At 37.1% G+C, this 72,089-nt stretch overlaps 1 long non-coding RNA gene across 1 annotated transcript; it reads left to right on the top strand.

Annotated features, from left to right (window-relative positions):
• The first annotated feature begins 29,707 nt into the window (after positions 1 to 29,707).
• Positions 29,708 to 61,364, top strand: LOC103105409 (uncharacterized). The gene is made up of 3 exons (XR_465172.3): positions 29,708 to 29,993; positions 39,008 to 39,089; positions 59,446 to 61,364. It is a non-coding gene; the product is annotated as an uncharacterized LOC103105409 (long non-coding RNA).
• Positions 61,365 to 72,089: the final 10,725 nt, after the last annotated feature.

Genomic DNA, 72,089 nt, shown 5'->3' with positions numbered 1-72,089 from the left:
TAATATTTCAATAATGAATAGAGGAGAACTTGATGGAAAGCCATGTCACTGTTTCATTCTTCTCTGTGGGGTCTTTTATTGTCTATGGGATTTGGGGAATTATCATTTCCTCTACTAGTTAATAAGATGAATTTAGTTACTCCATTAATTGGGAAACTGCTTAGAGGAAGCTCCCAGGGTATTAATAATATTCTGTAGACATAACTGCAGTGAATAGTTATAATTTTGGTTTTTTGGACTAAATTTAATGAATTGACTATTCAGGATTTGAAGATAGATGGCTATTTTTAAGGCCAGAGCATTTTTAAAATGCCAAATATCTTCTGAGATTAAAAAGAAAATTATCGAATTTTAGGATCATAGAATTTGAGAACTAGAAAGGAACTTAGAGGCAATCTTGGTTACCTTATTTCAGAAAGGAATTCCCTATATGACAAGTATAATTATTAATGGTCATCTAGCTTCTGCTTAAAGACTTCTAAGCAAGGGAAACCTACCAACTTTCACAAGGCAAAGCCACCCATTCCACTTCAGATAGCTCTAATCAGCAGGAGATTTTTTCATGCATCAAGCCTAAATTGGATTCTTTGTACCTTCCATCCATTATTCTTGCTTCTGCTATTGGAATCAAAACAGAGTGATAATAATTACTCCATCCCTAGGCAATCCGTGAAATATTTGAAGATAGGTACATATCTCAGCTGAATCTTCTTTTCTCCAAGTTAAATGTCTTGTTGCTTCTACTGAAATTCATATTGTATAGATCTAAAGTTTTTTGTCAACCTTGCTCCATATCCCTGTGGACACTCTCTAACATATAAGTATCCTTCTTAAACCATGGTGCCCAAAGCTAAACACACATGTTTGATAAAGGCATAATAAAGTGGAGTTATTCACTTGTTTTGGAAGGAAGAGACCAAGATCTTTTTAGCTTTTTGGCAGTCTAATTCCTTCAAGTCTCATCTAAAGTCCCACCTTTTATATGAAGCCTTCTCTGTTCACTTTAATGCTAATACTTTCCCTCTGAGAACATCCCCAGTTCATCCTGTATATATCATGTTAGTTGTATGTATGTTGTCTCCTCCATTAAACTTTGAGCCCCTTGAAAGCAAATACTATCTTTACTTTTTTTGTATCTCTAGTGCTCAGCACAAAGCCTTGTTACAAGTACAAAGTTTGAGACACTGATTTCTGGGTACGAATATTAATTTATTGATTTGGCTAATGTTTAACTGATAAATTGATGGTCTGTGTTCCCAAGACATTTCTGATTGGTGAATAGTTAATAAAGCAGCAGTCTATCTAGAATGTCAACCTCTCCTCACTCCCATAGGTGATGGTGAGTGGTCATGTAATAGTAGAAAGAGCTTTATCTATTAATTAGACTTTATGTGGGGAAACATTCCTTGGAATTTCTAAGAACAAAGGAAATATAAAAGTCAACAGACTGATGAAAGCTGCAAATCTAGGATCAAGATACGGAAATAATACAGTATGTAAAAAATAAATTCTCACACCCTGGTACATAGAAGAAACTTAAAAAATGCTAATTGACTGATATCATCCTGCTTACTCTTCTGGAATTTAAAGTCCATTAAAACCCCTAGGTCTTTTTTTCAGAACAACTGCTGTCTAGCCATGTTACCTCCATCTTATATTTGCCAAGGTTTTTTTGTTTTTGTTTTTGTTTTTTCACTCAAGTACAAGGCATATTTTTTATTGAATTTTATCTTATTAGATTCCGGTTAGGCTCTAGACCTGTATTGGCAAACCTATGGCTCATTGCTGCTCCCTACCATCTTTCCACATGCACCTAAGAATATTTTTCTTATCACCTACCCTTCTGCCCAGCAGCCCAATTGGAGTGCTTCCTCCCTGCCCTGTCTTAGGTAAGGTGGAGGACTTACATGTGGTCTGAGGGTTGCAGTTTGGGCACTTAGTCTCTAAAAGATTTACCATCACTGCTCTAGACTATCAAAATCCTTCTTGATCCTGACTCCAATACCCAATGTGTTAGCTTTCTCTCCCCAATTTTATATCATCTATAGATTTGATGCGCATGCTGTTCTTACTCGTATCCCAATCATTGATTTAAAAAATGTTAACTAGGACAGGCCCAAGCATGAACCATTGGGGGAGTCTCCTGGAGACCTCTTACCACATTGAAACTGAATCATTAACAGCTATTTTCTCGGTCTAGTCATCCAACTAGAATCCAGATTAATCTGTGTGATTCTCTTATTTCTAATCCCTTTCTCCATATTCTCTATGAAACTATTATGAGATAATTTTCCAAAAGCTTTGCTTATATCTAGGCAAACACTACTTACATCATCTCTTTCATCTGCTAACTTAACAAGCTAGCAGAAACAAACAAACAACAAAGTTAACCTATCATGACTGTTCTCAATGGAACCAAGCAGGGTCTTTGTAAACCGTACTACCCTTTCTAGGTGTTTTACAACCATCTTTTTAATGATCTACTCTTGAATTTTCCTAGCAATCAAAGTCAAGTTCATTGTGGCTTGAAGATTTCATTCTCTTAATTTTTTTAAATTAGAGCATCATTTAACCTCCTCCAGGTTTGTGTAACTTTCTTTTCCATAATCATTCAAATATCAGTGATAATGCTCAGTAATTATAACTGCCAGTTCTTACAGTACCCCAGAATGTAGTCTATCTGGATCAGGTAACTTGAATTCATCAACTGCATTCTCTTAACATCTAGGTACTCTCTTGCCATTTCTTTACCTATCTTGGACATCAACCCCAAAGTTATCAATCTTTTTAAAAAATATTCTTCCAAGATTACATGTTGATACAATTTCAGTAATATTTTTTGGCATTTCTTGATCCATGGTCCCTGCCTTCCAATCCTTCCCCTTCCCCAGGATGGCAGGTAATATGATATAGGTTTTACATGTATTATCATATAAGTTTCCATGTTCATGATGCTGTGAAAGAAGACATAGCACTTATAGTAGAGAAAAAAACTTATGAGGAATGTCATGCTTTGATCTGAATTCAAAGTTTGTCAGATTCTTCTATAAGAGTGGATAATCTTTTTCATCATGATTTCCTTGTATTTTTTCCTGGATCCTTGTATTGTGGATAATACTTTTCATTCACAGTTGATCATCATATCTTATTGCTCCTCCTGTGTCCAATGTTCTCCTGGTTCTGCTCACTTCAATTTGAATCGTTTCATGAAAGTCTTTCCAGGTTCTTTTTGTGATGGTCCTATTCATCATGTATTATGGTACAATAGTACTCCATTACAATTATATACCATAACTTGTTTAGCCATTCCCCAACTGATGGACATCACTTCATTTTCCAATTCTTTGCTATCACAAAAAGAGCTGCTAGGAATATTTTTGTACTGTATGTTGCCTTGAGTATGTCTCATGATCTCTAAGTTGGCAAGAGAATGGTAAACTCTTGTTCCTGCAATGACTGAATTCTCAAAAGGCTTTATTTCTTAATTTTTAAGTTTGTTTATTAATCAAGAAAATCTAAGCTAGTTAGTTGACTCCCTTCAAATTCAGAACTGACACCAAGGAGTGAAAGTGGGGCAAAATGGCCTTGAACCAAACAAGAGTATTTGGGCAAAAGAGAGAGCTAGCTAGGGAAAAGTATATAATAACAAAAACTATGGGAGACAGGCCTCTAATAGCAAACAATTTTGCTCTCACTGCAGACTTAGAGAACAGGAGACCCCAGACCTGAAATCCATGGAAGCAGCAATAGCTTCTGGAGCAAAACCCCGTTATTCAGAAGTTGTAGCGAGAAATAAGCATTATACCGCATGATGCCAGGCTCTAGCATCATCTAGTAAAAAAAAGACCAATAGGGGAGGCACCCCGGAGAGGACACATGAGGGCATAAGCATAAAGGGAAAAAAGGGAGATGGTTGAAAGGAAAATGAAAACTAAAATTTTAGTGGTGGAGAAACAGATAGTTGGGCAAGATGCCAAGGGAAGCAACTTAAGTACAAAAGTTTAGAATTGAGGTGGAAAATGAAATTGCACAGATAATAGAAGACATGAAACATGACATTTATGGTTCACAATACATGGGTAGACAAAACTGCATGTAGAAAAGCAAGGAACAGATTAAATCCTTTTTGGAAAATTTTTTAGCTTGCAGGATGGATCTAGACAGTGGAAAAACAAACAGGGCTAGCAAATCTTTCAAACAGCAATTTAAGTATCCAGACCATTTTGATAAGATAGCTAAATAAGACATTGTTGCAAGAGACTTTGAAACTGATACATTTATACATCTAAGAGGGGAAAGAAAGGAAAATGAGGTGAGAACTAACTTAAATTCAAAGGCCAATGACTTTTATCCATGAAATCCTATAACACTCAAAGATACCAGTCCTGGGGATGGGTTTGGCACAGATCAATACCAAAATTCCAATGACTGTCTATTCCCTGAACTAGAGACTGCAAAACAATGTAAGGAAGTGGGAACAGAAGAGTCTTTGATAGAGAAACACCATCCAAGCAGTTCTCAAATTGAAATTAACACGAACACAAACCTTTCCTCTGAGCAAGCTGTTAGCTCACAGACAGCTGTGGTCCAAAGTAATACAAAGCTAGTTTGCAATATGAGGCAGAGATACAGGAACCATATGTATGGATCAAAGTGGGAAAATAAAAGTACAAACCTCTCAGTGATACAGGTCAAAGTGGATCTGTATCGAAGTCATTTCCAGAAGATACCACCATAGATGGAATGGTTTCTATGTCAACAGATTCACAAGAGGGAGTAGATAAACAAGAACCTGATCCAAAAGATATGGTAGAACCTGTGCACTCCAGTAAAATGATAGCAGATCCGCAGGAAGCAGTAAATCCACAAGAATAAAATTTGTCACCACAGGACACCGAATTAGAGCATATTACTGGGAAACAGATAGAAAAAGAATTGGGAGATACAGAAATCACTGAAATAGGGTCAGACCAAGACACAAAACCTGGGTTAACAACACCTGACACAGAATTACAACGGGTCACTGAACGAAAGCTAATGAAAGACCTGGAGAGTACAGAAATCAGTGACCAAGAGTCAGACTCAGACCCAGATGATACAGTACCAAATGGTACAATAATAGTTGAACAAAACAGTGAAGAAGAAAAGCTTTATGATAAAGTTTACAAAAATTTAGATGAATGGGACACAAATTGGCATAGTGAACACTTGAATTCAGAATAAACAATTTTTCCTGATTCTGATTCAGCAATTGAAGACATAGGAAACTCTTTATCAGTAGAGGAAATACTGTATATTACAGGACTCAGTAGTTATGAAGAATTTGGTAAGAAATATGACTTAAGGGACAGTGACACTGAATTGGAAGTGAATTGGAATCATAGAGAACTTGGTACCAGGACTGGTTTGAGTTCTATAGGGTAGCAAACAACACAAAACCTTATAAGAACCCAGACTGGTACTAGGCATAAGATCTGACACATGATCCACAAAGAAACTTTAATCAAATCAGGAAAGCCCCTAAGCACATAATGACAATCTCTGGCTGAAAAAATATAAAATTGAGACAAGTCCATGAACCCCAGTAAATGTAGATAAAAAACATCCAAGATGCTTTTGGAGCATCTTACCCAAAGGGAAAAAAAAATATTACATGAAACCAAAATAGAATAATTCCCAAGACAGATAGTATAAATTTGAGGATCTCCCCATTAGTGTAGCCTGTGAAACATAGGAGAAGCAGTTCCTTGCAGAACCTGGGAGTTTATTTGGATGGATTTAGAATACCTTAGAATTATTAAACCTATATACAAATTTCAATTTCAAGCCTAGACTAAAATATCATTAACCTCTACAATAAACCACATAGGAATAGAATAATCTCCCTTACAATCACACATTTAAAAAGTTACCTACATTCATTACATTAAAAAAAAAAAAACTCACTTGCACTCATGTGGATGGCACAAACATCCTATATGAAGTTTTACTCACATGCATCAAAATATTCACTCTTACATGCACACACACATTAATCTTACACACATGCATGATCCTGTTGTTCTGGATACCTGAGATCATCTTTCAAGGTGAGACAACAGGCAAGTATGTGTCCTGTAAAGGAGAAGGCACCCCGGACCTGTGACAAACTTCAAGCAACACCAAAGGATGGAAGACACACAGACAACTGAAAAGAACATTGAATCAAAGACATTATGGGAAATGAACTTCAGGAAAATGGGTCACATGAGATTAATCGCCGATCATATTAACTTTACATATAGGGAAGTACATACACATATACATTGGAATAAATATGCATCCACCATGACAAATTTAGAACATGAACAAATTTCACATTGACATGTGCTGTAAATAAGGACAGCCCATGAATTGTATATCTGTAAATAAATCTCTACTATCTGATGATATATATGTATATATGTATTTCAATAACATATAACATATGTGTAAAAATAGCAGACATGTATGTATATATATATAGCATAATAATGATCTAATCCAGTAATATAGATAGAAAGGAGAGTTAAAATACTAACCGTTGATAGGGACAGTAGTTTAGGGTGGAAAAGGGAATATTATAACTAGAGAGGTAACATAAGTACAGAATAAATCAGATTTCATTAGATACAAGTTAACATATATACCTATAAATATTATGAGGAGGGAGGAAAAGGGCTTAGATAGAGAAAGGGACTCCCTTTTCCTACATTCCTTTTCCCATTCTTCCCTGCCCGTTATTCCTTCTGTATTACCTGATTGAGTTAACATTAAAAGTTATCTGAAGTAAAAAAGAAAGAAGAAAAAAAAGTTATCTGTTCCCCAAGCTGAGTGTGAATGAACGGATCAAGGGGAGACCTTTTGGTCTCAAGTAGTGGAACAGGGACACAAGGGACAAGAGCAAATTGGGGAGAGCAGCTTTAGCTAAGGAGGGAAGGCAGAAGGGGGAAAAAATCTTCAAATCCTCTCTCCTCTCTCTGAACCAACTTGTTACATCTGCTGTCTCCCCTGAACCCCTCTTTGAGAAGGGGTTCTCCTTTCTTTACCCCTCTCCATACTGAAAGTCCAAACTTCCCATTGGGGTACAAAAACTTCCTTTTTTATCTTTTTTAAGACAAAACCCTATTACACATCTTATATACCCTTCATGATCTCATAATCTCATAATCTCAAAAGCCACACACATACCCACTTCCCATCTCTGATTGGTAAATAACCATAGAGGAGGTAGACTTAGAGACCCCAAATCTTCCCTCATTACTTCATCACAAGAAGGGGGTGTCCTTATTGAGATCCAGAAGATGCCAACACATTCTGCCACATGGTCAGGTCAATGTGGTTGTCTAGTGCATGGTTGCTAGAGTTTGTTGATTTAATATTTCAAGTGGGTGAAGTGGCTGCAGGGCTCTACCCCAAATCCTGTTATCCTTCCAAGATCCAAACAAAAGAAGGGAAATCACAACTGGCTTCCATAGCCTAGGGGAGAAATTGCACCCTCAGTTTAGAATCAGGGTTTTTCAGAGAGGGCTAAAGAGAAAATTATTTCACAAAAATATTCCAATTAATATTAACTTTCTACAGCTCACATTCTTTTAACATGTATGATGTATATGGCCATTGTATAGACCCACAGAGACTGAAGTACAGGAACACAGCAGGACTCCAAAAAAAGAGAGTCAACAAAAACAAAAAATCAATAATCCTCCACTCATGGAACCATATTTCTACACATGCAAAAGAGCAATACTCTTGTAATAGCCCCTCTGGCAAGACTGGACTGACTACCTCAGTGAGGATCTAAGTTGTTAAAGACCCTGGGAGTTGTATTTCTTCCAAGCTTAAGAAAAGGGAACTCATTGTTGGATCAGGCCTGGGGGTCTGTGTTTCCAATACAGCTAGAGTTTTCAAAAATCTCTCCAGAGGACAGAATGGGAATTGGAGGGAGTACAGGGGTGTCAGTAGCAGCAGGCAGACAGCAATAGACCAACATTTCTTCCCAGGAGTCCAAGAGCTGGTAGTGTTGGAGGAACTTGCGTTTCCTGGCTCTGCAGCTTGATTATTAAGAGAATTGAGTGTGGATAGATTTTGTTTTCTGAAACAAATCACCACCACAGCTGGGAATAAGGTTAATTGCTAAGTTTCTTTACATCCAGACATTTTTACCTTCCAGTTATTTACTTTTTAAACAATATTGGTCACTAGATAAAGATAAGATAAATTTAACTATCGCTTGAGTTTGTGTTTTTCCTATAGAGTGTTGGAAAGACTTTTGGATATTTGATTGCACTTAATTCAGTTGGCAGGGAGATCACCATCCTACCTTGCCAATCAGAAGATTGCCTGGGAACAGCATTTGAGGAATTTCATTCACAACCAGTATTTTAGAGCTCTTTTTACTGTTGTTGTTTTTTGTTTTTATTTGTAGTTTCTCAAAGAAAGGAAGCCTCTGGACTGGGATTTTTTTTATCCTAGTCAAAAATGCTCAGAACAAATCTTATTTCCTAGCAAACTGATGCTTTGTGCCAGGGGTCTTTGGGTCATTTTTCACCACCCACTAGAGAAAAGAAGGAAAAGAAAAAAGGATCTTCAACAGAAGATCACATCCTGAGTCAGCCCTAGAGACCTGTGCTGGGCAACCCTCTGATTAAGGAAACTACCATTTCTTTCTCTAACAGGAGATACATAGTATCAGCAGTCTAATCTCTCTCTAACCATGTGGCTACAGAACTGTTTTCCCTACTTGATTAGGTAGATGAACAGAGGGAGTAAGACTATACAGAAAAAGGGAAGAGTATTTAAATAGCATTTTAAAGTTTGAAAAAATATCTTTATATTTTATTTGATCCTCCCCCAAATTTTGTTAATTCAATTTATGGATAAAGAAATTAAGGCTTGGAGATATCTAATGGCTACATAGCTGGTAAGTGTTAAAGAGAGACTATGACAATAGGTCTTCTGAATTATCAAGAACTCTCGCTACAAAACAATTCTAGAAGCTACACTCCAGGAAGGAAAGGATTGCCTTTTGTAATGATCTTCCTACTGTCAGTTTCTCACTTCACACCCTCACTGGTTTCAGAATCTGAATAGACATGTTAAGTGATAATGATGGATGGCTACCCTACTTTCTGGTTACCCATGTCACAGGGACCATTGCCAAAATATTGCTTGGACCATCTTCCTTCTGTCTACATGAGTGACAGGAGAACTTTCCTTTCCAATGCCTTTCTACAAAACACAGCATTTCTAATTCCTTTTCTACAATCATGATAGAACCCAAACTTGTGTTATGGAAAAATGCTCTGCAAACTAAATCACAGAAATCACTGCAATGTGTGTGGGACTGATGCCATAACTGGGAAGCCATCTGGAGGTCATCTTTCTGGAGGGAATTCTCTACTGGCCAACCTTCCATCAAAAAGAAACAGTGTGTAAAGACAGAATTATTTCCAGTACATAATTAAAAACATAGGACCTACATTTGATTCCCAGCTCTGTCATTTACTACCAGTATTATCTGAGCTAGTCACTTATTTCTCTGGACCTCAGCTTGCTCATTTATAAAATGAGGGGATTGGATGAAATGACCCCTAAGGATCTCTTCTGAGTCCATGACTGTATCTCACAGAATTCTTCCAATGATCAGTTTAACAGTGACTGTGAAGATGACAAAATTTTAAAGAACTGTATAAATGTAAGAGGCTTGCCCAAATTCTCCTTTCAAAGAAAATACAACCTGGAACTCAACTATAATACATAATACATGGGTTAGTAATCACTTAGCATCAACATCCTAAAACTCATCAAATGTAACCTGAATTTGTAAGTTTACCCTTTACAACACTCAACTCTTCACCTCTAACAGTCATTCATTTTCTCTATCTTTTCCTCTCTTTTTATTCCTAGTCCTTGTTCCTGAGTGGTATCCTTTATGCCTGCCTGAGGGAACAGGTCACAGCTTCTTTTCCAGGATAATGAGCTTCACATTCTGTACTGGTTCTGACTTGTTCTGCATAGGCACCATGCCAACTTTTGAAAGCCTAAGTAGGGGAAAACTTGGAAAGAAGTGGAAAGTGATGTGTGATGCCTTGTAATGGCTGATATGCATTGGATTAGCACATATTTGGCTTAGGACCCAGTCACTGAAATCTCTGATATGGCCGGCATGTATCAACATGGGATCTATAAAACATTTAACTGAACAATACTTACTTGTATCAAGGTAGAAAGAGAACTTTTCATCTGACTGCCTTCATCATTTCACCTCTTTACAATTGTCTAGAAAATGAAGGGGCTTATTTAGAACAGGGGAGAATGCTGTTTGTAAGGGCACCAAGGAAATGATTTTCTAGAATTTGTGCAAAATAAGAATGTTATGTCTTTGAATTTATAATTGCTGAATTATAACAGTATCCATGTTATAAGGGAATGATGATAGTTAATCCTTTTAATTCTTGTCCCTTCCATTCTCAAATGCAATATTCAAAAATCATTTGTAACCAGTTGAATATTTATGTTCTAGAATATGAGATATTTTTACCATGTTACCAAAGTTAAGTTGAATTGAGAATTAACCCCCAATTTCTGAAGAAATTTGAACATATTATATCAGACCTAACATTGATAATCTGAGAAATGATGAAATCTCAAAAGTATTATCAGAAAAATGGAAGTGGGAAGTATTCTGATTTTCCAAAAGGTAGAAAGGGAAAATTACACTCAGTTACCATGAAACTGATTTGTAACAAAATGATAAAACTGGTAGATTATAACTTTTGTGGCACTGGAGGCATCCCTCTTTCATGTATGGGGCTCCACCCCCATTTTCAAGGTTCTTTAGGACCATACATCTCCTCAAAACCAAAACTTATGAGCCCCTTCTGAAGTTTTAATAACGTTGGGTTTTTTTGTTTGTTTTGTTGGGGGGTTTTTTGGCAAGAGAACCTAATTAATGTGACACAAAGACGTTTCCTGAAATTTCATAGTAAGAAATGTCTCAATAGGACACTCCTCTGATAAATCCAGGATTCACATTCCACAGAATAGGTATTCATAGAAAGGGCATACCCAGAGATTACATGTGAGAAAGTATATATGTAAGTATGGGGAACTCAGTGACATGGTGAATAGAATGTCAGACCTAGAGTCAGGAAGACAAATTAAAAACTGGCCTCAGACGCTTACTAGCTGTGTGACCCTGGGCAAGTCACTTAACTCTTTTTGCCTCACTTTCCTCATCTATACAATGAGCTGGAGAAGGAAATGGCAAATCACTCTAGTATCTTTGCCAAGAAAATTCCATATAAGGTCACAGTCAGGTATGACTGAAACAACTGAATAACATACATAGAAAACATGTATGACCAGGGTATATTTTTGGAGAGGCAATTCTTGCCTCTGGCATTGCAGTACTAGAGGTCATCTTGACTTTTATCTTTATAGTGCATTAGTTTCAAATCCTCCCAACCCCCTTTCCAAGCTCAATCCATCTTCATGAGAAAGAAAAAACAATTAAGCAAAAACACTAGAGACAGTGACACTACATTTGCCATTGAACACATCATTCTGACTTTATAGTTCTCCATCTCTCTTTGTGAGGATGCTGGTATGTTTCATCATCTATTCTCCAAGGCCTCCATTGGTTTTTCAGATACTCAGTTTGGTTTCCTTTTCTTAAACTTTCCATTTACTTTGTTGTGGTCACTATAATATTTGATTACACTTATATTACCCTGCTTCGGTTTATCTTCCTCTATTTCCACATCTTCCCAGATTTCTTTGAATTTCTTGTATATATCCTTTCTTACTGCACAAAAAAATATCCCATTACACATGCATAACAAAACTTTTATAGCCATTACACAATTGATAGGCACCAATTTTGTTTCCAGTTCTCTGCTTCCATAAAATAGAGGTAGGGAAACTAGAGCCCATAAGCCAAATCCAGCCCGCTATCTATTTTTGTTCCTAGGGACAGCATGGGGTTTCCTGCAATCTGATCAGTTGTCTGCCTTTCCATACTATCTGAGAGGTCCCAAAGCCACTCCTGTTGCTGATGCAAAAACTTCTTATGTCTTCTGCTGGCTTGCTAGGCTCAACCAGGACTGCATTTTGCTCCAGGCTGAATGTTTCTCCAACCTCCAGGCAGATTTTGCCTGGTGACCTCCTAAATTGTCTTGGACTGGAAAATTGTTCATATCCTTTTTCTGGTTCCTCAGCTCCAGAATTTAATTTGAGGTATTATTTTAAATATGTCTGAAAGGGATTTGGGGAGAGTTTCAGGTGAGTTCCTGCCACTGTTCCACTGTCTTGGCTTTGTTATTGTGGATTTTAAAATATTGTGACTGGGGATCCTGCATCCATGCCCCAGGGGTACGTCCTGGGGTGGGATTGGTCAGGACCATTCCCATGCTAGGGAGGGACCATGGCCCTACTTCCGGGCACGGGATTGGTTCATATAAGGACCAATCCTGCGCCAAGGAGGGACCTTAGACTCTGACAAGATTCAGGGTTTAGGGGGGGTTAGTCAGTTTCAGGCTAGGGAAAGTCCGGTGTTTTTTCTTTAAATAAAGAACGTTATAAATTCCGTGTATGTGTATTAGTCTGAAGAGCTTTACACATCTCTGTGATCTATGAAGCATCCTCACACCAGACTACTTTTTTAATAACTTTAGAATACCTTTAATCATGAGTACTTGCCCTGATATTCCCCAGAATTGCATAGTGCCTGGCACATAGTATTTATTTTTAAAATGTTTGTTGATTGACTGATTGATTGCATCTTTTTTTGCTTATGTATTCCCTTTAGTCTACAGAAAGGCAAATGGTATGTGATATAATCTCTACATTGTCTTATATACAAGGAACTATAATCCCATATTTGATTGAGTTAAAACTTTATATACTAATTTGTTTTTACTTATGAAAAAAAGGTCTTCATTTGAGAAGCCTCATTAAGTGATTATGATTAGAACAGTCTGTAATACATTGTTCTTTCACTCTTGTTATTAAAAGGTTTTACTGCTTAATGTCCAATGTTGATTGGTTGAGGACAGTACCTTTTACCAGTTCAGGCTACTAAATATTGAACAAAAACATCTATATTTAATTAGCCCATTATATAAGAGAAAATATAAAAGCAAAGAAAAAAGAAATGAAAAATGCCTTCCATATTTACTTAACACAATGTATACATTACGAATTGAATTAAATGATCAACTCTAAAATTCTGTGATTCTTTGATTATCTCACTTCACATACGGGGTTTCCATGCTGAATATTGAGACCAGAGAATGATTCCCACCAGGGGTAGACTTCAAGCTGAAATAACAATATTAATTTGGAGGGGTTTAGGATGGAAAACACATAGGGATTAACATCTAAATATTTTGCTTTTATTCAACAGAGAGGAGAGGTTTAGGAAAAGAGGGAGACGGAGAAGAGGTCTTACAACTTAATCCCTTGGTTTAAAACTCCTAACCAATAATCCTTTTATCTTATCCTAAACTCCTAAGGGCCAGTCCAAGAGAAAGTGCAGAGATCTTACATATAGAGTCTTTTGGCAAGTAGAGGCTGGAGTCCAGATGAGGAGTCCTCCATGGTCTAGAGAATGGCTGGAGCCCCCAATCTTTCCCTTGGTCCATCCAAGGGTAATAGGGACACTCCTATCCACTCTTGGCTAGAGGGCTGCTTGCAGGATGATCCAGACGTCCACAGGAACACAGATCAGCCACCACCAGCTTCTTTGTCAGTTGCAAATCCCCAAGTCAGTCCAACAGTCTCTTCAATGGTTTGGAACCTTTCCCCTGCCAGCTCTGGGGATTCTCTGGCTGTCAATCATTCTTACGCACTAAGCATTACATTGCAACAAAGCTGAACTGTAATACTGAGTACCACATCTGGCAGCCACCTAAGTGAACATTCCATCACCTTGTGAAGGACTGCTGGTGACTGAAAAATAGTTGCCATGCTACTACATACTCCTCTATAGATATCTGAAAACTGGAAGTGACCTGCCGATCAAAAAAAGCTACTAAATGTTTAACAAACAGATCTCTGAAGAAAAAGATGTATAGAAGGCACACTTTAAAATTTAATTTGTAATATTAATATATTTCTCCATCACTTTAAGTCCAGAGTTGACAATCAAGAAAATAATTAATTGAGTCCTGATTTGTAGGGTTTGCTGATTTCCAAGGTTGTTTTTGTTTTGTTTTGTTTTGTTTTGTTCCATTGAAAATTTAACAATCAGTTCTCATGGGTTAGTTGGAACTGGCTCTAGCAAGCACTCTTGAGCCACAAGGCAAAATGCTCACTTTGTATCATTGTCAATAAATGGCCTAATCAATCAGGTGCTAAATATAGACTCCTTGCTTAGTTCATTGAACTTTAAATAAATGTCTTATATTAGACCAAGATCATTGAGAATATTTTACTGGCTCAAATACACTTAGCTAAGATTTTATTCTGTAGATGCTGAAAGTTTCTAAACTGAGGTTAAGGTTTGTCATTTTAACATTCATTCTTTTTAAAATTATCATCTCTTTGGTTTTATATTATTTTTAAATAATATTTTCTTTTTACTCAACATGTAAAATAATTTTAATATTCATTTTTAATTTTTTGTCATTCAAAATTGTTACATTTTTCTCATTTTCCCAATGAAAACAGCCAGTTCAGAGTCATCTCAGACATACATTTTGAAAAAATTAAAGAAAATAAATCTATTTGTGGAGATCCTGTGCTTAAACACATTTGCAGAGACTTGATGGGGTAGGTTATGGATAAAGAAAAGTGGGACTACCTTACTAGACAGTGAGGAGCAGTGGAGGGAAATTTATACAAATTTTGGCACAAGATATTTGGGCACAAAATGGATCATTCCAGTAGCCACATTTGAACTCTCACAACTCAGTTTGTAATATCCTATAGAGAAGTAGAAATGGAAGTAAGAACAGCTAGACTAGACACTCAGTACACCCAAGAAGAAACTCTAGCTCCATGATTATGATTCAGAAAGCACTGCAAGACTGAGCTTCAAACTAATGGAAGGGAAGAATGCTACTAGGTGATAGTGAGTGTGTATATATGAGAGAGACAGAAACAAAGAGAGACAGAGAGACTGAAGAGAGAGAAAGAGAAACTGAAATAGAGAGGGGAGAGAAAGGAAAGGATGGATGGAGAGAGGGAGAGTTTGGCAGAAAGGGTCAGGATCTAGATATTATTACAAAGAAAAGAAGGTGATCAGGAAGACATCTTTAAATACTAATCCATATGCCTCCTTTCTCATTTCAACAAGATAGTTGCAAGAATAATCTGCATAGGTATCAAAATTGTCCTAGTACAAAATATGAGAAAGGAATAGGCACGCTATCATAGATGGTTTTCTTACAGTAGATCGCATCTTCCCATGTCCAACATGTGTCTACTTTTGATTTCCCTCCCCATCTTATTGCCCCCACCACCAGAAACTCACTTGGAAAAGCAAAAGACAACCTAAAGATTCTTCTCCAACAAGGTATCTCCTGTGCATATCTAGACCTTATAAAATTTCTCAACAGGGGTAACTTGCTCCATAATCATCTTATTTTCAGTAACAAGGATAAATGTGCTCAACAAAACTATTTGATACAACCATGGAAAATATCTTTCTATCCAAAGAGAGGTGTCTTATAGATAGTGAGGAACTATGCCTGGAATGCTACAGAACTTCCTTACTGATGTCCATAACTATTCAGAGCCTGATTCATAGAACAATCTACATGAGAAAAAACGAAAACGATAAAGAAAGAATGCCTACTGACTAGAGTATGATTAGGTCAGTATCCTATGAGGTTAGGACATCAGAACATATTAAGTTGCACATATACCTTCATTGGCACAACAGAAGGCTAGCAGGCTGGTCTTAAAATTAAGTAGGAACCTGTAAAACATTTGGGAAATTATATGGTGCTTTCAGAAGTTGCTGATGGCTTACTAAAACAATTCTGATCCCTTCAACACCAAGATCCTGATGCTACTGTTTGACTATGAATCAGAACATACCCTCTCAAAATCACAATTGTGGGTAGCCTCCTATGCTGAGGAGAAATGCATGGTGAATTTAAGTAGGCTGCAACATATTTTCAAGAAAGACTCATGCAACAAATCGCATTAAAAAAAAAAAAAGATTTCTCATCTGGAAAGTGACCTGGTCAGATAGTAAGAGAGAGGGGGAACAGGTGGCACAGTGGATAGAACACTGGGCCTGGAGTCAAGAAGACTTGAGTTTAAATATGGATTCACAAATTTACTAGTTGTGTGTCTTTGGATAAGTCACCAAACCTCTGTCTCAGTTTTCCCATCTGCAAATCGAAAATAATAATAGTATGTCCCTTATAGAGTTATTGTGATTGTGAAGAAATGAAAACAACTAGGTAACTGGTCCATATAATAGACTAGAAATAACTAGAATAACTAGAAATTGTAAAGCAATGCCTACTTTATTAATTTCTCTATTTCTCTGGTGCGGGTGGTTCTTCTGCTCCAGTAGAGTCACACTGTTTAGGGAAGGAGCAGCATTTATATGAGATTGAGGGGGGACAGAGAGAAGTAGGGTTGGAGTATCCACTGCTAATTGGAAATGGCACTGTTTCTAGGGCTCTGGAGCAGATCTTATGTCATATGACACTTGTTTGTTCAATGAACCCAGGATATTGCAATTAAACTAATTCACAGAATAGGGGAGCAAAACAGGGTATGTTAATACCTTGTTCTGAGATACTTGCAACTTCAAGAAGACTGAGTAGCCTGAGAGGCAAGAAGATTTTAGGGAAATTACAGGATAGCAGAGTCAGGTGACAGAAGAGGATCAAATGAAATAATAAGTGGAAAGCTCTTAGCACTATGCCTGGAACAGAGTAGGCACTAGATGCATGTCTGCTGCTGTCATTATTATTATTATTGGATGATAGAGAGACAAAGTTCTTCATTGGGATCCATAGAATTTTAAAAGACATAGAAATAGGCCTCCAATCTGTTGGGTACGTTCCCTAAGAAAAATTTATGGGAGAACATGAACAAGAATCTCACAAGAAGGGGGAAGCTAGGTAGTGCAGTGGATTGAGAGTCAGGCCTAGAGATGGGAGGTCCTGGGTTCAAATTTGACCTTAGACACTTCCTAGCTATGTGACCCTTGGCAAGCCACCTAATCCCTATTATCTAGCCTCTACTGCTCTTCTGTTTTGGAACCACTATCCAGCATTAATTCTAAGATAAAAGATAAGAGTTTTAAAAAAAAATTTAAAGAATCACACAGGGAAAGAAACCATGGATGGTGGTCATCTGCACTACTGGATGGGGACAAATCAGTAAGGTCAAGAAGCCTTTGAACTCTTTATGGACTTCAGGATCATCTAAAACTTTTACTTAGAGAGTCATAAAACCCTTTCTAATTAGGTATGTGAGAAGTATAACCAAGTAAACTATGGGTAAAAGCTGTGACTCTGTGGCATTACTGAATTTTGATTTTATCACCCAAAATGATTGCTTTTGGCTTCAAATATCTATTTGCTTGACATAGTGATTCTCAAAGATTGTGCCCACAATTTTGCTAGGTTTGTCATAAAATGCTGGATGTTTTGTTTTTGTGGATGAAAGTATACATTTTACTTTTTCTGAACATGTAGTATGGTAAATATGACATTTGCAAAGTAAAAAAAGTGTTTATCCTAATCTTTAAATATGTCAAACTCATAAAGAACTTTATATAAAGGTTGACTCCTATTAAATAAAAACCACACATATGTGATGTTTTCATATCTTCCATACTTTCACTTAAAATTAAACATCCAGAATATCATGACTTTTCACTGCAAAGACTACTATGCTATGAGAAAGGGAATAAAAAGTTTGAAAACAAACAGCTTAATAGAATCCTCATATAAAAGGCCCTCTCTTAAAAAAAAGAGATACTATTACACTTTAAGGGGCTATTTGTCACTCTCTTCATTCATTGTCTTCACCTAGGGAACTTGGGAAATATACATATAATGAGACTGATTTCATGCTTCCAAATGTATGTAATGATGTATGCTATATATTAAGTTATAATAAATTATGTTACATTATGTTATCTTATTATATAGTTCATCTTATTACAGAAAAAGAAATTATTTATATGAAAAAGAAAGCCTTAAACTAAAATGCTCTTAGTTCCAAAGAGGAATATATGTGTATATATATATTCATATTCCTATAGTCACTTACATATGACAACCCTATCAGCTAATGGTAAAGATAGCAGTCCCATATTATACTGGACAGCTAATTATCATATTTATATTTTCAGGATTTTGACGTTTATTGCTTGAAAATTCTGAATCAAAGAACTGAGTCAGGGCTATACACACGACCTTGTGTATATCAACTCTGATAAATGTGGATTGAATTTGTAAGTTTAAGAAAGGGAATGGTGACTACACCTGAGGAGCCCTGGTTTGAGGGATGAGAAGCCGGAACATAATCTAAAGAAGTAAAAGGTAAAAGCCAGTGAGACAAATTGCTTACAGGAATGGAGTCAATAGAACATGGAACAAAGGTAATGGAGCTGAGAAGTTAATCAGATAGTCCAGCTGAAACCAACTGATTAAAAACAGGTAGAGTCTGAAGTTGGTGTAGGGAACGAATGTGATTGGAGGAAATCTGTGATGCTAAGAACTGATTAGAGAAAATAAAATCATTTTCTGTTTGAAGAAGTGACTTGGGGGGGGGGCTGCTTTATTGCTTAGAACTATTTAGAGACTGACAGAGAAAGGAACAAACAGAGACAGAGAGAAGTGAGAGAGAGAGAGAGAAAGAGAGAGAGAGAGAGAGAGAGAGAGAGAGAGAGAGAGAGAGAGAGAGAGAGAGGAGGCAAAGAGAGGAGAGAGATAGAGACAGAGAAGAGGAAGAGGAGGAGGAGGAGAAGAAGAAAAAGAAGAAGAAGAAGAAGAAGAACAACAACAACAACAACAACAACAACAACAACAACAACAACAAATGAAGCTTGGCTACATTACCTTTTGCTTCATTCTATGGCTAAAGAGTACCCTTCAAAGCCAGGGAGCAGATTTGAAATTATTTTGCAGATCCTGGCCTTAAGGAAATTGCTTTTCATTAAAAGAATATAATGTAGCTTTAGCAGGGAGCCAGGGAAGTAGGCTTGGGAATCTCAAATAACCCAATTCTTAAGGCTATTGTTTATTAAGATAGCTTAATAATGCTTCTGAAAACCAAGAGTAATAAAGAAAAGATTCTGTTCAGAAAAGAGGGCAGAATTCCAGCAAGTGACACATGGTGCAGACTTTTGCCCAAGGAGGCCAAGGATAGCAGGGGCTTCAGTCCAAAGTTATGAATTGTCCAGAAGCACATGGGTGCGTCCCATTCATGCACCTCACTGTTGTGTTTCTATAAGTTTGTGCCCACTCTCCCCTTTCTTCTCAGATTCTACTTACATTGCTAGGAGGATATAACAGCTTATGGATAAAATGTTTTATGTAATGATATGTATTATATATTGTTATACTAAATTATATTACATTACCTTATATTACATCATGCTCATTATGTTACCTTATGTGACTCTAAATTATGATGTCTTGTTTCATAACTAAGAGTTAATGGTGATAACAAATTTGTTTAAGTGGGAGGCACAATGGTTGGGTCTCAGGAGCAACGGCTATGAGCAGCAGATATATAGGTCCCCCACATTAGAGCAATCACAAGAATGAGTTGTAGCAACAGAATTTCTCTTTTTGGGAAATCACACTGACCTGACAGTGTGAGGTCAGGTTGAAGAGTGAGTGAGCCAAACCCAATCTGTAAAGACAGAGAGCCTTGATAGAGATATGTATATATTGGTGCCATCTTTCCCTTGCCCATTCCTCCCCCGCCCAATCCCATCACAATCCCTTGGAAGGTGAGATTAAAACGTCCATAGTCTTCTTCTCCAGTTGCTACTCCTCTTGCTAGCTCTTCCCATTTTAATCCAGTAACATCAGGTACCAAAATCAATCATTGCCAGATGAGAAACTCATTCATTCTCCTGAGTCACTCAAATGGAAACAGGAGGGGAAAAAAAGAGTAAAAAATATTAGCACTACACTAAGAAATATAAAAATTAGGTATTCATCCAAAATATCATAATGCTTCCCTAGTTTGCTTTCATAATGACAGAAAACCTCTAATTTCTTTTCAGTCATATTATAGGGCTTTGAAAACTGTGATTTCACAGTTATAAGGAGCTCCAATTACAGAAATTTCCTAGCACCTCATGACAGCTGATTATTAAATTTTCTATGTGAGCATTTAGGCCTGGGAAATAGACAAGTGCTTTAAATCAGGGCTTGATTTTGCTGATTGTACATATTTAAGAAAGTAATGGAGAAAATGTCAGTAATGCAGATTAAATTTATTTATTTTTAAAACTCTTACCTTCTGTCTTAGACTCAAAACTAAGTATCAGTTCCAGGGCAGAAGAGCAGGAAGGACTATGCAATTGAAGTTCAGTGACTTCACACTGGGTCACAAAGCTAGGAATTCTCTGAGGCCAGATTTGAACCCTGGAACTCCAATCTCCAAGCCTGTCCTTTTTATCTACTGAGCTACCTCACTGTTCCATGCAGATCAAATGTTAAAGTTTGTCATGCATATAGTCCAACCCCCAGGGAATCCGTTGTTAAATATTTACTCACTCCCCTGATGCAGAAAGATCAGAAATTTATCTATAACTTAATGTACAATATTAGAAAGTTGCTAGGAAGCTCCGAGTGGTTAATCAATATACATTTATTAAACTCCTATTGTATTGTGTGTCAAACGACACTGAGAGTCACTAGGGATACAAATATAAAAACAAAATAGATTCAAGGAGTTTACATTATAAAAGAGAAAACAACTTATATACCTGTAAGTAAATGTATAAACAATGTATACACAGATATTTGGGTAGGGTAGCTCTTCAGATGATTAGGTTAAACCTTCTCTAGGAGTTAGAACTTGAACTGAGCTTTGAAGGAAGCTAGAAATTCTGAGAAACAGCAGTAAGAAAGCAGAACATTCTAGGAATGATTGACAGCCTATGCAAAAGAATGGGGATGGAATGTCTTATTGGAGAAACAGCAGGTAGGTCTTTTTGCCTAGATTATAAGGCATACAGAGCATTATTGAGCAATTAACCTTAACAGGTGGGAATAGATGTTGAAAGGCTTTAAATAAAAAAAAAAAGATTTTATCCTATAGAGAATAGGAAGCTACTGAAATTTTTGAACAGGACAGAGACATGGATTTACTTAACCTTTGAGAGGATCACTTTGGCAGTTGTGTGGAGGATAGCTTGGAGAGGTGAAATATTTGAGTCAAAGAGATGAAGTAGGAAGCTATAATAATATAGGTAAGAGAGGGAAGCTAGGTGGCTCAGTGGATTGAGAGCCAGGCCCAGAGATGGGAGGTCCTGGGTTCAAATCTGACCTTAGACACTCCCTAACTGTGTGACCCTGGGTAAGTCACTTAACCACCCACCATTGCCTAGCCCCTACCACTCTTCTGCCTTGGAACCAAAACACAGTATTTATTGATTCCAAGACAGAGGTAAGAGTTAAAAAATAATACAGATGAGAGCTAACGAGGGCCTGAACAAGGAAGGTAGCTGTGTAAATGGAGAGAAGCCTATAGTTGGGATAGAATTGATAAGCCTTAGCAATTGATCAGATATAGGGAAAGGAGGGAGAGGAAGAGTGAGAAGTCAGGGATGTAAACCTTAAAATTTCTTAGACTTATGAATGTTGGAAATTTCCCTATTGGGAAATTTCATACTTGAAAAATTTCCTACTGATAGTAAGAACTCTATTGGAATATGAAACTCCTTGGCATGGGAGGGTCCTTCTCCTCCCTACTTAAGACTACTTTAGGACAGAAACCTTTTGCTAAACAATGGAAAGGGCTTTGACCTATGCTTAAGCATAGAACACGAAGTTCTTTGAATCATGATTGATTTTAGAATTGATACAATAGAGATACTTGGAATGACAGAACCAGGTCTTGGAACTTACAATCTCCACCCTGCTCAGAGTAACAGGATTTAGGAAGGGCTGCAGAAAAGATCAAGATTTAATTATTTGAGAATATGACCTTCAACAGACATGTGCAAAGGGGTCAGACCTCTGGGCAGTCCTGGGTTAATCAAGAGCCACCATTGGCACAGGGGAGACATCGACAGTGATTGGTAGATGTGAGAACTGAGGGGAGGGGACTTAGATTGTGTCCTTAAAGATAGGGGTCTGAGGACGGAAAGGAGGGGGTTGCTCTGAAGGAGGACTGAGGAGGTTTTGCTCTGAAGGAGGTCTGAAGAGAGGTTTGGCTCTGAGAGGTTTTGCTCTGAAGGAGTCTGAGAGGAGAGAGGTCCTGGAGGGAGAGCTCCTGGAGAGGTCTGAGAGGAGGGCTTGCTCTGAAGGAGGCTGGAGGTGGAGGCCCCTGAGACTGTTTCTCCATTTTGGTCACGTGAGTGATAGGGACTGAGCTCTTTTCTTTGCCTCAGCTATCTAAGGGCTTGGGCCTTTGGCCCAGCCTAAGCAGAGGGGATATTTAAACCCTATTCCCTTCTCTCCCCTTTCTCTCTCTCTCTCTCTCTCTCTCTCTCTCTCTCTCTCTCTCTCTATATATATATATATATATATATATATATATATATATATATATATATATATAATACCTTTCTTCCTCCTGTTTGTAATTAAAAACTCCATAAAAGGTTGACGGCTGACTTGAGTTTTCATTTAGGAATTACATAGCTGAATTCCTTGGCGACCTTAAATTAATATATATCAGTCTTTTAAAGTGATTTCCATGTAACAGGGATAACTTCAAGATGGTGAACCTGGGTTCACCTAGGTTGGTGGTGTCACTAACATCATAATGAAAATTGGGATGAGGGGTGAGTTTGTGGGAAAAATATATATTTTTTTATTTGGATGTGATGAGTTAGGGTTATTAAGTTGGTGGAATAGGACTGGACCTCAAAAAGAGACTAGGACTAGAGTTATTGTTCTGGAGTCAGCTGTCAAGAAATTATAATTGAATCTGGAACTGAAGAGATTACAGAGAAAATTGAGAGGAGGCTAAATGGCTTGTCCATAATCAAACAGCCAATATGTCTCCAAGGCAGAAATTGGACCCAATACTTTGCAATTCCAAAGTGGGCCATGATCTCATGCTATCTCCTAGGATTACAAAGTTAAAATTTGTGAACTATTTTAAGATATACAGATGAAAATTCAAGACAAAGTATTGATAGCTAATTTAGTTCTAATAGTACTACTGTAATGGAGAAAGTCTTAAGGGCACTATATCCTTCCTTATGCATCATCACATCATTCATATTTTCCAGTCATGTTCTTTACACTATCATTTATAATCAGCAACCATGTGCCTTTGCCTAACAAGTGTAGCCTGTTTTACCAACTCAACCATCTTGAGTTGGCAGACCTGTCAGATGGAAAAATCCCTTCTGTTTTGACTTGTAAATAAAGAAAAACGTGTAATGGAAATGTGAGTGGGAATAAGTGTGGAACACCATGAAGTCACTTCTTGGAACATAACTGTACATTAACAATGATGCTTCTTCTTGGGTTTGAATTTTCTCCCAGTGTCTTATAAGGACAATTTCTATAGTGATATCTAGTAAAAGAAAGAATGAAAAATACTACCCTGAAGAGACTGATCAGATAAAGACAGTCCTATCCAAACCACTATGTGCCATACCATACTACAAAAATTTATTAAGTACTGACTGTGACAAGCATTATCCTAGGTATTGGACCTACAAAAGGGCGGGAAATGGCTCTGCTCTCAGGAAGTTTATATACCACTCTAGGTAATGGAGGAAGAAGGGAAAGGTTACTTTATATACTAAGATAAGAAAATAGAGATAATTTCAGGAGGTAAAAAAATACCAGTAACAAGAGGGATCGAGAAAGTCTTCTTGTAAAAGATGGCACATGAGCTGATCTTTGAAGGAAACATTTGAAGGAAGAATTTTTTAAGGAAGGATTTTAAGAGGAGGGACTATTCTAGATATTGAGAACAGCCTGCATAAAAGTACAGAGATGGGAAACAGAGAATATTGAATCTGGGAATTATTTGTAAGTAAACCAATTTAGTTGGAACATAAATAAGATTAATCTACTTATCCAATTCCTGACCTTCTGTTGTACTCTAGACACATCTCCAACTGCCCATTGGACATCTCAAATAAAATGTCTCATAGATATAGTAAATTCAATATGTCCAAATCTTAAACTTAACTTTCCTCCTAAGTCTTCCCTTGCTTGGTTTCCCTGCTTTGAATCTCTCCCTATTCCAGGCCATTTTCTACTCAGCTTTCAAACTGGTTCCCCTAAGGCACTAGTCTGACCATGTTACCTATCTCCTCAACAACTGCAGGGGCTACCTATCACCTTCAAAATCAGATATAAAATCTATTAGTTATGCCACCCAGGTAGCATAATAGCTAGAGTATTGGACCTAATGTCAAGAAGAACTGAATTCAAATTTACTTCAGATTCTTTCACTGTGTGGTTTGGGAATTCCACTTAACCACTGCCTCAATTTCCTCACCTGTAAAATGTACCTACCTCATAAGGTTATTGTAAGAGTCAATTTAAATAATATTCATAAAGGACTTAGCACAGTGCCTGGCACATAGTATATACTATATAAATACTTATTCCCTTTCCTTTCCCCTTCCTTATTCAACATTCAAAGCCTTTGATAACTTGACTACCCCCTCACTTTTCCATATTTTTTATTACATTTTAACTTCCCTTCCCTGCTTAGAAGCAGACTCACCAAGACTATACCTGGATTGCCAGCAGGCAGAACAAACTGATCATATACAGAATATATTGGTCATATTCTTCAGACCTGAACTCTTACTGATCAGTTCCTTAATTAAACTACATGATAGAGTACTTTGATATTGAGTATTAAGACTTGGTAACCGATTTGAATATATTAGACTTGGAGATTCTAAGGAAACTGAAAAAGCTTCGAGTTCAAATCTCACTTTGGACACTAGCCATATGAATGAGCAAGTTATTCAACCTCCCTAAGCCTTAGCTTGCTCATCTGTAGAATGAGAAGGATGGATTAAACAACCTTTGACTTGTCACTCTAAAGCTGTGACCTTATGAGAAATGGGGGGGGGGAATGATCAAAAACATTTTTGTTTGTATTCACCCCTGTGCATAGCACAGTATATTACAAACTCACTAGACATCTTATAATGATGGATGTGTTGTGTTAAAGAATATATAGGGGCAGCTAGATGGCATAGTATAGTAAATAGAGTACCAGGCCTAATGTTAGGAAGACCTGAGTTGAAATCAAACCTCAGATACTTCCTAGCTATGTGACCCTGGAGAAGTCACTTACCCCATTTGCCTAGTCCTTGCTCTTCTGATTTAGAGTTGTCATCAAGTGTTATGAAGACAGAATGTTGGGATTTTTTTTTAAGTGTGTGTGTGTGTGTATGTGTGTGTACTATGGAAAGGAAACAAGATTGACAGCTGGTGGGGGAAGGGGCAACTGGGAGTGGCAGTTGGGTCTTGTGACTAGCACTTCCTTCCTGCCAGTTTTACTTCCTTCCTGGTGTTGGAGGAGGGAGGAGTATTGTCTTCCCAGTCTGGATTCGGAGTGCCTCTTCTCCGTTCAACCCTAAGACACAGGCCCAACCAGCTCTGGAAGTTAGAATTTTCCTTTGTTTCTTGCTGTCTACTGCTAAGTTTCTGAATTTGACAAAGCTAACACAGATATAGACAGGTGAGGGAGAAACCCTCCACTAGCCTGTGAGGCCAGGACTCAGCTCCAAGCTGAGGAAGGCTCCAACCTTATTTAGGGACATCCCTCGTCCCTCTTTCCTGATACCTCTCCAATCCAAACTGGTTATTAAACTTCATCTTATTTGAATTCCCAGTCAGATAAGTGGACTATCTTTTCTGGGGCATAGAGGGAGCTGAACATCAGTTCAGTCATTCAAAGACAGACAGTCCTTATCGGACCCCTGCTGCTTCCTCTCGGCAGGGGGCATCTCTCTCCTTTGACTCACCGAGCAATATTCCCTCTCTCCCTTAAACTCCCCCATACCCTGCTACAAACCTCCCAATATCCCCTGTTCTTCATATCCTCCCCATCTTTCCAAATAAATATTACAGTACCCCATGCCTAGAAGAGTTTCTTGAATATTATCATTTAAGTTTTTTAACTGAATTGAATAAATTTTTCTTGAAGATTTAGTGATAGTGATAAATTATTTAATCATTACCATATCTAGCACATCTTCACTTGTTCAAGTCCTTTCAGATCTGCCTCAAAATCTAGCTCCAGTAAGTTTTCCCACACTAAGTCCATTCTATAATATAACTCCCTAACTTTATATCAATAAGTAGCACATTTAAATTTGATGTTTATGATAATTACCACATATAGCTTTAGTGGAGGGAAGATTTGTGGGATTTTTAATATATGATAATATGTTCATTTGTTTAATGGAGAAGGGAAGGGAGGAGAATAGAAAACTGGTTCATTAAGTCTTTAGAAAATGGCCTGTCCAAAGGAAAGTAATGAATGCTGGAGGGGATGTGGCAAAGTAGGGACATTAATTCATTGCTGGTGGAGTTGTGAACTGATCCAACCATTCTGGAGGGCAATTTGGAACTATGCCCAAAGGGCGACAAAAGAATATCTACCCTTTGATCCAGCCATAACGCTGCTGGGTCTGTACCCCAAAGAGATAATGGACAAAAAGACTTGTACAAAAATATTCATAGCTGCGCTCTTTGTGGTGGCCCAAAACTGGAAAACGAGGGGATGCCCATCAATTGGGGAATGGCTGAGCAAATTGTGGTATATGTTGGTGATGGAATACTATTGTGCTAAAAGGAATAATAAAGTGGAGGAATTCCATGGAGACTGGAACAACCTCCAGGAAGTGATGCAGAGCGAGAGGAGCAGAACCAGGAGAACATTGTACACAGAGACTGATACACTGTGGTATAATCGAACGTAATGGACTTCTCCATTAGTGGCGGTGTAATGTCCCTGAACAATTTGCAGGGATCTAGGAGAAAAAAACACCATTCATAAGCAAAGGATAAACTATGGGAGTGGAAACACCGAGGAAAAGCAACTGCCTGAATACAGAGGTTGAGGGGACATGACAGAGGAGAGACTCTAAATGAACACTCTAATGCAAATATTATCAACATAGCAATGGGTTCAAATCAAGAAAACATGTAATGCCCAGTGGATTTACGCGTCGGCTATGGGGGGTGGGGGGAGGAAAAGAAAATGATCTATGTCTTTAATGAATAATGCTTGGAAATGATCAAATAAAATATAATTTAAAAAAAAGAAAAAAAAGAAAATGGCCTGTCACAAATAGGACAGATTTATTCTCACATATCCTAGGTTTTTTGAGTTTGGCTCTCTCTCAGAACTAGGTACAAGTGGCATTTAGGGGGCTTTGATAAGCTGTATAAAATGTTGGGATTCAAAAGTTCATGATATAATATATTTGGTCACCGAGTTAGTAGTATTAAATGTGGGAAAGGAAGGGAAAGCAGGAGAAGGGAAGAGAAGGGAAGGGAGGAGAAGGGAAGGGGCAGAAAGTCTGAAGGAAACATGATGCAATCAAAAGAGTTGGATTTAGAGTCAAAGGGCCTGAATTCAAATCTCTACTTTTCCACTGACTTTTGGGATTTTGTTCAATTCAATTAACCTTGTTAAGCCTCAGTTTCCTCATCTATAAAAGGAGGAAGTTGGATTAAATAAGTTCTAAAATCCCTTTCAGATCTAAATCTTTGATCCAGTGAGAGGACAGCACAGGGATGCAGAGGACAAAGGAAGAGAGGGAAATAGTACCTTAAAAGTAAGGTTAAAAAATTAGGAAATCAGAGAAATTAGAAAAAAAACAAAAAAGCAACAGAAATTATAATTTTAAAGAAAAACTTCAAATATTTCTGAAAATTTTGCTATTTATCCCATAGATGATTATTTTGTGGGATTGTTATAATATAATCCAAAAGAAAAATATATATAGTACAAACTCCCACATATACATGATCTCATATTTTGATTTTTCATCAAAATGTCCACCCATGGCTCTGTTTTTAAATAAAGTGACATGTCTTTAGCTACAATAATTTTTTTATCCAAGAAAGTTCCTTATGCAAATTATATATATATATATATATATATGTGTGTGTGTGTGTGTGTGTGTGTGTGTCTTTTATAAAGCCATGTAAAGTTATTAAAGCTTAATCTCAAAGAAAGGAAACTAAATTCAGATAAGGTCTCTTGAATATATGTTGAGATTAAAATGAAGGCTCAGATTAAGCCAAGATATGCCAATAAGATCTGATTATTTAAATCCACTTTGCTGACCAGTTTACAGTCAAATCATTAGCATAAAACTAGATCCTTATACAGACTGTTTTTATGAAGTACAGTGCATCAGGACCCATGAACACAAGTATTTATGATTGTACAATGGGAGGAAAAAAGCTAAATCAACATGTTAAAAATAATCTTCAGACTTTTGCATCTCCCTGCCATCATTTTTTCTGAGAACTTGTGAACATTTCCACTGTTTATCATGGTGTTTCCCAGGATAACATACTTTCATCATAGAACAAGTCATGATATAACTTCTGTAACACCTAAGTGTAGCATCATACAGCCCTCAATATATATGGAGTCATCTTTGCCCAATTTGCAAACAGACAAACTTTTGGTAGAAGAGCATGGTATAATGCAAAGTGCACTGGCTTTGGAATGAGAGGGCCTTGACCAAAGTCCCATTGCTGCTACTTACTCTCTGCATGATCAGATGGGGAATTTTGTGGAAGACCTGATTCCTCTCAAAACATGTCTTTTCTCCTCCTCCTGGGCCTACCTGAGGTGTGGATGGAAGGGGGATGTGATTTTATCCATGTTCCATATTTTATCTATTGCCTTCTCTCAAAGGAAAATTATTCACACAAAGCTAAGCATAGTAGTTTAGAGACTGGAACCTAGGGAACTTCATTACCTGTTCTGTACCAAAGCATATGAATCATCCTCCCTAGTTAACTTCTAGTCCCTGTCATCTGCCCTTTGTACTTCCCAAACACGAAATAAACATACAGATATAAAATAAAAACATTCGTTGTTGATCATATGTTTTAGGTGAACAAAATCATGAAATGATAACAGTTTAAAAAAAGAGTAAAAAAAGTTTTATAGTAACTCTTTTCAGGAAACAGATATGTGAAAAGGGAATTAGGAGCAGGAAACTTTTTGCAGTCACTGAAAAGGTTTGGACATAGCCATCAATCTCTCTGTCTCTGTCTGTCTCACTGTCTCACTGTCTCTGTCTGTTGCTCTCCTCATTCTCTTACCGAGCCTATGGGTCAGTGCAAAGCCATGTTACATTGTGCAAAAATATTCTATTATTAATAAGAAACTAATTTCTTTATTATAATAAAAAAGTAATGCTATAAATTATTTTTGAAAATGTAGGATCTGTTCTATCTCTTGTTATTCATGAAGTAGAGTTCTAAATGATTTTTCAAAATGGTTAGACCAAATCTCTTTGTTTTATTTCTAAAGGATACAACTTCAAGTTTTCTGCTCTTGCTTCTGAATTGGAAATGAATGATTACAAAATGACTAGCAGAGAGCTGTTACCAAGATAAGTATGAGTATAGCAAGAATCCCAGAATCATAGAATCCAGGTATTGAAAGTGACCCTAGCAGTCTATACATGAAAGGATTACCCAGTATAACATACTAGGCAAGCCTGTGTTTGATGATCTCCAAGGACTGAGAACAGCTGATACATCCCTGATACATTCAAGTCTCTTGGTTCAAGTGAAGAATATCTTTGGATATTGAAAGAGCAAGCAGATGTGATCTCTGAGGTATTATCAATGATATTAGAAAGTTCATGAAAAAGAGATGTATCATAAGATTGAAAAAGGGCAAATTCTGTCTTGTTAAAAAAAGAAAGAAAGAAAGAAAGAGTCTATAAACTTTAGACCAGTGAGCTTAACTGAGATCTGGAAAAAATTTAGTGTATATTATTAAAAATATGGTTGGCAAACATCTAGAGAGGGAAGTGCTGATAAGTGAAATGGTTTAAGAAAAAAATGGGAAGACTTGTAAGAACTCATATAAAGTGAAGTGAGCAGAACCAGGAGAACACTGTACACTATAACAACAATATTATAAAGATGATCAACTATGAAAGACTTGTCAACTTTGATTAAAACAATAAATCAAGTTCATGATGAAAAATATTATCCATCTTGTTAGATTTAAAATAATTTTGAGCATTAAATAGTTGTAGATAAGAGAGTGGGAGCCATAAACTGTGATAATTAAAATGTTTGGGAGCAAGGGAAATATATATATATCAATTATGACCGCTGAAATATGTTTTCTATTGTGTCTTGGTTTTATATAAATATAAAGATGGTCGCCAGGGAATATATTCCCAATTTATGAATATGCCCAAGCCAACTGGGTTTTATAGAGAAATTTAATTTATAATACACTGATTAATCAATAGAAAAAGAGAAAAAGTAAGAAAGGAATAAGAATGAAGGGCCTCAAGCCAATAAGGCCTAGACTTCAGTCCTAAGAGATAAATCAGTCAGTTGGTTTTATCACTCACCCAAGATCTCTCTAGGTAAGGCTTCTCATGCCAACCTCAGGCTTCACCTTCAAGAGAGCCTCCTTTCAAGAAATGTTTCCAGAGAATTCTCCTCCTGACTCCTCCTGAGTTCTCCTTCCACAGCCTCCTTCAAGACCTCTCCAGGAGCTCTCCCTCCAGGACCTCTCTCCTCTCAGACCTCCTTCAGAGCATCAACCCCCTTCAGTCCTCAGACCCCGCTATCTTTAAGGACACAATCTAAGTCCCCTCCCCTCAGTTCTCACATCTACCAATCACTGTCGATGTCTCCCCTGTGTCAATGGTGGCTCTAGCTTAACCCAGGACCGCCCAGAGGTCTGTCCCCTTTGCACATGTCTGTTGAAGGTCATATTCTCAAATAATTAAATCTTGATCTTTTCTGCAGCCCTTCCTAAATCCTGTTACTCTGAGTAGGGTAGAGATTGTAGTTCCCAAGACCTGGTTCTGTCATTCCAAGTATCTCTATTGTATCAATTCTAAAATCAATCATGACTCAAAGAACTTCCTGTTCTATGCTTAAGCATAGGTCAAAGCCCTTTCCATTGTTTAGCAAAAGGTTTCTGTCCTAAAGTAGTCTTAAGTAGGAAGGAGAAGGATCCTCCCATGCCAAGGAGTTTCACATTCCAATAGAGTTCTTACTATCAGTAGGAAATTTTTTCAAGTATGAAATTTCCCAATGGGGAAATTTCCAACATTCATAAGTCTAAGAAATTTTAAGGTTTACAATCTCCAGAGAGAGAAAATAGATGATTTTGGAATGTTGATTGAATTATAGTTTTTCACTTTTATTTTTCTTGTTTTTGTGTATATGCACATGTATGACTGATATCCTATTGCTCACTTTCTCAAGAAATGAGGAAGGGGCTGGAAGGAAGTTCAGTTGGTCCTCAAAATCTTTAAAAATAAATATTTTTTGGAGAAATGCATATGTTTCAAAGAAGTCATTCTTCATAAGGATTCCTGAGGAGCTTGTCACTTGTCTTTTAATAAGGAGGTCATTTCCACTTTTGACCAGAACTGGCAGTTGAATTTAAAAAAGAATCCACACCCTAAATGCTTACAAACAGACAGCATGATTTGTGGGATTCTGGTGAGAGCACTTGTTGGGATGGGAGTGTGTATGTGGAGGAAGTACTCAGGCCATTTTCTTTCCTATACCGTACAAGGTGGAAGGGTCCTAGAGACCAGTCTCTTGGGGAGTTTGGCAGGCAGTTGGGTGATTGGGGTAGAGCAGGTGAGCAACATTCCAAACAAAGGCCTTGATTAAAGTCTGTTCTGATCCAGGAAAAGAGGTCTAGACCCAGGACACTTGTCCTAGATTCTAAAAGTCACTTTAGATTTTTGGTATAAAGGGGAAGTGAGGAACAAACAGTCTAGTTGTTAGCTTCTTTGAAGCTGAAATGACGAGGATGTCAGGGAAAGGCCAGTGTCTACATGGGAAATAGTTATGGTCCTTCATGGGCATGTGCCTGATATACACCATCAATTTTGATCTTCCTGAGAAGCCCAAGGTGTGGCAGCCTCCAACTGATGCATCTCTTTATAGAGTTGGTAGCCATTCTACATAGGATACATCTATTTGTCCCTAAAAGCTCTAGCAGCAAGTCCTCTGCATCTTCCCAAGAGCCTAGGCAACTCAGTCATCCTAGAAACTCTAAGTCTATGTTTGTTGTGAGAGGGTGACAAAGGCAAGGTTCTGGGGCCCTGAGCCTGTGCCCAGGCAGTAGCATATACTCACTTACCTGCCTAACTGTCTACCTCCATGCCTTACAGAATCATGGCAACCAAAAAATGAATGTCAAAACATTTTTCTCATGTCATTGGGAAATACTTTATGAAATCAATAAAAACATGTCTTAAAAAAGAAAAGATCATGCTGGGCTTTCTTCATTTCTTTTTTGGAAGGAATAATTTAACAAATAGATGAGTAGAATTCCACAGATATAATTTTTCTAGATTTTAACAAGGTTTCTGACAAAGTATCTGATAATCTAGTAAAAGAATATGGATTAGATGGACACTGAACTGTTTGGATGGTTGACTCAAAGAGTAGCTTTTAAAATTTTGAATATCATCATGGAAAGATACCTCCAGTGGAGTATATGATGGTTCTATAATTGGTTTTGTAGTGCTTAACAGTTTCAGCAGTGTCATGGATAAAGGTAAAAATGGCATGCTCCTCAAAGTTGCAGATGACACAAAGCTGTGTGACGATTCCTTTCACATATGGGTTGGATTAGACGGTCATTGAGTCTCTTTCAACTCTTACATTTAGCTATTCTGTAATTGTTACTTTTCTCATTACTTTATAAGGTTTTCCCCTCAAACTTAAACTGGTTTTTCTTAAGGAAATTTGAGTAAGAACTGATTTTGTTTTTCCTCTGAATTATTGGTAAGTAAGAAGTCTCTTGAAAAATAGAATTGATGCATGTATTTTCTCAAGTAGTGGTTTCAGAAGCTTAATTTTTATTTTGCTTTCTTTTTAGGAAGTTCACTTGCCCATTGAATGAATTTTAGGAATTCTCCATGAAAATCAAAAGCTTTGGCATTTCTTAGCTAAAGTCTTCTAAAAATATGTATATATTTATATATATGCATACATTATTATTATTCCAAATGTTTACAAATCCAAACAAAACAATATGCTATAGTCTTCTTACATTTTCCCCCTATAAGCCAGGGAAAAAATTCTGAAGAAAAAGATCCTAGAAGACAAAGCTGAAATTCATCAAAATATGAAGTTCTGATTGCCAAAGACACTTGCTGAAGATTGAGATGTTCCCCTTGTCTAACCACAGTCTGGATTCCAAGTTTCAGTGTCTGCTACCTACAGCAGATGCAGCATAATCAGAGGAGACTGACGTTATGGGCCTGGTCATACTCTTCTCATGAAAATACAGGAAACACAGTTTCACTGGTTGCTGTCTTATGTTTCCCTTCAAAATTCAGGATCCCAAATATGATCTGGGTGTTGCCTTTTTGGGTGTATCAAATTTATACTTTTTTTTCATCAAGCATCATTTCTTTTATAAGCTTGCAACTCTATATTTATATAAAGTTATTTTATTTAGTCCACAGTCTTAGATTGTTAAAAAACAACATCATAATACCATGATCAATATTCTAAGTCCTTTTTTTATGCGGGAGATTACCAAGATCTCACCTGAAAACATCAGCAGTCATTCCAGTTACTGCCTTATGCTTAACCCTTTGTTGACCTATTACTTTGGACTTTTCTAACCTATGTTGATGTGTATATATTTAATTTTATTGGGAGAAGTTTCCTATTCAATTCATTTTATTGTATTCAATGATGTCTTCTCCTTTGGGACAAATTAGTAATTTGTTATGGATACCCCTGCACTGATGTAGAACATAGAGGTTATAATCTATAAATTGAGTATATAATATATAATCTTAAAGCCTGAATTTCAGAGGTTAATTGATTTGTCTATGACTTTTCCACCTGCTTCTAACCTACTTATCAAGTGAAACTCTGAAGTTTATAGCACTTGGTTGGTTCAAGCCTGTGGTGAAGCCCATAGCTCTAGGGCAAAATAGCTTACAGTGCTTTGAATCCTACAAGCCATCAGTGGTTCCTAGAGGAAACTAACTCAGCCACTTTAAGAGTGCCCAGACCACAAACTGGCATGCTACCTTAAGTGCATTCTCTACCCAGAAAAAAGAGCCCACCTTTAAGATAAAAGCAAAAGTTAAAAAAAAATTGGGAAAATGAACAAAAGAGACACCTAACCATAGAAAATTTCTGTGGTGACAAAGGAGCAAGGCACAGACTCAGTAGGGCATAGTGATATCAAAGCAGCTATATGCAAAACTTTGAAGAAAAATGGGACTTGGTCCCAGGGTCTAGAAGACTCAAAAAGAATTTGAAAATAAAATAAGACAGATGGAAAAAATGGAAAAAGAAATAAAAGTAATGTAAAAAGAAAATAACAGCTTAAAAAGCAAAATTGGTCAAGTGGAAAAGGAGTTACAAAATTCCAATGAAGAGAAGAGTTCCATAAAAAATAGAATTGAATGACTGGAAAAAGAGGTAAAAAATTCCAATGAAGAAAAGAGTTCCACGAAAAGTAGAAATGACCAAATGGAAAAGGAGGTTCAAAAGGTCATGGGGAAAAAAATCATTCTTTAAAAATAATAAGACAAAAAGAAGTCAATAAATTCATGAGACATTAAGAAACAATAAAACAAAATCAAAAGAATGAAAAAACAGAAGAAAATATGAAATAACTCATTGAAAAAATAACAATTGATCTGGAAAATAGATCCAGGAGAGACAATCTGAAAATTATTGGACTACCTGAAAGTCATGTTAAAAAATGCCAAGACATCATATTATAAGAAATAATCAAAGAAAATTCCTTGATGTTCTTGAATAAGAGTGTAACTCAGAAATTGAAAGAATCCACAGATCAACCCCTACAATAAATTGCCAACTGACAACTTCCAGGAATATTATAGTCAAATTCAAGAGCTCCTTGGATAAAGAGAAAATACTGTAAGCAGTCAGAAAGAAACAATAAAAATATCATGGTCCCAGTCAGTCTTATACAGGATCTGACAGTTTCTACACTGAAGATTCAGAAGGCATTAAATATGATATTCTAAATTATTTTGTTTGTGTAAGGTACAACTTTATTTTGTAGATATTTTATTTCTATTTATGTAGGTATATAGTGTCTCCCCAAATCAAACATAAGTAAAGGACTTATTCATTTTTGCCTTTTTTATTCCCAGAGCATTGCACATTTTCTGTCACATAATAGGTGATTAATAAATGTCTGTTGATTGATTGATTAGTAGTAAATGTAAAAACCAGGACTCCCTGACTTCAAGTCTTTCACCTTTCCCAGTATGCCATATTATTTCATGTGGAACAAAAATATTTTTTTAAAGTGAGAACAGAGGCCAAGGCATCTATCAAAATTTTATTTTATTATTGAGACTGAGGTGGTAACTTTTCACATTTCAAGGATCAATGATCTTTTCTGAGAAGTTGAAAAGAAGTAACATTTACTTATATTGCTATAAAGTTCAGATTTTAACCAATAAAGAATATGAAGCCATTTCTCCAGGAGTAACATTGTTTATTGACAGATGCATGCATCTGCTAACAAAAAAAATGACTCTTTCACTGGACTCCTAAGTATAAGAAGAGTTATCAAATCCTATCTCCTCCTTATAAAAAAAAATTTGTCCTCTTTCTGATTGACCTGACAGCTTGATCTTAGGACCTCTCCTACCAGTCTCAATTTGTGGATATTTTGAGAGAGGAGATGAATTTAGAGACCTCAGCTCCTCCCTCATTACTTCATCACAGGAAAAGTAAGTCTTTCCTGGGACCTGGAAGAAACCATGACATTATTTTATCAGCCACATGACTGGACCACTATACTTTAGTCAAAGTACACCATGGCTGCTGAGGATACCTTTAATCAGGGTTTATCCTGGCTAGTCAGCCCTATTCTTAATATTTTTATCCTTACCAAGATAAAAGATCCCATCCCAGTTTGACAGTCTAAAGGAGAGATTAAATGTGGCCTCATTTTAGAATCAAAACTGTTTCATCCTGACCTTGAGAGGTGGTAAGAAGAAAAATTATTAATTTTCCATACTGCCAAATGGATATTCCTATAAAACAGATACACTCATGCCATTTTACAGTTTAGGAAGCTTCCTAATGTGATAGAAAAATTTTTAGTAACACTGAAACTCAGATTTCTCTCATCATTTTGGAATCATCTCTGACCTCCCCAGTCTCTGAAAATTTTACTCACTCCTAATCCAATAATTTGCCAAAACCCCTTGTGTTTCAGCTTCCTCAATGTCTCTTTCATCTGTCCTTTCCTTTATATTTCTACTGTACTACTACCCCACTTCAGGAAGCTTTACCCTTGGCTTGGATGATAGTAAAGTGGTCAATTGGTTTCTGTGTTCAATCTAGCCTATAAATATTAGTTCTCCTAGTGCATTAAGAATGATTCATTCTAGGTGTTTGGCCTTCGGTTAGATGCTAAGAATATCAAGATAATCCATGGCCTGAATGAAGTAGTTTACATTCTATAGGAATGACAACACATATATAGTTAAGTAAATTTAAAAAATAGAGAGAGCAACAAAGGGAGACATAACAATTGGAAAGAAGAAGAAAAGTCTCATGTGAGATAGGGTGCTTGAGCTGACCCCTGAAGGAAGCTAAAGATCCTAAGAAGAAGACTTGATACATGGAGCAAAAACCTGTATAACAGCATAGGGATAGAAAAGATAAGTAAATAGACTATTTTGATTGAGTTAGGAATGTTGATTTAAGTGAAGTGGGTAGGGTAAAAAATGAAACTATTGAATAGGGGAATATTTGGATAGTATCAAAACTAGGACTTGGGATCAAGTCAGTCTCTGACACTACCACTATTCCTCCTGTCACCAAAATAGTAGATAATAGATTATAGGTGAGGGTATGGGGGCATGGGTTAATTAGGGTTCACTTTCTATACCTCCCTCCTCAGTTTTCCAAAATAAGACACGAGGAGAGCAACTAGACATCTTAGTCAAAAGCCATGGCTATGTTTGAGCCATTTCTTGCATCCCTGAAAATGAATCCCATGTGTGGAGTTTTTAGCCTTTATAACAAAGCTTTAAAAACAAAACATTTAATTGCTTCAGGCTCTTTCGTATTAGAAGTACCTACAACAAAACTTCCAGCTTGGTCATGAGACCCTTAAAGAAACCAACCCAACAATTAAATGACAGTAGGAAAATAAAAATAATAGTAGGTCCAGATGGTGAAATTTCTTAGGTCAAGGTAAATTGTCTCTCTCTTGAATTTTTTTAAAAAAGGCTTATTGTTTTCATCCAGAGACAAAAAGCCATGAATAATATACTTAGAGATGGTCTGTTATAGGGCATTTAAAAATATGAAAGGCATCCAATCATTCTGTAATCCCTATACTGTAAAATTTTATGTCTTGTAACTATGTTTTATTTTCCATCACCTAACCTCTTGGCCTGTGTCCTACATTTTCTTGAAAACTATTTCCTTTACTTGGCCAGCCATCCTAAATTTAGTAAAAACGGAGATGCTGATGACCTCTGCTCTAATTTATCTACTAATAGGTCATTGCCAATTCTGTCTTGGGTCTCTTTCAACACATTATTTGTCTCTGTGTCATTGCGTTACACACTCAGAAGAAACTGCTGTTTATTTGGATCTTTAAGCGGAGCCATCAGATCTCTTAACATTCATTTTGTTAAATTTTGAGTCCAAAAAAGTTTGTAGCTAGGAAAAAAATGTTCATAATATTCTCTCATTACCACATGAAACTGGCATGTGTTATTATTACATTGTACTGGTATTAAAACATTTAAGAAACATCTTTTTTGCAACAAAGAAAGAGAATTAAAACAGTTCTTGTCCTCAAAAAGCTTATGTTTAAATGCAAAGTCAGAACATAATAATAATGTTTTCTTGCTTCATTGCAACTAACTACTCGTTTGGTTGAATATGTTTCTTGATGATATATAACACACTATAGCACCACCCTCTGGGCCAATTTCCTGTATTTACTAAGTAGATATAGTGTGGACAGTTACAGAAATTCTCTCCTTATACATGCAAAGTTCCTAGAGAGAATGAGCTCATATTTTAAAAAATATAATATTTCTGCTTTTAAGTTCAAATATAACTTTCTAATTCAAGATATTGTTATTAAACATCTACTATATTCAAATTTCTGTGCTGGCTGCTAGAAATACCAAGCCAAAAAAGAAAGAAAGAGATTTACATTCTACTGGAGGGTTGCAACATATACACAATTATATAAATAAATATGCAGTCATTTCAAAAGGGAAAGAGGGCTGATAACTGGGAGAATCAGAAAAGTCTCATAGAGCAAGTGGCACTCGTGTGCTTTTAAGGAAGAGAAGGATTCTGGCATGGACATGAGGAAGAGGTGCATGTCCAACTTGGGATCTGAAGAAGGGACTGGGAGGGAAATATTTACATAAAAGTACAGTTCTGTCCATTAGCTGGGATGTCGTGTGTCCTGTATGGGAAACAGCAAGAATTCCATTTTGGAATAGAGAATTTTTGAAGGGATGAGAGAAGTAGGAAATAAGATTTGAAAGGTAGATGACAAAGTTTGTGAAGATCTTTAAATGCTAGGTGGGAGATTTTGTGTTTTATTCTGTAAACAATGAGGGTTTGTTTTTTTTTTTTATTAGGGAGTGACACAATCAGATACCTGTTTTAGGAATATCATTTGGTACTGTGAAGAAGGTAGATTGCAGAAATGAGAAGTTCAAGGTAAGAATGCAAATTAATTAGTTAATTACTTAAGCTGAAGATTGATTCCTGTTGTTAAAAGGTTAGATGGATGGCTGGCATTTTACTTAACCCAGTCTAGGGCAAATGATCTTCTCTGGTGCAGAGAGCAAAATGGCTGCCCTCTCCTCAAGGACGATTGATATTCACTTTTTTTCCACTTAAATGATAAAGGTTCCCTTCATTCCATCAACTCTGTTTCTTCACTCTGGTTCATTATTTCTTTCTCAAATTCCCCTTAATACTGTAGAGTCCTTAATAGGAAAGAAAGCCAAAAATGGGAAAGGGAGACAAGATCAGACTCTTCCATTTATGTTTGTTGTAAACATTTTACCTAAATAAACAGAAATCATTAAAATTATCCTGACTGGAAACATCTTTTCCATGAATAATGTAGCACCTATTTTTCATGAATGACCTCATTTACACATATTGACAGTATAAAAATATTTCCAGGAATTTCTTTTTTCCTGAATTTTTTTTTATTTAAGGGGAGTGAGGACAGGGAGGAGAGAAATGTTGGCAAGGCTTAATTTTGGTCTACCTAGGAATTAAAATTACTCAAGACAAAATTGTGAAACCAGCAACGTTCATCTCAGTGGGAGAAAGAACTATGAGACATAACCCTTATTTGAAGCTCACAACCATTTTATTTTAGTGAGATTGATAATTTAAACTTCTTAGCTATAATGAAAAACAATAATGAAAACTGAACTAGTTGCTTCCCAGACATAGCTAGAATCTCATCACGAAGTTATTCTGTTAAACATTTTAAACCATTCCAGTATGATTTCTTTTTATTAATTATTTAGTACCTAACTAACACTTTACCAATTTCTTTGGTAAGAATTATGTGTATTATGCTAATTCATGTCAAGGTTTAGAATTATCAATGAGAGTCAGCAAGGTGTAGTGGTTATATAGCAAGCCTTAAAGTCAGGAAGACTTGAAGTGCTGCCTCCACAAATACTAGTTATACATTATTAAAGAGGCATTTAGTAAAGTTGGAAAACTGAATGCAGAAAAATCTCTGCATTTGAAGGTAAGAACTTTCATTTCTTGGCAGGTCAAAGTAGGTGATACACAAAGTAGATGATTAGGAGGACGTCAAAATGCCCTTCCTACCCCAAAATTTTAGATTGGCATTCCTTCCCATCATTAGAGCCATGGAATATTAGAATTTGAAGGGACCTTACAGATCATCAATTATAACCCTCCAATTTAAAAAATACTATTTTTCTCCAATTTCATGTAAAAACCATCTTAAACATTCATTTAAAAAAAATGTGAGTTTCAAATTTTCTCCCTCCTTACAACTCTCCCTTCTTTTCTCTTTCCCATCCTTGGAGATTATAAGCAATCTGATAGATTTTATGTGTGAAATCATGTAAAATATTTTTTCCATATTAGTCATTTTGTGGAAGAGATTTCAAACAAAAAATGAAAAGAAGAACAAGAAGATATAGTATGTGTGGCTCTACATTTAGACTCTATCAGTTCTCTCCTGAAGGCAGATGACATTTTTCATTATGAGTCTATGGGATTGTTCTTGATCACTGTGTTGCTGAAAATAACTAGGTCATTCACAGTTGTTCTTCAAAAAAAATATTGCTGTTACTGTAACAATATCCTTCTGGTTCTGCTCCTCACTTTGAATCTATTTACATAGGTCTTTCCAGAATTTTCCAAAATCATCCCATTCATCATTTCTTATGGCACAATGGTATTCCAACCATTAATATTACAATTCTATACCAGGATTTGTCCAGGTATTCCCCAATTGATGGAAAACCCTTCAGTTTCCAATTATTTTCTTCCACAAAATGAGCCACTGTAAATATTTTTGTTCAAATAGGTCTTTTTTCACTTTAAAAAATTCTTTTTGGGATACAGACCTAGTAGTGGCATTGCTAGATCAAAGGGTACTTTTAATTTTAGAGCCCTATGGGCATAGTCCCAAATTGTTCTCCAGAATGACAACTCTCCAATTTTACAAACATGAGAAGTAAAACCTAGGATACACTACTATTTGTTGGCAGAACTAAGACTAGAATTTGAGTTTTTGAACTCTATTCTAGGGTCCTTTTTACTGGAACACACTGTACTTATTGGTTAGATGGCTAAGAAAAGTTTAGTGTCTTCAGAAGGCCACAGTTTAAACATAATTAACTTTAGTTTATCAGAGAGGCAGCATGACATAATACATATAAACCCAACCTTGAAGTCAAGAATATTTAAGTTCATGCCTTGACCCTGACACACATGAGTGAAGAGAGTAAGCAAATCACTTCTCCTTCCTCCAGACAGTGAGATGAGGATGTCTTGGAGTGAGACAGGAAGAATAATTAGAAGGCTGTTGCAATAGTTCAAAGTCTCACCAGGTAAAGAGGTGTAAGGTGCTGTCTCTTGTTGGTCAACTTTAATGAAAAGTTTCTTTTTGTTCTAAGCAAGGATTCAATGTGTGAAAGAAATAGTGAAATGGCGAATCAATGAAACTTTAAAAATATGTACCAGTTCTATACCTCTCTCCTTCAGAGTCCAAGTGTCAGTTAAGTAATCTGATTTTTTTTCTTTCCAAACATATGATTTCATTCATGTATGGAAGAACTGGAATGGAAATAGATAGGGAATTCATCTGTAATTCATAGTCTTAGGAAGCCATATAGGACAATGAGAAGTTAAGTACCAAAAAAATATGGCGCTTTATAAAGGTGCTACTAAGTTCTGGAGACTATATATTTAATTTTTAATTTTAGTGTATCCTTTGTTTACCTACATTTCCTAATCCGTCTCTTCCTATTTTATACCCATTTTCATATACAATTTTAGATCTCTAAAATTCCCTTCAGACCATTTCCAGACCATGCTACCTCCTTTTGAGTCATCCTCCTTAGCCAATGGCCACTGAAAATACCTGGACTCTTCCCCTCAGTCAATAGACTCCAGTAGTTGAGCTCTCACTTTTCCTGTCCAAAACAAAGCCTCCACATAACTTCTCAGGCATCTCTAAACCATGTTGCCACCCTTGAATGCCCTCCCCATCTACCTTCTCTTTGTGTATTGTCTATTCCATTTGAACAAGTTATGGTATATGAATATGATGGACTACTGTTATGTAATAAGAAATGATGATATAGATGACATCAGAGAAATCTGAAAATCCTTGTATGAACTAATGCAAAGTTAAGTGAAGAGAAACAGAAGAATAATTTATAAAATAACAACACTGTATAAACAAACAACTTTGAAAGAATTAGGATGATCTCAGCCTATATATGGAGAGAGACAGAGAGAGAGGTAGAGAGAGAGCAACAGAGACAAAGAGAGAGAAACAAAGAGAGAGAGAGATGGAGACAGAGACAGAGAGACAGAGAGAACATTAGATTTGGCAATTAAAAGATAATGAGAGGGCAGTTACATAGAACAGTGGCTAGAATGCCAGGTCTGGAAGTCCTGGGCTCAAATGTAATCTCAGACACTTCCTAGCTGTGTGACCTTGAGCAAGTCACTTAACTCCAATTGCCTAGCCTTTACTAGTCTTCTCTCTTAGAATTGCTACTAAGACAAAAGGTAAGGGTTTTTTTTTTTTAAGTCATCATGAGTGACTTTGGCAAGAATAGTTTCAGTGGAATAATGAAGTTAAAGCCAGGCTGTAGAGAGTTAATAAGAATGAAAGGAAAGAATGTAGAGGCATCTATTCAAGGTAGCCTTCTCAAGAATTTTTGTCACAAAAAGCTCTCAGGAGAGATATAGGCTAATAGTTAATGGGGATGAATGAATCAAGTGAGATTTTTTGTTTGTTTTTAGGATGGGGAAGACAAGAGCATGTTTCTAATTGTAGGGAAGAAGCCGGTAGACTCTGATAGAAGATAACTAAGAGAATGAGGATGATAGAGGAGACAATCTCTTGGAGAGGACAGATAGAATGGGATCACTTCTACAGATAAAGGGCCAGGAGAAGACTACCTCTTCATGTGAGAAGCATTAAAGGTTGGGAGAGTAGCAGAAGACATTTGGGGAATATAAGATAAGGAGAGGGGAGAAGAGAGGACTCTCAGTAAATGGCCTTATCTTTTTCAGTAAACTAGCAAGCAAGGTTGTAAGTTGAGAGGCTAAAGAGAGAGGAAGCCAAGGGGAAGTTTGAGGAGGAATCAAAAGATTTGTTAGAACCACTGTAATGAGTGGGATAATGAGTTAATGAGGAAGGTATTAAAGGATTGTCTTGCAATGGTGAGAGTTCAATTCAGGCTATAAAATATTTTTGAGGTTATGAAACATATTTTTGTAGTGAACAGTCAACAGAATTTCATTATTTTCTTCATCTTTCAATGTGCATTTATAGGAGCAAAAACAATTGATGATGAAAGTGATACAAGATGGAGACTTATAAGGGCAAGATTGGCAATGTGATAAGAAGGTGAGGGTCTTAAGAAAAGAAGCCAATGTAGAGTAGAACTGGTTTACCAAGAAGCCAAGATTGGTCAGGGAGGAGAGTGTAACTAGGACAAGGTTGTTGACATGGGAGAGACCTACTGGGTCAAGGAGGTCACAGTGTGCAGAAAGAATCGAGTTTGGGCTTGAAAAGAACAGAGAAATAGAATGGTAGTAGATTGTAGTGGCACAGAGTTCATGAGTATGGAGGTGGTATATTTGTGGATGATAGCAAGATCAAGGGTCTGATCATCATTGAGTATGACTGGTGGAAGAGTGGGTCATGGGAAATGAGTAAGTAGAAGACTGAAAGATTTGGATGTTTGATAAAATATCAATATGTATTGTTGAAGTATCCTAATATGAAAGTAAGATGGTGGTGGGGAAGAAAGATGGTGAGCCAAGCCCAGAAGTCTTGAAGAAAGAAGTGAGCTCAATAGACAAAAGCTATCAGGATTAGGTGAAGGATATGGACTGAATGAATTTCAAATGAGAATTACCAAGTGATAGTAGTAGGGGAAATACTAGGGGAAGAAACAGGAAGTGGTGGTGGAGAACAAGCAGTATTCCAAATCCATAATTCATAGTAAATTGAGGGGAGTAACTGAAAATGCAAACCGGGTTGTAAAGGGTAGCCAGGGAGGCTGTGCCATCAGGAGGAAATTAAACCTTGGTGAGATCCAAAAGATGAAAGGGGGGAGGGGAGGAAAACATTTAAAATGAAATTAAGTTTATTGCCTCTGGATTAATGGAGTTAGCATTAGAGAGTTTTTCATCTCCCTTTTGGGTGCTCTTTACCCCAATTGGAATGCAAGTTCCCCGAGGGCAGGAACAATATTTTTAAGCTTGTATTTCAAGCCCCATCACTTAGCACAGTGTCTGGTACATAAGCACTTGTTGATTTGACTTGACTTGATTCAGAATTGATTAATGAGCATATACCCAAGTGTCAATTGAAAGGAAGATTTTGTATAAATGGAGATTTTGAACCTTTGACTTCATTCCCCAGAAGTCCTTAGTATTTTCCAAAATTCCCTATAATCTCTCCTGCATCACCAAGTTGGCAAGATCCCATGGGAGGAGCATACATCCACTTACATACCAATAATGTGATCTTGCCAACTTGGTGATGCAGGAGAGATTATAGGGAATTTTGGAAAATACTAAGGACTTCTGGGGAATGAAGTCAAAGGTTCAAAATCTCCATGTATACATTTTATAATAGAGCTCCCTGTGCTTTTAAAACTTTTATCAGAATTTAGATAAATTAGATAAAGGAATTCATGTCATTCTCACAAAAATTATGGGCTGAATCAAATATGATGAAAGCTAATAGAAATAAATGTAAAGGCTTATCCTTGGGTTCATAAAATCATAAGAAAATTGGGAAGGACATGGGTATAGGCAACAATTGGGCTAAAAAAACTAGGGATTTTACTAGGCTACAAAATTAATAAGAGTACATAGCACAATATGGCAACCTAAAAAGTTAATATCATTTTTAAAATTACTATCCAGAATAAGGGAGGTGGTAGTCCAACTGTGTCCTTCGCTAGTTGTCCTGGGTGCCAGATTTTAGGAAGGACATTAATGGGCCTGAGCATATCCAGAAGAGAACAACGAGGGAGGGTGAGATCATATTATATGATTATCATTTGGAATTGGGGATGTTTAACCAGGGGAAGAGAAGACAAGGGGGAAATCAGCTCTTTTCAAATTATGAAAGGATTATTTTGTTGAAGTGGGATTCTTGAGACCAGAGGGCAGAAATGGAAGCAACAGGTGAAAGGTACTGAAAGGCAGATTTAGATTGAATGTAAAGATATATTTCCAAGTAAATAGAGCTGTCTGATATGAGACTATGCTGCCTCAGAATGATAAATCTGTCTGTATTGTAACTTTAAGCAAAGGGTGGATAACCACTTATTGGACATTTCACAGGGAGTATAGGAGGATTAGGTAAATTTTTGTCTAGATAGTCTCTGAGATTCCTTCTCATTTCAAGATCTTGTGATTATTTCATTTGACTAGGGAGGTAGGAAGGAAAGGTGTCAAATATGTCACACCTCTGGTGTGAGGGCTTGCCAAGTCCTTTTCAGGGCTGCTCAACCACCTGTGGTGTCAGCTTGGCATTCAAATCTCACTTAGAGCCCCAATAAGCTGCAGCATGCACAGTGGCTATGCCCTAGTAAACCATTTCATTAGATGGACTAAACCAAGTTGAGGGTAACTGATGGGCCACAAATCTGTTAGTGAGTTAGGGGTGTGTCTATCCCCAAGCATCCAGTGGAATGGACAGATGAGAACAATTTGTTCCAATGGTCATAAAAGGGGATGAAGCAGGCACTGTCCTGTACTTAAAGCAGGCTTTAACTTCAAGTATTCCAAGGTCATCCTAGCCCATCACCAGTCCTTTTGACTTTTGTCTTGCCACTGGACTTGGATAGCTCTGAGAGTGAGGCTGATGTTTTGGGGCATCTCTGCCTCACTTAAATGTAATTTATACATATCAAGATATCACTCCATGATGTCATTGATTCTCTTAAAAAATAAAGGGCAAAAAGCAGCTGTGTGACCCTGGGCAAGTCATTTAACTCTGTTAGTTGTTTTGTGGTGAGGGTTTTTTTTTTCAGTTTCCTCATCTATAAAATGAACATGGAAAGAACAGGGAAAACCATTTTGGTATCTAAACCACTAATGGTCACAAAGAGTCAGACAAAACTGAAACAATTGAACAATAACAACAAAAAAACTCATTTTCCTCAAGTGCAAAACAGAAAACTGTAATCTCCCTATCTCTCAGGGTAAGATGGAAGTGAGATATTTTATGCATCATCATAATTTTTTATTATTTTTACTCTAATTAATATTAATCTACTTTAAGTGATACTATATAAATATTGCCTAGTATGATTACTCTTCCCAACCCCCTGCACATTACAGAGCACTTATAGCACTATTACTTCTCTTTATATATCATACCTGATATTTTCCAGTTTTGTAGTTTTATTTGGGCATTTTTCTTTCTGCCCTCTCCACTTTTAATTTAAAACCCTCATTTAGATGAATGAATTTCTAACCAAATATGTTTTTTTCCCTCAGTTCTTGAGAGATACCCTTTCTCCTTAGTCAGATATCTTAAGTCATGGTCTAGAAAGCCAGATTTAATTTTGTCACCCATCCACTAATGGTTTACTCTTTATATTCTTCTTTTTCATCTGGGAAACAGATCTAGAACATTGGACTGAAAATCTGGAAAACAGTGTCTAATTCTCATCCTTCTACTAGTCTGTTACTTTAGCAAGTGAATTTTTCTTCTGGCATTCAATTTTCTTTTCTGCAAAAATTAAGGAATTGGATTAAATGATCTTTAAAGTCTTTTCCACCTCTGACATCTTACTATTTCAAGGTTCTGACCTTCAATTTTTTTAAAGGGAAACACCATCTGTGCTCTTTCAGTTTTTCTTGCCTAGAATTGTATAATTCATAAACATCTTTTCTTGCTTTTTTCCAATAGAATAATTCATTTTTCCATGAATCACTCATGGGGGAGAGGGGAGGGCAGAGAGCAGTGGCTTTGATTAGTCTTGGTAGGATGTCCTTTATGTCCTGGATACATGACAGGAAGACAGCAAATCTTGCAAATAATTATATAAAATCTAAATAGCCTTCAATACCCACTACAATGTGAAGTTAGCTACAGGTTTCCTCATGCCAGGACCTGTGAGAATTCCCTGTCATTCAGTGGAGACATGAGATGCTACTTCTTCCTCAGAAGCTCCAGTTTTACCCACTATGGGAGAAGTCTCATATTGTGTTGTTTTTTGGGGGAGTTTTTTGCTGTTGTTGGTTTGGTTTTTCCTCAGCTAAGTGAAAGCCAGCATGGTTTAGTGAATAAAATATTGATCATGGATACAGGGGATCTTGAGTTCAAACCTGACAGATATTTACTAGTTTGGGGGAGTTGGGTAAATTGGTTAAAATATTTTAGCTTCAATTTCCACAATTGTGAAATATAGATAATAATAGCATGGTTCTTGTGCAACTGAAAAAGTTTGTAAAACTGGAAATGATATATGATCAATGAGCAAGTATCTACTATGTTCCAGGCATGGTGCTGTAGATAAATGTCTGCATCATGTCATTTTCTTCCACTCATTAACTTCTTGGCACTGGTTCTGATGCCTCTCAGTTTTTATTCTTCTAAGAAGGCAGTTTATATGGTGAAATAGACTGTGCTTAAGTAGCACAGTGGATAGAGCATTGGACTTGGAATCTGGAAGACTGATCTTCCTGAGTTGAAATCTGGCCTGAGATACTTGCTAGCTGTATGACTGAGCAAATCACTTTGCCTTCGTTTCTTCATCTGTAAAATGAGTTTGAGAAGGAAACAGTAAACCACTCTAATATATTTATCAAGAAATCCCCAAGATCATGAAGAGTCAGACTCAACTCAACAACAAAAATTGAAGTCAATGGATCTGGGACTGAAAATTGATCTCCAATGCTTATTCGATATGTAACCTCCCATAAGTCACTTCACCTTCATAGCTTTCACTTTCCTCAGAGAGTTGAATTATTCTGAGGTGCCTTCCAAACTGTAGGGCTATCATTTCATCAAGGAGTCACAAAATCAAGAAATTTAAATTCTGTCAGTTCTGTTAGCCAATAAAGAAATTTATTTTATTGACTATAAATGGAATTTTGTTTTTCTTTCTTTTTAAATTGGAGGAAGGTGGGAGAGAAAGTAAATAAAATGACTTAATTGTGAAAAAAATTAATTAATTCTATTATGTCCCTCTTCATACTCCTCAGTTTCTTTATCCATAAAATGGAAATATAGCAAATATATGTCATAGCATTGTTGAATAGAGTACATAGTTACATGAAAATGCTTTTATTTTATCATATTTTTGTAACCTCATCCTATAAAACCTTTTAAGCAATAATCCTTGAGGGAATTAATACAATATAAAGCACTAGGCAAACATAAAGTCCTATATAAGTGCTTTGGGAAAGGGAGCTGAAAACACAGAGGATGTATGCAAGTCATCAATTCTGCCCCTAACTTCATCTCTAAGGGAGCCAGTTTGGCAACTTTTCTCTAAGAGGGAACATATTTTTGAAACTATTGAGCCTTTCTGACAGTTGTTATCCCTTCAAATTACATCTAATATGGTGAGCCTCAAAATACTTTTAAGACAGTTTTGGTCCTTATTTAACAAGCCCAGAAATAGCCTACCTTCTTCTTTGGTCACTAAAATGCTTAAAACTGCTAGAGTAACTTCTTTCCCTTCAAAGCAAACAAATCCTATCCAGCCTGTTAGAAAAAGGAGACATTTTTCCTTTAAGGCTTTCCAGATAATGATGATTTCAAGGAACTGTTTGGGAAAGGATGAATGTCAGTTGCCAGCATTTTAGCATCCTCTCTTTAGGTAATTGCTAGCATGTAGATTTATATAGAACTCATCTCTTGTTCTGAGACTTTATTCAGTGCATCCTTTTTTTTTCTTTCCTTTTTCTCTTTCTCTTAGAAATCTAGTCAGAGCCTCAGAATTATCATTATTCCATGGTTGTTTGGTGTAAGATCACTGCCCTCTGCAGACCAAGTGAGGTGGTTACCAAGTCATACTCCTTTCTTACACTCATAAAAGTAAACCAAGGAGTATTCACAGATCTCTGAATATCACAGTTGGAAGATGCTTTAGGGATCATCTAGTCCAATCCCCTCATTTTATAAATGGAGAAATTGAGTCTTAGCAAAGGGTAGTTACTTGCACAAGGCTACGCAACTAAAAATATTAAGAGTTTTTAAATAGGGCAATGTTGAGGGGTTCTGTGTGTGTTTTGTTAAGAAGCAAACAAAAAAATTTCCACAAATTCATACTTTTTTAAGATAAGAAAGGTAGCAGGTGGTAAATAATTAACAGATCTTAAGTCTTCTTCCATTTCATAGTTCAAACATTCAAGTGACCTAACTTTGGGCCAAGATTCTGTTCTGGTCCTAAAAATGTTAATTTTACTTGGATCCGGAATGCTTTAAGTTATTGTTTTTATTATAGGGTCCTGTATTTGGAGTGAGAGAACTCGGGTTTGAATTCTTCCTCTTTCATTTATTACTGACGATCTTGGACAAACCATTGAACCTTTGTAGTCTCATTTCTAAAAACATGCTCATAGGATCAAAGATCCTGATGCTCTCTAAGTTCCCTTCCAGCTCTAAATTTATGATTCTATGACTATGAACTTCATTTGGAGTACATCACCTGCCATGCTTTTCAGCCTCTTTATTCAAAATATTACCTCTTTTTTACATGCATTAAGAGAACAGGAGAGAAGGACCACCATCCCTCAGAAAGGATTTATTTTTGCAAGAGTTTTCTTTTATTTTCTTAAATTAGGAATCCTGTCTCTATTGAGTCATAACCCTGAAATAACCTTCCATCTCCTTTGTATATATCTTGTCTACAAAAAGCTAATTACGTATTGGCTTCCTCATTAGAATATGAGCTTTTTGAGGATGGGGCAGTGAATTGCCTTTCTTTTTGTTTACAGGGCTTAGCACAGTGGCTGGTATTTTGTAACCCTTTAGTATGGAGGTTCTTGATTTTTTTTTTTTTGCTTCATGGTCTTTACATTTTGGTGAAGTCTTCAAACCTCATGGGGAAGTTAGACAGGGTAATGGATAGAGGGCTGGGCCTGAAATCAGAAAGACCTGAATTCAAATCTAGCCTCAGACATTTTTTACTAACCGTGTGACTGGGCAAGTCATGCACTTCTGTTACCTCAGCTGAAAAATGGGTTAATAAAACATCTATTTTATTGGATAATTATGAGGATTGAATAATATAATTTTTTTAAGTTCCTGAAATATACTAGATACATAACAAATGTTTATTTTCTTCTTCCTCAGAATGTTTTGAAATAATTGAAGGAAATATTAAATTTCATTTAGAAGCTAGTAAAAATAAGTGTAGCAATGATTTCTCTGGCCCTCACTGCCTAAAGACCAGCTATGCTACACCATTTCACCCCCTTCCTTAGGGTTCTCCAGGACTCTTAAGATTTGAGAGGTTTCTCATTTCTTGAATCTTTGGCTCAAGCCTTCACTAGTTGTTTCCATTTAAGGGTCCAAACATCCCAATTCCATTTAACCAGTTAACAATCATGTTAGCTTTTACTTTTTATTATTTGCTTCAAAGTTATAGACACAAAAATATAAATATTTCCCCCAATGTCATGCACTATCCCCTTTAAACCACCTTGGTCTCTTAAGAAAGTGAGAAAGAGGGGGCAGCTGGGTGGTTCAGTGGATTGAGAGCCAGGCCTAGGTTCTGGGTTCAAATCTAGCCTCAGATACTTCCTAGCTGTGTGGCCCTGGGCAAGTCACTTAGTCCCCATTGCTTAACCCTTACCACTCTTCTGCCTTGGAACCAATACACTATCCAGTTGTAGACCATGGTTTAAAAGTCACTGTATTTCAGCTTGGCAGAGGTATCCTAAGCCTTTATATTGTATCCTCCTCCATAGCTCTGCTACTGTCTTGGGATGCTCTTATGTCGGGTTAAACATTTAGCCTATTAGTGCTACATTATCAACTTTCCTTTTGGTAGAGCCTCTGTGACCAGCACATTATGGTGGAATCAAGAACTCACCTAGGTAGTAAGGAGGACCTGAGCACACACATTGGTTGAGTGACCCATGACAAGTTATTAAAACTCTTAATGCCATAAGCAATTCTAAAATTTTAACTTGGGGGAATGTAGTTTAATCTCATTCAGGAAGAAATTTTTCTTACAGAAATTTTCCTAAGGGAATTCGCTGGTCTAGTTAAGAAACAGCAACAAACAAAGCCAAGAAGCTGGAAAAGACAAAAGTAATAAGATATAATTATTATCTGTGACATTCCTGGCCCTATCTCCTTCTGGGAGTCCCTGAGACTAAGACTAATGATTCCTTTTTTTTTTTTTTATAGATAGATACATCTACCTTCTAGTACTTTTTGTTGTTCAATCAAGTCAGACTCTTCTTGACCCTATTTGTCGTTTTCTTGGCAGAGATACTGGAGCAGTTTGCCATTTCCTTCTCCAGCTCATTTTACCAATGAGGAAACTGAATCAAACAGGGAAAGTGTATGAGGCTGTATTTGAATTCAGGAAAAGAAGTCTTCCTCACTCTGGATCCAGCACTCTATCCACTGGACCATCTAGCTGCCCCTAATAGTAGTATTTACTTTTTTTTGGTGTTGATCAAGGTTACCCCAGATGTTTGCTTTAATTAGTTTACCTATTTAAAAAAACTGCTTTTGATTTCCCCTTTGCAATTCCTTGTCACTGGTTTCTAACCTTTCTCCTTTTAATAATTTGACTACATCTTTGTCATTTTAGAGAAAAGTAAAAAGGATAGGGGAAGGTACAATATGCATTTTAAATGCATTTGCTATTGTTTAATATCTTGCTTGGGTATTCCTCAAGTCACTGGGAATTCCATGATTGCTTCTAGTAGTGGATGGAAAGCCTTTGATTAGGCAAAGCTATAAAAATAGGGATTTCCCAAAACTCTGATAGGAAAACATTTTTCTCTTTCACTCTTCAATCACCTTAATAATATGGAGACATGAGAAAAGGAGAGATTAAATCTGGGTCATAAATTGAAAAAAATAGTCACCCTGTTCACAAGAGCCAAAGGCTGCCAGATTATAGGAGTTTTACTTGTACAATTTACTATCTTCCCAGTCCCAGCTAGCTACCCACTTCTGATTGACACAAGCTTTATGATCACAGGCAAGTCACCCAATATTTTGGAGCCTCATTTTTCTCATTTATCAAATGGGGACAATATCAGCAGTAGCTCCCTCATAGGGTTATTGTGCCTCAGTCAGACATTATAGTAAGTCCTTCACAAGCTTTAAAGAACTATGTAGACATCATCACTGTCACCTAATTCTTTTTTTTAATGGAATTTGGGTAGAAATTGTCTTACTGGGTCACTATCCTGTTACTATTCCTTGATTTTTAACTATTTCTGACCTATTGAGGCACAGTGGATAAAACAATTGCTTTTTTGTAATTGAATAGATATATTGGGATATGTTTGACTTCTCTAAGTTCACTTATAATAAGATAATAATAATGATGAAGACAATTATTATTAGAATCAACCACCACCCTTACCCTGCACATCCCCATTCTGGAATGTTTACATTGTGTTCTGTTTAGAAGGAAGGTTCAGGAAGCCATTTAGGGACGGATGACTCAGGGTTAGTTTAACTCCAGCTACCACCAAAATCCTTATTTTTGTGTCCCATTAGGCTTCAAACCAGCTTGACACTGTACCTGTGTGAGCTGGCCTTCTAGGGCTTGCTGCCCACATACTCCACTCCCTCTTGGCAATCCTGCCTGCCCGCCAGCCTCCACACTTCCTGCTTGGGTGGGCAAGGCCCTTGGCTTTCATTAGTAATTCTTGAGATATGGTGAGTGGAATAGAAGGGGGAAAACCAAGGCTCTCTTCCTCCCTCCCCAAGCTTCCTCCTCCCCTCCTCCCAGCTGGGAGGCACAGTCCACAGATGACCAGAACAATAGCAGCAAGTTTGGGGGTACGGGAGGCACTTTAACTCCTCAGCACCTGTACACACACAAATGTTCAAGGCCGGGAGTTCCTGCTGAAGTCACTGGGAATTCCATGATTGCTTCCAGCAGCGGGCGGAAGGCCTTCACTTGGGCAAAGCTATAAAAATAGATGTAGGTTAATAAGAGAGTTATTTTATTCCATAATCAGAGCAGATGTCTCCAAGAGGGTGGGAGTGGGGGCAGTAGGGAGGACGAGAAGCCACACACCTTGTCGGGCACCTCTGGGCTTTGGGAGGCTGAGACTCGACTTCTGTAACTCGTTAGGGGCCATCTGGGACCAATGCCTGGTGTGGGTATGAGGCAGGGGGAATGGAATGATTAAAAGGTAATCAGAGAAAAGCCCCAGTGTAACTCTGGGAATGAAGACCCTCCTTATGGAGAGCCCCCCCCAAAAAAACGAAGTTGCAAAATAGCCCGTGGATGGCGATGGGTCCCTCCGCCTTCAGAGAAGGATCTAAGTCATCATTTGTTTACGCGGAGCCATATTTTAATCATCTACAGGAAGCTAATGTTTCACTGGCCAAACACTGAAACAGTCACCTCCCTGGATGTTTATAAAGAAATAAAAAAATAAAAAGTACACACTTTCTGGAGTGTGCCAGGGCTGGCCACTCCGAGGGGGCAGGAGGAAAGGGGTGGGGAGCACCGGGTCAGCCTCCCTTTCTTTCAAGCTTCTCTGAACTCGCTGGAACCTTCCTTCCAGTGTGTGGGTGGTAGGTGTATCAGCTGACAAAGGGAAATGAAAGCGTGAAGCCGGCCACCCAAGCCCCGGGGTCACTGCTGACACTCCACATCTCAGAGCTGGGAAGGCACCTGCTGTCTCTGCCAAAACAAACCATCCCCTGCTACGGGCACACTCGAGAAGGCCTGCCTTTGTCAGCCCTGGGGAAGAGAGATGCACGGGAGGCAGCTTTTGATTTCACTTTAAAAGGCTCGGATAACCAGTTTACAATGATGCGATGTTCTCCCCGGCCCTGGGAAAGGGGGGTGCGACTGGGGTGGTGGAGTAGTCAGGAAAACAGATCAGGGCTTGACTCCAGATCTGGTGAGCATTAATATTCATCGGTGCTAGGGTTTCACCGGCTCTGAGCCCTTGCTCTGGTGGTCCTGAGCCGAAAGGATTCCTCGCTGCCGCGTGTTGTCTTTAGACCCGATAAGGCCATCTGGTTTTGATTCAGGTGGCCCCGAGCTTGCCTCAGAGTTGAAAAGGGTGCTTGCTTAAATTGAATTTCTCACAAATTTCAAACCAGGATGGGAAACAGGATGATCCCAGGCCTGTCACCCAAACTTTCCCTCCACACATATCCCGACTCCTCCATTTTTGCTTGCTCAGCCTCTGGGTTCATAAAAAACGGGCATAAATCAGTCTCACCTGTTTGGTTAAGTGAGTATTGCATGTTCATAAAGTTATTAGTGCAATCAGATATCTCTCTGCATGAGTTCTGATGTGAAAAAAAATATTGTATGTATGGATATATTGGGAGTGACCTGGGGATAGGAACTGAACTCTTATCGACCCTACAAATCCCCAATCTTCCAGTGTCCCTAAAAACTAATAGTAGAATGGGGCAGTGCCTCAGGATTACCTTATACAAGAACATGGGATATGGGGCACCCAGGGACAAGAGACAGGAAAGGTACAATGAAGATCTCAATCTCTCTCTCTCTCTCTCTCTCTCTCTCTCTCTCTCTCTCTCTCTCTCTCTCTCTCTCTCTCTCTCTCTCTCTGCCTTTGTCTCTTCTTTCTCTCTCCTCTTTCTCTGTCTCTGTCTATCTTTCTGTCCCTCTGTGTCTTTCTGTCTCTCTGTCTGACTCTCTCTCCTCCCTCTCTTTCCCTTCTCTCTCTCTGTCCCTCTCTGTCTCTCTGTCTCTCTCTCTGTCTCTTGTTTCTCTCTTCCCCTCTCTCCTTCCCTACTCTCTCCTCCCTCTCTCTGACTTCTCTCTCTCCTCCCTCTCTCTCCTTTTTCTCTATCCCTTCTCTCTCTCTCCTTCCCTCTCTCTTTTTTTCTTTCTGTCTCTGTTTCTGTCTCTCCCCTCTCTCTCCCTCCCTCCCTACTCTCTACTCCCTCTCTCTGACTTCTCTCTCTCCTTTTTCTCTATCCCTTCTCTCTCTCCTTCCCTCTATCTCTTTCTGTCTCTGCTTCTGTCTCTCCCCTCTCTCTCCCTCCCTCTCTACTCTCTCTCTTCCCTCTCTATCCCTTTTCTCTCTCTGTCTCTGACTCTCTATCTCTCTCCTTTTCCTTCTCCCTTTCTCTCTCCCTCTCCCTCTACTGATTCCCTTCTCAGGATATAGCTGTTTTGAGCATATATAAAGTGACTATCTAAAGTGTATATGAAGGAATTTCTATTTTTGGTTATTGATGTAAAGACAGGACATGCCTTGTGCTATTTAAGCCAATATTGAAACAGGCCTTGTAAGCTATCCTGTTTAGTGTCAATAGGGTAGGGGTCTATGTGCAGAGCCTCAGGCAGAAAAGTTTCCCTATCACTCTTTCAGAGATCATATCTCAAAAATAAATGAATGAATCAATGAATCAATGAATGAATAAAGAAAGAAAGAAAGAAAATATCACTAGTAGGAAGTTCAGATATGGATGAAAAGTGAAAATTATGGGGCTGAGAAACAATGGAAAGGTAGGAATTAAGTTTTTTTTCTTTCAAAGTGCCTAAGCCCAACACTACAAATGATGTCAGTATTGGTATTTCTATCGAACTAATTTTTAAAATCTTTTTTATTCTTTGTGATAAGAGATGGCTCTCTGCCAGGGGAAGGGAGAGAAGAGGGGTACATTGGGAAATGTAAATGATGTTAAAAGAAATTAATAAAAATTATTTTAAAAGAATTTTTAAAAAAGGATATTCTTAGACTCAAGAAATGCAGTTTACCTTCACTCACCCCTTTTCACACTTCCATTTTCCTAAGTTGATGTTTCAATATGCACTATCTCAGCTGATCCATAATGGAGGAAATGTAGCTGCCAAGACTCCTCCAGTAGCAGGTCGTACCAGGAGTCCTAATGGAGCCATAACTAAGAATAATTTCACTTGAGGCAAAAACTAATTAGGAAGGGGCCAGATCCACAAAGGGTGCCTAAGTGTGGGAACATTCCTACTGATCCCTTGCTACCAAGGATTGGGACCAAAAAAAAAGACACAGAAAGACAGAAATGTTCCCCACTCCCCAATGTTAGTACCTTTGAGAAAAGTTCCACTCCCCACCTCACTCCCATGGTAATTAATACTCTGGGAGTCAGTAACAATTAGTAAAGATTTTCATTGAATAAATCTGTGTTACACCTGGTTTCCTCTTTACCAATTACCCTACTTTTAAACCATACTATTTGAGACAGGATGTTAAAGAACACAGAGGGACTTCACATCACTAAAAATTTTGTTGACATCTTTTTGGCAGGTCTTTTACTTAATTTTCCCAGATTCTAATACAGCAGTAGGCCTCCATATATATATATATATATATATATATATATATATATATATATATATATATATATATATATATATATATATATATATAAGATTCTGGGCTAGTCTGGGCATAATCATGTCTCTCTTCCTTTCCCATCACTTACGTGACTGTTAAAAGATGCCTAAGGCTGTATAGAGTATTAACCCTGATATCAAACCAAGCCATGGGATTAAACAATAGATTTCTCTTGCAGCTCTTTGTCCTTCAGTTGTTTCAATCGTGCCCAACTCTTCCTGATACCATTTGGGGCTTTCTTGGCAAAGATACTGGAGTTGTTTGTTATTTCCTTTCTAGTTCATTTTATAGTTGAGGAAACTGAGGCTAACAGGGGTACATGTCACATGGCTAAGAAGTATCTAAGGCCAGATTTGAACTCAGGAAAATGAGCCTTCCTGATTTCAGGCCTATTACTCTATCCACTGTACCAACCAGCTGCAATTGCTATGAATTTTTCCAAATTGTCTCTGTCTGTCTTTGTCTCTCCCTCCTCCCCTCTCTCCCTTCCACTTGTGTCTCCCCCCAACCTGACCTTCTTCCCCCCAAAATATTAGGCACATCTACTGAATTTGCAGACAGGTGAACTGAAATGATTGTAACCTACAAAGAAGGTAGTGCTATGAATGGGATGAGAATAAGGTTACCAGAAAGAAAACAAAAAAAATCGAATTCTCTTTTATAGATGAATTATTAGCAATGTGTGATGTGAATTGAGGCTTACTATGTTCATATTACCTAGGTATAGTCTTCATCTATATATCTTAAAATGTGATTCTCTCACACATCCCTATGTGGTGAATACGTTTTAAATACTATGTGAGAAAAATCATTACATATGTGAGAGGTGGGAGGTTGGGGGGAGATGTGTATAAATGGTTTGCAAAGAGACAAGAGTAGATATCTTTAGCTTTTCCCCATCCTTCTCCAAGGGAGACTTTAGTTCCTGCCAGCAGAGGAAACAGGTGATTGGGACCAGAGATGACTTTCCTCAGAAAGAGAGAATAACAAGAATTATATCTATCTGTACTCTTAAATATTATTTGTCTAATAGAATGTGATTTTTTTTAGATTCAAGCTAAACTTCTAATTGGTATTTATGGGAAAGGAGGGTCCCAAGCTTTATATCAAGTCTAAACTCCTTTTCTACCAAATACCAATTCTATAATAAGTACATACATACCAAACAGAAAAGAAACACTTATCCAAGACTATAGTAAAATTGAAATCAGAGACAGTATCCATAAGAGAATATATACCAAACAGCACAGATTGAAGGCATTCTCCCATATCTCTCCTTTTCTTTCTTCCTTTTTATTTGTTTATTTATTTAAGTTGAAAATGCTTATTTAATTAATTGATTTAGAATATTTTTCCATGGTTACATGATTCATGTTCTTTCCCTCCCCTCCTCTTATCCCCCCTCCTGTAGCCAATGAGCAGTTCCACTGGATTTTACATGTGTCGTTGTATATCTCTTTTCTATTGCCTTTTCTGCCCTTGTCCTTCATGCAGACACAGGACATTTATCTCCACCAGTAAAGACAGAGTTCCAAACCAATGGTCTTTGCACTCAGGTTACATATATATTTTAAAATAAAAAGGAAACCTGATGTATTCAAAAGTTCATCAGATGCTGAGTTACAAAAACTGAGTTCCAACCATTACTTTCTAACTGCATGGCCTTGACTTCATCTTTTTGTTGAATTAGATAGCTTTTAAAGTCTCTTTCAGCTTCATATCCTATGATCTTATGATTCTCAGAGTCATAATGAAGAAAATAATCTCATTATTTTTCTGCTTAACTTTCTATAGTAAGGATTGGCAAACTACTACCCAAGAGCCAAATCTGGGGTTTGTATGTCCCTCCAGCTAAGAATGGTGTTTGCATTTTTTTTTAAAATGGACCATACCAAAAATGGGCTGGGGATTTAACCCAACAAGCTGTAAATTTTTGATTCCTGATATATATATATATATATATATATATATATATACATATATATGTGTGTGTGTGTGTGTGTGTGTGTGTGTGTGTGTGTTCCTACCACCTATTTATTGAGAAGTCAAGTAAACAAGCACTTACTACATTCCAAGAGCTGGGCTAAGGACTGGAGATATGTAGTTCAGTAATTTTTCAGTTGTGTCCTACTCTTCATGACCCTATTTTGGGTTTTCTTGGTAAACATCCTAGAGTGGTTTCCTTCTCCAGCTTATTTTTCACATGAAGAAACTGAAGCAAATGAAGTTAAGTGACTTGCCCAGGGTCACACAGTAACTAAGTAAATGGCTGAAGTCAGATTTAAACTCAAGATAAGGAGTCTTCCTGTCTCCAGGTCTGACACTCTAAAATCCACTGAGCCACCTAACTGCTAGAAATATAAAGAAAGACAAAAATTTTCCCTTCCCTCACAAATAATGGAGTACACAATATAGAATCAAGTAGATACAAAAAGATATGTCCTGGACAAATTGTAGATAGTCAACAGACAAAATTCAGATAGTGACTTAAATTGGAAGTCCTTGCAATTCCTGAAATGGGCCTCTCCATTTGGAGAGTTGAGAGTAGTACAATACATCCAAGAAAAGTGATCTGACCTTAACTCTGCATTTGTTTTCTGTATGATAAAGTGAAAGTCAGTGTGGAAGAATACATTGGAATCAATTGGAACTAGAAATGGATCCCTCAGGGAGACATATTAACTTAGAAAATGGCAAACCAACATCGTCTGTTGCATAGTATTTTTAAAAATTTTTGTCAAACATTTTCTAATTATATTTTAATCTGCTTTGGCAGGACTCGTGACACTTCTGCTGTAATGGACAGAGAACTAATCTTGAAAGCAAGAAGATCTGGATTCAAGATCTGCATCTGAAAAGGAGAGATGAGCAAACCACTATAACTATGAGCAAAACACTAAACTTTCAGTGAAGGAGAGCTTAATAAAACTGAAAATAAGAAACTCTGGAACTAATAATACTAGGAGATAATTTTTAAAAAACAACATAATAGAGAAATCATTGATTAATTTGATTTTTTAAAAAGGACAAACTACCTATGTCAAAGATGAAAAGCATGAATTCACCATCAATGAAGAAGAAATTGAAGCAATTATTAAGAACTATTTTCCCAGTAATTTGTCAATAAATCTGACAATCTAAGCAAAATGAATGAATATAAAAATATAAATTTCCCAGATTACTCTTTCAGTGAAAGTTGCTTTCTAAGACTGTAATTTATAGATAAGTTAATAATTTGTGTTGGTGGATGGAGTTTCCACACAGGAAGTCCTCAACATCAGTATTTTCACAGGACTCAATTTTCTTCCCTTCCCCCTAAATTACAATGACATAGCTTATTTGGATATTATGGCATTATCATCTATTCCAACTCCTTCATTTTATAGATGAGGAAACAGAAACCCAATGCTTTGAAGTGACTTACCCAAGATCACATAGCCATAATCAAAATTTCTATCCAGTCCTCTGATACCAAATGATGAGTAATGATCTCCTTGAAGTCAAAGACTGTACAGATTGGTACAGTCCCTTAATCACAGGAGGTTCTCAATAAATGCTTCTTAAGTTAAGAAAAGAGCACTGGACCAAAAAATACCATGGAACCTGATTTCAACTCCACTACTAACTAGGTCATAATCTTGGACAAATCCCTCAACTTTACTAAGCATCTGTTTTTTCATATATAAAATGGTATATTCAAACTAAATTATATCTCAGTACCACTCCAGTTTTTAAGATATTAATTCTACTCTTTAACATATTTTGCTATTCATCCATTCAGTCCTGTCTGACTCTTCATGACCTCAGGGTGATGGGGTTTTCTTGGCAAAGATAGTGTAGGGATTTGCCATGTCCTTCTCTAGTGGATTCAATGATTTCTTTTGTTAGATAATCAAAGTTTAAGTGACCTTCCCAGGGTCAGAGCTAGGAAGTGTCCGAGGCTGAGATTTGAACTCAGATCTGCCTAATTCCAGATGCCGAGCTCTTAAACAGAGCCATATATATTGATTGATAGATTGATACTTGGACTCCATTTGCTCCCATCTTGACTCCTCCCTTTCCTTCTCAATTAGCATCAAGCCTTTAGTACAATAAGACTGTAAGCTAGACAAGAGTAAGCATTTTTTAAGGAACAACAAAAGTCTATTAATGTTCCCTAAGACCCAAGAGAAAATACAACTATCAAGAAAAAAGTTATTTTTAGGCTAAAAAAAGTAACAAACTGAATTGAGTTGAATAGTGTTCAGAAATTATTCCATATGCTGCATCTGCTATTACTATTATGCTAGCATTTATATAATGTTCGAAGGTTTGCAAAGTACTTTACATAAAATTATCACATTTGATCTTCATAATAACCTCATAAAAGAAATTGGATTATTATCTATATTTTACAGATGAAGAAATTGAGGCTGAGTGGTTTAAGTGACTTGTTCAGAGTGACCCAGAAAATCAGTATCAGAGACAGGATTCAAACTCCCATCATCTCTTATAAGATAATCAAGACCTTTTTTTTTTCTATCCAAACCAATATCTAACCCAAGAGGAAGTCGGAAATTAGTCTAAACACAGGTTTAAAAAAATCCTCAGGTTCCACAGGTAAAAAAAAAATTTTTTTTTAGGTTCCCAAATAGAAACTAGAAGTTTGCCCATCCATCAGCATTTTGTTAGGGGTTCAGGGACATTAAGGACACTTAAAGATACCCATGTGACCAAGAAGCTTGAAATGATAATATCTCCACAGGAAAAAAAAAAAAAGATCTATGTGAGGGTCTACCATTTGAAGTTCTAGTTTTAAGAGGAAAATAAAAGGAAGTGTGGAAAAGAAACAGGGCATCTGACTTTTGATGAATGCTAAACTGTTATGTGACTTGGCTCACATTCTTGTCCTTAGCAGACTCCCAATACAGCCTGATTCTGTGTTGACTCTGAGCACTCATGGACCACACAAAGAAAAGACGGGGGAAGTGCTCTGAGCTATTGGCGGAATTAACAGGAGTTTTGTGGAAGACATCTTGTTAAGTTCTCTGGGATGTTATTTATTGTTAAGAATAGGTTAAACAGCACACTCCAAAAGATTCTTTATATTCTTTAATGCTTAGCCCCTAGATTTGAACTGTACTTGAACTGGGTTGCCTTTTTTTTTCCTCTTTAAACTTTGAGGTTTGAAAATATTCAATCAACTTCTCTCCTAAAGTTTTTCAGTTTTGTTCTCTTCTGCATTTCTGGGTTCCATCTGGGCCTGGGGGAAGAAGTGCCAAAACCACCATGCAAAAGGCTGCCCTTGAGGTATTTTCAGCCCGACTGGAAGCAGCAGGTAACGGAAATCTTCTGAGACAGCCTGTTCTCGTGAGATTTTCCTGTCCAGGGCTGCTGACCCAAGCACTTCTCCAGCTTGGATAAGCTTTGAATTTGCATCTGCACATTAGGGTATTGATCCCAGTTCCAAATGGAACTAAACAGATGGACTCCCTCCCCACCCCCTACCTCTTCCTGTCCCTGTCCCTGTTTTTTTGGTTTTGTTTTTGTTTTTGTTTTTTTGGCCAACAGCTCGGACTCTCTGAAGTTTATTCACAGCCTCCCTGACAAAAGTAGCTCCTGCTACAATAGCCGAGTAGACAAATCCGTATAGGGAACGTGGTTTTGGAATGGGGACTTTGTTTTCCGTTGTGAGTGACAGAAATGAAAGGTTTTCTCAAAGATTTTAAAGCTTTGGGGGAGAAGGAGCCGTGAAGAGATTTGCTTTTTTGAAAAATAGCTGTTTGTAATGACTAAATAAATTAATTTAAATTAAAAATAAAAGAAAAATAGCTGTTTGCGATCTGACCATTATTTCTACGTGGGAATAGTTTTAGCTGTTGAAGAAACATTTGATTTTGTCATTAGGTTAAGCATTTCCTTCTGAACTGTGTCTTTAATAGTTATTTGCTTAGCAAATCTCTATTTTTGTCAGGTCTTGAAACGTAGAGAGACTAGGAGAATCTCAGGTATCCACAAATTGTGTGGCCCAAGACAAGTCACTTACCTTACTTAAATCCCATTTTTCCCCTTCTATAAAATGGGACTCAACACACCACTCAGATCTGTGAGGCACGTCAAATAAAATAATTTTTCCAAAATGTTTTATACACCTTAAAGTACTTTTAAAAGGTCTAATATTATTACTAATAGATGAGTTGAAAAAGCAAGCCTTAGCAAAGCATCTCACAATCAATCAAACAAACAGAATTCTAAATCCTGGTAATGTCATTATACAGAGTGAATTCATAGCAATCAAGGAAATGACTAAACAAAGAAAAAAGTCAAAAATTATTTTTGGAAGTTTTCATAAGCATGGCATGGTATAGGTAAAGAGAGGTACTGGAACAAGAATCTTCTTTTCCCACTGATTACTGTAGTTTGAAGAACCCTACTAAATGTTCAACATTATTTCTTGCTTTTCCCCCATAGGCCTTGGACTTTAAGAAACATACAGTTTAATAGCTCTGTAATCAGAGTAAAAAATATGGGTACTAGTTCTATCTGTGCCACTAACTTAGATGTGTGACTTTAGGTGAGTGTCACATCAGTTCTTCGGGCTTCATGTTCTTCTTCTGTAAAATGGAGTTGGACTAAATGACTATCTCAAACATTATATGATTCTGTAACAATTGAATACATTTTAAGATCTCATATAACTTGCACATCAGTTTTATACTTTGCCCTAAAGCCACAATTATAGAAGATTTCCATTGTGAAAAATCAACTGCAAAAAATAAACCCTCCCAGGGCAGCTAAGATGACTCCATGGATAAAGTCAGACCTGGAGATAGGAAGTCCTGGATTCAAATCTGATAGGAAGTCCTGGATTCAATTTTGATCTCAGATACTTCCTAGCTATGTGACCCTACACAAGTCACTTAACTCCATTTGCCTAGCTCTTTCCTCTCTTCTGCCTGGGAACCAATGTTTGGTATTGATTCTAAGAAAGAAGGTAAAGACTTAAATAAATAAACCTTCTTATCTCCTTGTCAGTGGACATAAAATATTCTCATGATCCATCTCTTTCCCAACCCTAAGACTTTCCAGGAACCATCAAGGTCATCAGGACGACAGAAAGATTGACCACCACAAGAAATATCTACCCCACTAGTTGCTCAACTATTCACACAGTTTGGATAAGTCGGCAGTAAACATGGCAATGACATGGAAGACCACTAGGACTTACCATCTACCCTGCTGCTATCCCTTAGAGCTCTCTGGCACTATTATCTGGCCAATTTATAGCCTAAGGATTCCTGGGCCTTGTCTCTTATCTGTACTATCCATTTATCCTTAGGATTTCTGGGACTTTGCATCTGCCCTACAGCTGACCTTTCTCTTATGTGTGGTCTTCTCCAATTAGAATTGAGAACCAGCTCTATTACTTTATTCTATTTGAGTCTCCAGTGCCTAGCATGGTGCTTGGCACATAAAATATTCTTATTAAATGCTTTTTCATTCATTGAAGGTGAATTGAGGACCAAGCTTGTTTGTATGGGCTGCTAGAAATTTGTCAAATTTCATATTTATACATTTCCTAGTAGGAGATAATAAGTGAAAAACTGAAGTCCTGTGCAAGAAATACTGCATGTTATTCAGAAGAGTTAAAACTAAAAGACTCTGAATGAAGCTTTGAAGATGATTGTAAGTCTTATTACCAGGTTTCTTCAGGTGGTGATGTTTAGATACAAAATCATCAATTAGAGAGCTGAGAAGAGTAGAAAGTGGGATAGCATAACCTGAAGCCTATAAACCTGTCTGGGTATTTTGGGTATTATTATTATTAAATAAAAGTTGTATTAGAATGAAACACTTTATTATTTAACTTTCTGTCTGCTTGGCAGCTTTTGCTTCATAAATCTGGTTGGAGAAAATTGGCGTATTTGAATTGGACATGGGAGGTAGCACTTGCTACACCATCAAGAAAATGGCTGTACATCTTTTTAAATTGTTTCCCTTGCATATGATTTTTAAACAGCCTGACAAAAAATGTTTTCCTTACTTCACTCTCCTGTGAATTAAAAATGCATATTAGCATTGCCAATTGGCATATTCTCCAGTGATTCCAGCAGACAGCAATGGGAATGTATGAACTAGTTGTTGGAAAAATTGCTTTTTTTTTTTTGCAGTGTGTACCAGACTATGCCTTCTTTGAAAAGGATCCTTTTATTTTTAACTAATTCCTCAATGCAAAAACAACCTAAAAGTATTGCCTAATTGGGGAACAGGAAAAATGAATGAAAAAACAACCTGAAACAAAGAACAATTGGTGTTCCCAGTTAAACACTAATTAATGATTGTTGTCATTAAACTGAAAGTGTGGCCTGAATTACATTTTCCAGAGTCTTTGCCTGTGCCTAAAAAAGGAACCTTCCTTGTTGCTTTAGGCATGGAACAGACACCACAACAGCTAACCAACTTGTTCTATGTGAAACTAAGCCTCTCTCTGTCTCTCCCCTTCCCCCTTTCCCCCTCTGTCTATATCTTGCTACCTCTGTCTCTGTCTCTCTCTAACACACACACACACACACACACACACACACACACACACACACACACACACAATCCAAATGATGATCTGTCTTGGTCTTGGTTTGTGGTTTCAGCATGGGTTGGATGCTTTTCTATTTCAATTACATTGTGGTGAGTCAAGTGTTATAAGAAAAACCTCAAATTAGGAATGGAGCATAACAAGCAACAAAAGTATGTTTTACAGTTTACAAATAAAAGAGCCATCTGTTCTCATCCTGAACTAGAACCCTAGAACCTAGTACTGTCAGCTATTAATAGCTTAAGCACTGACCCAAGGCAACATTAGAAAGTAGACAGGAATTTTTCTTTGGCATCCTTCAGCAACTTTCAGGGCCCTGGCTTCTCTACTCCATTCTGTCCCTCATCTTGCTTTTGTTATCACATAGTCTTTATTCTTTTATTGACATATCTCAAGTGTAAAATGTGAATTAGAGAAGCAGAATAATTTAGCAGAAGAATACTGATTTCACTTCAGAATGTCTGGCTTCAAATTCACATTCATCTACTTCCTTCCATAACCATAGGCAAATCACAACTTCTTTTGCCCAAAATTCTACACCTGTAAAATAGGGAAACTGGATTAATTTCAAAAGTTCTTTCCAGTTCTTAATATTATGACCCTATGATCTCTTTCTCTCTCCCTCTCTCTCTCTCTCTCTCTCTCTCTCTCTCTCTCTCTCTCTCTCTCTCTCTCTCTCTCTCTCTCTCTCTGTCTTGTGTTGGAAAGGTTAATTGCAAGAGTTGGGGTATTGATTCATCTTATCCAATCATTCCCCAATACTTAGCAGCAAATGCTCTCTAAATGGAAATAACACATTTATGAAATCTTACCTCTGTAACATTAAAAAAAAGTAAACTAAACCTAATGTACAGTAACTCATATATATTCCATTGTATAGTTGGAAATTCTTGAACCCCTAAAAACTGCATTACCCAAAATTCCTTTCTGTATTACCTAGAATCCTTTCCCCTTTTCCTACATCCTCAGTTTACTGGATTGTATTTAAGTTTGCTGTAACTCCTCCCTTGCTCTCTTCTTCCTCGTGGTCGAGTTAGGCAGGTTTCATTCGAGTTTTTTATTATTAATAAATCTTATAAATATAATACATGAGTTATTGTATATTAATTTTAATTCTTACACCATTCAACTATTGCTCCCAATAAGTCAACAAGAATTTATTAAATGCCTATGACATGCCAAGCACTGGGCTAAGCACTGAGAACACAAACCAGTAAATTTAAAGATAATCTATGTCTTTAAGGAGTTTACATTCAGAAGGGTGAAGATTATATATTAAGGGGAAGATAAAAAGTAGAGAACTATAGAGAAGAAGGAAATTGGGGAAGAGTATGGTGGTGTAATCCAAAGAATGAATGAGGACTGTTTGAATATCCTTCCCCAAAATGGAGATTCTGGGAAGAAATCACCAGTGGTAGAAAGAGCCTAGAGAAGCTGAGTTAGGAGGGAGGTGAAGTATGGTGGCTAAGCCCAAAAGAATGAGGCATGTCTAATCTAGGGCTTTTCCTATAAAGGAATTGTCACAGGATGAATTTTGTCATCAAGATGATTTGACAATGGATTGTTCTTAAAAAATGAAAAAAAAAAAACTCTGTCTCTCATATGTCATTTATCAGTAAGTTTTCCTCTATTGATGCCTCCATCTGCAGTCATCTACAGGGCTAACCTATCTATTCCCTGGCACAATGTTGTTTGGATGGGCAACTTTCCCCTCTGCCAGGTATCCAAATATACTTTCTGTCTCTCTGGTCATGTTCAGACCTCTCTAAATCTTTCTGCTAGGTCTGTCAATTGACCAAAAGGGCAATTATGATATCAGAAAGGATTGTCCTTGTGCTTAGTCATGTGTAGCTTAGCCAATTAGTACTCCCAATTCTTCAAGGCAATTGAAAGGAGACCCCACTAAGCATATGCATCATTCATGCATGATTGATATACTTCCCATGAGAAGATATCTTCAAGCTGGCATAGAAGCATCAATCTTGGTACATTGGCCAGGATAGTCCTATTATGTTTTCTCTAACTTCCTTTAAGACCCAGCACAGATACCACCTATTTGGGAAGGACGTCCCTGATTTTTTTTCCAGCCAGAAGAGGCTGGACAACCATTCCTTGTTCCTTGAGAGCAAGGACTCTGGTTTTTAATCTTGGTATCCTCAGTGACTTGTATAGCAGGTACTAGATTCTTCAAGGTAGGGGGCTACACCAGATGAACTCACCTCTGATGCCTGCTACTATGGGAACTTAGATAAATTAGTTAACTTTCCTAGGCTTTCATTACTTTATCTGTGAAAAGATTAGATGTATTCCAGCGTTCCTTCCAGTTATATCACTAGGATCCTATGATCTCTTGAATCTTCTTTTAAATCTGAGCTCTTTATCTTCCTAAGACTCCTATCATAAATCATAAACTAGTGTGGTCTTCCCTAAGATTTTATTTTTTTCAATGGTTTTAGGAGCTATTTAAACAAAAATGCATTAAAGACCTAAAGAAAAGGATATTCAGGTTCAAATTTTATGTTAGTTCAAGAGATATTGGGGAAGGAGTTGTGGAATGTGGTCTTTTTTTTGGTTCCCCTTAAATTATACAATAGAGCTGGGTGACTTGGTGAATAGGAAGCTGGACTTGGAGTCAGGAACATGAGTTCAAATCTGCTCTTGGACACTTACAAGCTATTTGATCTTGGTTTCCTTATCAGTAAAATGGGAATAATGACAACTACCTCAAAGAGTTTATGAGGATCAAATTAGTTAATATATGCAAAGTGTTTTGAAAACTTAAAAATACTAGTAGGTATGATTTATTACTAGCTACTATTACTTTATCTCTTTATCTCCAAAGGTCATGAAAATTCCTGTGACTAGTATTGAGTCCTTCCTATGAAATGCTTAGGTCACATGAGGAACAAAGCTTTATGAAAATGTGTGATGGGGAAAAAAAAAGAGTCATTGTCTCCCAAGTAGGAAAAAGACCAGACTAATAGGATATCTTTTACGATTGCAAGAATTTCACAGAATTTAACAGTAAGGATGGCCTTCAAAGAGCATCTAGGTAAGATCTGTCTCTGAAAGAACCCAAGAAACTTCTTCCTCTTGGAAGATCACTTCAACCCTGGAATTCACAATTCAGAAGTGTCTTCCATCCTTAGATCCTCCATCTGATGGGAGGAGAAGAGTGCTCCTGCCAGGACCTGTATTTAAAGAGAGTGTCCATATCAGTCATCTTTTTACTTCCTACCAAGCTTCACTGCTCTGGACTTAGCCTTGCCCCAACACTTTTCAGTTTGCTTTAATGTGGTCTTTCTCATTGGAATGTAAGCTCCCTGAGGGTAGAGGTTATTTTTGGTTTTACTTAGATTTGTATTCCTGATGCTTAGCACAGGTGTCAGACACATAGTAAATGATTATTAAATGCTCTTGACTAACTCTGCTTTACAGTTGAATTGATGTAGACCAGAAAGATGAAGTGATTTAAAACTAAAATTGCAATGTGAATGAAGAATGAAGGGTTCTAAGATCATGTTATTTGTAGATTTTTGTTTTCAAACAAAACTAAACACAAATTTTGATATCACAGCAAAATCAGTAAGTTATGGAGTTGGACAAGATCGAGTTCATTTTTTATGAGCTCAAATTTAGAAAGAATCTCCAGCTTCCATTCTTAAAGTACAATCTTTTGTTATTTTGCATATTTTTGGAAAGTAAATACATAATAATTTATCCACTTATTCATAATTTATTTTTTCTCATTCACAATTTCAACAAATATTTACTTAGCTGATCCTTACCGTAATTATTAGATTAGGTGCTTGGGATAGCTAGGTGGTATAATGGATAGAGTACCAGGCCTTGAGTCAGGAATTTTCATCTTCCTGAGTTCAAATCAGACCTCAGACACTTATTATCTGTGTGACCATGGGCAAGTCACTTTATCTTTTTTGCCTCTGTTTCTCATCCACAAAATGACCTAGACAAGGAAAAGGTAAACCATTCCAGTATCTCTGACAAGAAAACCCCAAGTGGAGTCACAAAGCGAAGGACACTAACTGAAAAAAAAAAAACAATTAAAAAGGACTGTAATTAGGTGCTAGGGAGACTGAAAGAATAAGTTATTCTTTGCTCTCACCGAATGTATAGGAAGAAAATAGGTTATGTTGTTCAGTAGGGTAGCATTTTTTTTGCTTAATAAGAGGTAACTATATTGGCTTGTCATAGAAGTCACTAGATACTTGTAGAAATTCCATTTTAGTGCTGTTATCTATGATTTGGGTCTCTGCAGTACCTTATAATTCTGAGATTTTCTGGTAAGTTTTTAGAAATATTTCTCCTCTTAAGAACTATCTCATTCATATTCCCGGCAAAGTAAAGGCTAGCCGGGTGGGCTTCTTTCTCATTTCTGACAAGAGTTAATTCACTGGCTCCAGAAATGAAGACCTCCTAAGGAGAGTGAAAACTCTCCCTTAACCTCGTGTAATAATTGGCTTTTTTCCAGGAAGGAGCCATGGTGCCTGACTTGAACAATGAAGTACATACTGACAAACCAGAGCACTGTTGAAAACCTTACTCCTTATTAGCTTAGAAAAAAATAACATCTATGGTTTAAAATACTTTATCTGTGATAATAATGATGTAAGATTGAAAAAAAATCCATAAATTCTCCTTACTCATTGAGAAATTCAGATTTTAAAAAAACCCAAAGATTCTATATATGCTCATAACCTTTCTCACTTATGTTTTTAAATTTTTATTTTTTCAAATAATAACTAGGCATTCATTTTCTCTCCTTCCCACCACTGTCAATGATGAGGAAAAAAGGAAAATTCTCATAATAAATTTGCAGTCATAAAATTTTTCATAGCAGTTTTATATAAAGAAGGGGGATTTGGGTATATGAGTAGAAGCACTGGATTGGAACTTGAAACCCTTGTGAGTCCAGGTCTCAGCTCTGCAATTTTGGATATGTGATTTAAATGTCCTCAGCCTTGATTTCATCATCTAAAAAAGGGGGGATTGAATTCAAAGATTTCTGAGCTCCCTCCCAAATTTAAAGTTCTGTGATTTCTTTTCCAAGGCACAGTGGTATATTCTGAAATCCTGAGTCACTTAAGCTTGTGTAGCTCCAATCAGAGGTAAGATTACTATCTAGTCTCCTTATTTTTGCTACCCTGCTTCTGCCATCATGACAGTAGCACCAACTTTATAGAGTTATTGTGAGGATTAAATGATATAATGTTTTAAGTACTTTGCAAATTTTAAGATGATATATAAATGCTTGCTGTTACAATCACCACCACCACCACTACCACTACCACTACTACTACTACTACTACTACTACTACTACTACTACTACTACTACTACTACTACTACTACTACTACTATTACTACTACTCTTCTTTGATCTGCTGACAGAAGCTATATTAGTCTGAGTTATGCCATTCTAGGTCACCTACATTAAAAACAGCCCCAATATTACTGCTTTTCCAATCCCATTTCCAGCGAAGAATCATCATCATTGCATGGTTAGGGAAAAAGGCAAGAAGTGGGAGAGTTAGAAATTTATTCATAGAGTCTTGGGTTTTGAGGACAACATCAAGCATGAAACAAAACTCAGTCCTATTCCTGGGTTCCCAGAGACCTTGGCTAGCCCTGACCAAGTGCCATCATGACCATATGTTTCTGAGAGAATGAAGTGTTTTTGACAGAATCCACATTTTCAGTTTGTATATTCACAGCTCCCAAACTAATGTGACTGGACTCCCCGACCTCTATCCAGAACAGACTTCTTCAGTAACATACTGCAGCCGTGTTGGCTGAATGAGTTCAGGGGTAATGATAGGATCCACATTTCCAATCAATGGGTGTCCACACAGAGTATTATCTCTTAGTGGGAAGTGTCACCCTGATATTTCAGCTCAGATTTTGGCAGTTGAGCCAGTCAGAGTATTCCATCATTTGGAGCCCAAGGGAAATCAAAAAGTTTCTCTTCCTCTACTGATAATAGCTTTCAGACAGCCTCTGTTTTAGGCTGCATTCCTTAGAGCATGGAGGGAATTGTTCAATACCCTAAAGGAGGGAAATCAGCAAGACATTTTTTCCAATGGTGTGTAGGGGTAAAAGTGTATAGAAATTCATTGAAGTGAGAAGGAAATAGTATGGATAAGATACTTAGTAAATATAAGAAGTAAATATGCAATAAGAAGAAAAGGTGATATATGATTATAGAAAAATGCCACATAGTACTGAATCTTTATTCTGACCTCTCCTTGATATTCATGTCCTATAAGGTCAGCAGGCGGCAATCTGTTTCCTCCCTAGAAAACTAAGAGGGGGTGAGACTCTATGTCTTCTAATTCTTTTTATTTTTTCCAATTTAAACATTATTTAATTTGGTCATTTTCAAACAATATTCCTTGCAAACAAAGATCCTTTTCTTTTCCTCCCCTACCCCCACCCCTCCTCTAGCCAACGCACGATTCCACTGGGTATCACATGTGTCCTTGATTCAAACCCATTTCCATGTTGATGGTATTTGTATTAGGGTGTTCATTTAGAGTCTCTCCTCATTCATATCCCTTCCACCCTTGTAGTCAGGCAGTTGCTTATCTTCGGTGTTTTGTCTTCTAATTCTTAATGTTCTATTATTCTAATTTGTTCCCAAATTCTGCTCTTTCTTCAGTATCAGCCATCACCAAGGTTCCATTCCACTCCCTCAGGTTCCATTCAACATACTTGAGTGGCTATCTTTTACTTCCAGTATTTCTCTTAGTTCTCTCTTTCATTTCTATTGTTTCTTCTACCACTCTCTACTATATCAGGTTGAGGGTAACTGACAGGCCTTGAACCTCT

Source organism: Monodelphis domestica, chromosome 3, assembly GCF_027887165.1.
Source record: "Monodelphis domestica isolate mMonDom1 chromosome 3, mMonDom1.pri, whole genome shotgun sequence".
NCBI lineage: Eukaryota > Metazoa > Chordata > Mammalia > Didelphimorphia > Didelphidae > Monodelphis > Monodelphis domestica.
Note: the sequence above shows the minus strand (reverse complement) of the source record. Positions and strands in the feature narration are given on the sequence as shown.